This window comes from Eucalyptus grandis, chromosome 11 (assembly GCF_016545825.1).
Source record: "Eucalyptus grandis isolate ANBG69807.140 chromosome 11, ASM1654582v1, whole genome shotgun sequence".
NCBI lineage: Eukaryota > Viridiplantae > Streptophyta > Magnoliopsida > Myrtales > Myrtaceae > Eucalyptus > Eucalyptus grandis.
In genome coordinates, this window is record NC_052622.1 from 26771819 (window position 1) to 26843907 (window position 72089).

The 72089-nt window shown below is 37.6% G+C and overlaps 3 protein-coding genes and 2 pseudogenes across 8 annotated transcripts; 2 read left to right on the forward strand and 3 right to left on the reverse strand.

Moving 5' to 3' along the window:
* The first annotated feature begins 9024 nt into the window (after positions 1-9024).
* On the forward strand, positions 9025-48058 carry LOC104427750 (MDIS1-interacting receptor like kinase 2-like). Of its 3 annotated transcripts, none has more exons than XM_039305520.1 (3): positions 9025-9962; positions 47244-47636; positions 47760-48012. In XM_039305520.1, exons 1-3 carry the CDS (start codon positions 9050-9052, stop codon positions 47774-47776), a joined length of 1323 nt encoding a protein of 440 aa, XP_039161454.1. In that variant the 5' UTR covers positions 9025-9049; the 3' UTR covers positions 47777-48012. The 3 variants fall into 3 exon arrangements, 2 of the variants coding, with proteins under 2 accessions (XP_039161454.1, XP_039161453.1); XR_005547820.1 differs by lacking the exon at positions 9025-9962 and adding an exon at positions 44613-46774 and having other exon boundaries at positions 47760-48058; XM_039305519.1 differs by lacking the exon at positions 9025-9962 and adding an exon at positions 44069-46774 and having other exon boundaries at positions 47244-48058.
* On the forward strand, positions 9971-10977 carry LOC104429301. The gene is made up of 2 exons (XM_039305521.1): positions 9971-10796; positions 10920-10977. Exons 1-2 carry the CDS (start codon positions 10478-10480, stop codon positions 10943-10945), a joined length of 345 nt encoding a protein of 114 aa, XP_039161455.1. The 5' UTR covers positions 9971-10477; the 3' UTR covers positions 10946-10977.
* Positions 18235-18969, reverse strand: LOC120289996 (annotated as a pseudogene).
* A 19679-nt stretch (positions 48059-67737) lies between the features above and the next one.
* Positions 67738-68499, reverse strand: LOC120289995 (annotated as a pseudogene).
* On the reverse strand, positions 67738-70614 carry LOC104426057. 4 transcript variants are annotated; one of them, XM_039305522.1, is made up of 2 exons: positions 70365-70614; positions 67738-68502 (listed from the first exon to the last, which is right to left on the reverse strand). In XM_039305522.1, the coding sequence occupies exon 1, from the start codon at positions 70597-70599 to the stop codon at positions 70417-70419; it is 183 nt and encodes a 60-aa protein (XP_039161456.1). In that variant the 5' UTR covers positions 70600-70614; the 3' UTR covers positions 67738-68502; positions 70365-70416. The 4 variants fall into 4 exon arrangements, with proteins under 4 accessions (XP_039161456.1, XP_039161457.1, XP_018720166.1 ...); XM_039305523.1 differs by having other exon boundaries at positions 67738-68511; XM_018864621.2 differs by having other exon boundaries at positions 67764-68511; positions 70282-70614.
* Positions 70615-72089: the final 1475 nt, after the last annotated feature.

The window sequence follows — 72089 nt, forward strand, 5'->3', positions numbered from 1 at the left end:
CAAGTGTTGCAATAAAACACGTGTAATTATGAGTTATGACTTTTTTCCAATGGATTATAGAAGCAGAGGCGTTTCGAACTTATTTGAGGGCCAGGCCTAAATTTTCACTTAAGCTCCTCCATCATGAAAAGTAGATGTTTTGTAAATCTTCGAGTGGGCCGGAATTTATTCGGGCTTATCACGTGTAAAATGGTGAGTATCAATGAATCACGAGGAGCCAAGGCCAAGAAGATCACAAAAATAAATGAAGAACTTATAGGTCAAAAAAAGGAAACGATAACTTAAAAATTGAGGACATTATAGCACAGTGACTCCTTCCAATTGGATTCCTAAGCGTCATTACTTTAATAATTGAGTTCAATCATTTTAATAAATTGAATAGCATTGCACTAACAATAAAATAATTAGACCATTTGAAGGGTGGAATTCAAAAGGAGGCAAAAAAATTAAGGAATTCATGATCAAGGCCCTCCACATGATTGTGACATTGAGTGGAAAAAGAAAAGAGAGAAGCACACAAAAAGAAATTTTGGAGAAAAAAGGGGCAAAAGAAAGATAAAGCTGATGTTGATCTTCATGTATATGAGGATTTCATATATTCATAATTCATCAGTGTTTTGGATGAGAAGAAGCAAACTTATGAGTCGCCTACTTTCGGATGTGATGTCTTTAAAAATAATTTCCAGCTATAAATTTCTAAAACAAAATAAAAAGAAATTACTTGGGAACAGTGAGAGAGACCTCCATTGGGCCAAGGATGAGAGGCTTGCGAGGAGCATCTGCTTGAGCTTCAAAGAACCAGCGCCATTAACCATATTATGAAAATAATGAAAAAATCGCATATGAACTTACGTATCAATATTTGCATATTATGAAAAATTGGAGCTTTTGAAGTTAAGCAAAGATGGGAGTGTGTCCATCGCGTAAATTAAATGAATTAAAAAGCAAAAAGTAGATGTCTATTCAAGTGGTCTTCACAAAACTACATGATTTTTATATGGGCATTAGAATTGTTCGTATATTTAGAGACAATCATGGGAAAGCATCCAAAAAGTCATGTCTCTAGGGAATGTTCATCTTCCACCCAAACTGAGTCACTAATGTTGTTGAAGGATGAGCCAATTCAACGTCTCTCGCCTTCTAGACTTCGTCTGCAAGATGCGCAAAATGTGGTCTTGATCACCAAGCTAGCGTTCATGTGCTTGCAAGCCGATCCATGGCTTTGATCGATTTTGAGACAGGTCTCACATGAGCTTCGCTTTCAAGTCCGCCTCGAAACGCCATTCTCTGCTGTCATGATGATTACCTTTTGAGTATCTTTTGAGCTTTTTCAATCTCAACGATGTGATTTATGATTTTTATTGCAAAGCTCAATTCTCTATGGACGTTACAAGAACAATGCGATATTTATAGTTTTGGAGTCATGGCACGATAAATTATTATGGAAGGCTTTTGGGGACATTTCATCTCACAACTATTTTCCTCTTTTTTTAAAGCAATCAGGAAGTGAATTTACAATATGCATCATATAAACATCTCTCGCCTTCTTTGACCCAAAAGGTAAAGAAAATGTAGCTTCCATTGATGGAAGATATAATGTACCGGCGAAGTGTAAACTTTTATCGATATGTAGTGTCGTGCTTGAACTTTCAAGTAGTTCAATTAAATCACTTTTGACTAATGTGCAATATCATTTTAGAACTTTTAGTCTGTCCAATTAGACTCTTAATATATTTTTATATGCTTTTTGTCATCCTTTTATTAATTAATCTAAATGAAATATGGTAAATAAGTTAATTTTCAACTCAAATATAGGTCCTTGCGATTGAATTATAAATAAGTAGAGGGAATTTGCTTGAAAACTGAAGATGTACATGTAACTCAAATCAGATTTTGAGGCTTGTATCGTCATTCAGCTAAATCTTTACAGGAAATTACATGAGTCTACATTTTAAGTTCTTCTTTTCTTATAAATATTGTAAGAGTAAGAATTGGGCGAGAAGAAAATCACAAACTGATGGACGGTGTGCATCTGCCCATGCGTTTGAAGATAAAGGCTGGCCCCTTCACCACACATGACGAAGAAGACAGCAATTAACCTTCTTTTTTCGTCTTTTGGAATTTCTTTTCCGAGCTACTTTTTGCTTCCTTTTCTCTTTGCCACACAAACTGATAAAGAAGATAATAATCGACCACTAGATTTTTGCTTGCCACTCGAGGCAAGTAACGTGCCAATGAGATATTAACTAACCACAGCTATTGTATGAGAAACAATTAGGCAAGAAGAAAATCACAAACCGATGGACGGTGTGCATCTGTTTGTGCGTTTTGGAGATAATGGGTGATGAAGAAGACAGCTATTAACCATATTTTCTGTCTTCTGAATTTCTTTTCCGAGCTACTTTTTGCTTCCTTTTCCTTTGCCACACAAACTGATAAAGAAGATAATAATCGACCACTAGATTTTTGCTAGCCACTCAAGGCAAGTAACGTGCCAATGAGATATTAACTAACCACAGTTATTGTAGGAGAAACAATTAGGCAAGAAGAAAATCACAAACCGATGGACGGTGTGCATCTACCCATGCGTTTGGAGATAAAGGCTGGCCCCTTCACCACACATGAAGAAGAAGACAGCAATTAAGCTTCTTTTTCGTCTTTTGGAATTTCTTTTCCGAGCTACTTTTTGCTTCATTTTCCCTTTGCCCTTTGCCACACAAACTGATAAAGAAGATAATAATTGACCACTAGATTTTTGCTTGCCACTCGAGGCAAGTAATGTGCCAATGAGATATTAACTAACCACAGCTATTGTATGAGAAACAATTAAGCAAGAAGAAAATCACAAACCAACGGACGGTGTGCATCTGTTTGTGCATTTGGGAGATAATGGGTGATGAAGAAGACAACTATTAACCATCTTTTCTGTCTTTTGAATTTCTTTTCCAAGCTATTTTTGCTTCCTTTTCCTTTGCCACACAAACTGATAAAGAAGACAATAATTGACCACTAGATTTTTGCTAGCCACTCAAGGCAAGTAACGTGCCAATGAGATATTAACTAACCACGGTTTTTGTAGGAGAAACAATTAGGCAAGAAGAAAATCACAAACCGATGGACGGTGTGCATCTGTCTATGTGTTTGGAGATCATGGATGATGAAAAAGATATCTATTAACCATCTTTTCTGTCTTTTGGATTTCTTTCCAAGCTACCTTTTGCTTCCTTTTCTCTTCTCCACACAAATTGATAAAGAAGATAATAATCAACTGTTAGTTTTTTGTTTTTGCCACTCGAGGCAAGTAATGTGCATCAGGGAAGTAATTGAAACAATAATTTGAACACTTAAAGGAAAAATAAAAGAATTATCGTGTGTGAAATCATTAAATGGAAATTACAAGTAGTCAAAAAGCTTAGTAATTTTTAGAAATCAATCAATTACCAAATAAGCAGTGACAAACATGACTTGTGCAGTAAATGTTAAGATACACATGTAAGTTGTGTTAAAAAAGTCCCACATTTGAAAATTGGTGTGGTGCAGAGCAGTTAATATATTTTAATTGACTCATAACTCATTGGCTTAAGTTCTTGGAGATTTCCCTTGACAAAAGGTATTGAACTTATGCTGCGCATTCCTATAATAAAAAAGTTATATAGCTAACCACAGGCTTTAAGAAGTACTGGACCCATAGAATCTTTCACTATTAGATTGAATTGTAATAGGTTAGAGTTTCAACTAATCTCAATAAGGAAGGTTGTGATTTTTTATTTTTCAAGCTAATGGAGGAGGCCCGAGAGGCACTGTTGGAAACCGTAGACTCGCCTGCCTATATAAGTAAAAAAAGTTACATAGACCAAAGAGCATACAAAAGTACGTTAAAGGGCCACCATACAAGTATAAGGCCCACATATTATACGAAGTAGCAACGTACGATTGTGAAGGAGAGAGGCAACGATCGCGGGGGCAGAGTTGAAACGAGACGGTGGGGTTGCACGAAGGCCAGGGACGGCAGCCGCAACGTTGGGGTTTGTCGGGAGTTTTGTGCATGCAAATCTTGAAACTTGAGGATAGAGAAAGCAGAGGAGAGAGAAATAGAGAAAGTGGGATTTTTTTGTGGGGTAAGGAGGAAAAGCACCTTTTGCCTGCCGATACGTGATAGGGGTGATCGGTTCTCAATCTGGTCCGATCCCACTAAAAATTGGGAACTGGACCAAGAAAACCGGTTTCCCATTTTGGAACTAAACTAGCTATTCCTGGGACCAAGGACTAGTCACTTCACAATTTTTCTTGTTCGTCGTCATCGTCCACGACGCCCTTGGAGAGAGAGCGAGGGAACCATGATCATACCAAAAGAAAATTTCACCTAATGGCTACAAAATTAACATCATCAATATACGGTTTGGTTGACTAATATCAAAGCCTATTTCACAAGAAATGTCCCAAATGCATTTCATCAAACAGATTGTAGGCACTGCAACATTAAGTCTAGTTATGAGATTGTAAGTTGTTTCTTGTTCTAAAATCAGCATTAGAACAACAATGACATCGTGAATGATCAAGTAACAGCTCAGTTTTTTCAATAATTTTCACGAGTTTCATGAACAGAACTCGGCACAATAACTCTCCAAAACAGAGCACAAAAGAAGAGAATGAAATTACTAGGTCAATGGATGACGACGAAGCTATAATCTGTGACCACCTCAAGGTTAGAAGCTTCAGTTATCACTTCCTGTCGGAATCAAAGTGAACAAATGGACTCCAAGTGCAATTCTGTCACTGTGAAACTCCCGGCCACATAGCAGAGTAAACCAAAGCACTTCTTATGCCTCCAGTCCGGACGTTCTAGTTCTCATCTTAGAATAGAGAATCGGACTACCCATTACTGGTTCCTTTTTTATGGAACTGCGAACGGGACTGGCGGCCTTGGGAACTGCCCCCAACCAACTGGTTCGATCCGATTTGGACAGTTCTCATTGCACACCCCTAATCCATGGTAGTCCCCTTCAATGCACGTGATGAAAGAAAGATAATTTTTAACCATTTTTAAAATTATATTATTAGTATTATCATTTTATGTCTTTCTTTCACGTAGTATCCTAATCTCTACTTTCACATGTAAATTTTATGAGAAAAATATGAGATAGTCACTGGATAACCGTGAATTTTTCAAATCTTTGTATGTTATGATGTTTTATGCAAACATTATAAAAAAAAAAAAAACACGTATGCTTATACGCTCATGGGTGTTTTAGGGGGTGAACAAAAAGAGAGGAAGGCCCACGCTGGCAAAGGAAATTCAAGATTGTACAAGAACATCATAAAGAAAATGATACAAATGGTCAATAAATATTAGTTTAATGTGCAATGCTGTCCTTCAACTTTGAATTTGTTTGATGTAATTCCTAAACTTTGATCAAATATCTAATATGGTCTCTAAACTTTTAAACATTTTCATATAAATTAGAGATTATATTGAATATTTACCAATAGTTTAAGGACGAAGTCAAACAAATTAAAATTCTACGGACGACATTTAATTTGAGCCAAAGTTCAAGAACAACAAGGCACAAATTTAAAAGTTCAAGGATAACATAACACATTAAATCAAAGTTTATGGACCATTTATACTATTATCCCAACATCATATGGCATTTGCTATAAATAATTGTGCGAGATCAGGATCTTTAAAAGTGATATCAAGCTCGAACGAGTAAAAGAGTGCCATTAACCATATTATGAAGATTATACCAAAAAAAAAAAATTATATCTGAATTCATGAATCGATATTTGTATATTGTGAAGATTTCAAAGTAGTTAAGAAAAGGCGAAAGTGGTTCCATTGCAAAATTTAGATAAAGTAAATAGCGAAAAGTAAATGCTTACGTGACTAATTTAATAGATCTAAATTGAAGAGATTAGTTAAGGGATTTTGTTGGCGCTGAGTAATTTCTGGCTCCTCGAGTACTAGTGAAACCTTATTTATTCATTTGTTCCGTCGATGAAGATAATGAATAAGGCAAAATCAGGAAGTCCCACGCTTTAGCTTTCGCCGTCAATTTTCTAATTCGTTGACCAAAAAGAAAAATATTTATAATCCCCTAACTTAAACCCTAATCCCCAAAAATCTCTAAGCTAAACCGTAATCCCAGATTCCCCAATTAAATTAAATCGATCCAATAAATCAAGTCACGATGGGCCAGCTCCACCCTTTCACTTTGCCCGTCATCGTCCCCAGTGAGTACAGGCCCGCCGCCGGGTCTGGTTGGGAGGCGTGGATTCAGTTGAAAATGCCGGTTCGAGTCATAGCTGTCATCAGGGACTCGAACTCCGGCGAGTCGATGAGAACCGTTCGGAGTGCAGGGGTGTTCGACGTGGCAAACGCGATTGAAGGTTCCCAGAAATGGATTAGGTGGAGAATCTCTAGCGAAGTTCTGGTAGGATTGCGGGGAGAGACCGCGACGATGATGCAGAACAGAGAGAGAAGTAGAGAGCATCGGAATGTCAAGCGAATTAGGAGAGATGATTAGGGCACAGTCGCCTCTGCAGAGGCCAAGGTGGGAGCGAAGAGAGGAGGCCAAAGGTCCGCGGATGCGCACTCTATGGCAACGTGCCGGGAAGTGGCAGCGTCAATGAGAGCAACGGTGGTCGCTAGCGGAGGATGAGAGGCGAGGCGACAGATGATGTAGTCAGTGACAGAGACAAAAATGCCCTGGTTGGTGACGCAAATACCTGGTAGGTGACACGCCATGATCATCATTCAGCGAAGATCTAATGCCGCTAGTGACGCGATGATCAAGGATGAACAAACACCACTCTGCAGATATTTTGAGAGAAGAGCCGGGTTTTTTTTCCCCTTTTCCATGAAGACTTGAAAAAGTAAGTCAAGTGTTCTTTCATGAAAAAAATAAATTATTTGAAAAATAATTTTTTAAAATGATCTTAGTTAATAAAAGATATTATTATTATCAATAACAATTTATATTTAAATATTTTTATGGACGATAAAAATATTTTCGTTTTATTTTTTTAGAAATTTTTTTATTGAATTCATTTATTATTCATGAAATAAATGGAATCCGAATCTTTATATTTATACTATCATTTCGTTATCTCCCACGGCCCTCACTATCTGTATTGAATAAAAATATTTTTCTTCAACGAAAAAAGCTTTCTTCACGACAGGTCCATTCATTGAAAACGTGGTCAAGCTGTAAAATGCAAGGCCTCAATTGAGAATTCCAGGATGTTCTTCCATCTATAAATATGTCATAAACCTCGTTAACAACAACATATAGACCTGAACCATCTCACCTCCCGAAGACCAAACATCCCCAAAAATCATGGTTTCTTCCTTATTACTGTCCAGCCAGCCTTCTTTAGGAGTCGGCTTCTTCTTCTTGCTCCTCTTAGTTGACACCACTCCATTTCACGAAGCAAGCGTTCTTGCTTCCTCCACTTCCGTTTTCGCCATCAACATGACCAAGAGTAAGGATGAAGCAGAGGCTCTTCTGAATTGGAAATCTACTCTTGACAACCATAGCCAATCTCTCCTCTCTTCATGGCATGGCAACAACCCTTGCAGCTTTACCGGTGTTGTTTGCGACAACTCCGGACTTGTCAACAATCTAAATCTTTCCGATATTGGTTTGAGAGGAACTCTAGATGGCCTTGACTTCTCACGCTTAACCAATGTGGCTAGCTTTGGACTTGTCAACAACTTGATCTATGGCTCCATCCCCTCAAGTATCGGTAACCTTTCCAAACTCAACATTCTTGCTCTTTCAAGCTAATGAACTGTTTGGTGACATTCCTTCACTTATAGGTATGCTAGAGAGTCTTCAATATCTTTACCTAACTGCAAACAGCTTGAGTGGACGCATCCCTCAAGAGATTGGGCGGTTGGATTCTCTTTTGGAACTTGATCTTTTAGAAATCAACTTTCCGGACCCATTCCTGCATCTCTTGGAAAATTAGGCAATTTAATCGACTTAGACATTAGTCACAATAACATTTCCGATTCTATTCCGAGAGAGATTAGTGAGTTGAGAAATTTAAAATATCTTCATTTACATAGAAATAGATTATCAGGATCCATTCCTTGGGAAATAGGGAGGCTCACTTCTCTTCAAATAATACAATTATTCAGTAATAATTTGACCGGTTCAATCCCTCCTTCATTTGGAAATCTGCCCAATCTAACTGGTTTTAACCTTGGTGACAACAAATTCTTTGGCTCATTGCCTTCTGAATTTAATAAATTAACACATTTGATATATTTGAATCTATATGATAATGATCTAGAGGGGGAACTACCAAAAGATATATGCCTTGGGGGATCATTGGAATATTTAAGCGTCAATAATAATCATTTCACAGGTCTCATACCAAAAAGTTTGAGGAATTGTACTTCATTATTTAGAGTGAGGCTAGAAGGAAACCAACTTACTGGAAACATAATCGAAGCTTTCGGAATATATCCGTATCTAAATTATATGGACTTAAGTAACAATCATTTGAATGGCGAACTTTCGTGGAAATGGGAGCATTTTCGTAATTTGACAAGCTTCAAGATATCAAACAACAACATTTCTGGTGAGATACCTACATCATTTGGAAGGATGGCTCAATTACAGCAACTGGACCTTTCTTCAAATAATCTAAGTGGAGAGATTCCAATGGAAATGGGAAGCCTCTCGATGTTGTTAAAACTTGATCTAAGCAACAATGGGATCACGGGAAATGTCCCGACTGAGATTGGACTTTTATCCAACTTGGCACATCTAAACTTGGCATCAAACAATTTAAGTGGATCGATTCCAACTCAATTAGGCTCATGCACAAGCCTACTGAGCTTAAATTTGAGCAGGAACAAATTCCAAAGAAGCATTCCTCCTCAGATAGGCAACACACCAGTCCTCGAGGTTCTTGATTTGAGTTACAATAATTTGTCTGGAAATATACCAGGAAAGCTTGCAGAATTAAGAAACTTGCAATTTCTAAATATCTCCCATAACAGCATCTCTGGTTCCATCCCCTTTCTTTTGGTGATATGCGGGCCTTGACTTCTATTGATGTATCCTACAATGACCTAGAAGGTCCTCTCCCAAATGTCAAGGCTTTTGATGAGGCTCCATTTGAGGTAATACAGCATAACAAAGGGCTTTGTGGAAATGTTGTTGGCTTACCAAAATGCAATTCCACCGGGAGCAAGAAACACAATCGATACGTTGGAGGGAGAATCATAGTTATCCTCATTCTCTCGTTCTTAGGGTTTCTCCTTCTCTCTTGCACCTTGATCATTTTTATAATCGCCAATCATCGTCAAAGAAGGAATATCAAGAGAGACAATGATGAATGGGCAAATGATTTGGATTTCATGCGTATTTTGAGTTATGATGGCAAAGTTTTCTATGACCGAATCATCAAGGCCACGGAAGGATTTGACTCCAAGTACTATGTGGGTGAAGGAGCATATGGAATTGTTTATAAAGCCGAGATATCAGAAGGTCAAATGGTTGCAGTGAAGCAATTGTCTCCATCCCAGGAAGACAATGAGATTGTTGACTTGAGACCATTTGAAAGGGAAATTCAAGCCTTAACAAACTTACGCCATCGCAACATCGTGAAATTTTATGGATTTTGTTCTCATGTCCAACGCTATTTTTTGGTGTATGAGTACATGGAAAGAGGAAACTTGAGAAAAACTTTGAACAATGATGAAAGAGCAAAAGAATTTCAATGGGACAAGAGGGTAAATATGGTCCGAGGAGTTGCGGATGCATTGTCCTATATGCATCACGAATGTTCACCTCCGTTGATTCATCGAGACTTGACTAGTAACAACATTCTATTGGATCGTGATTATGAGCCTCATGTTTCCGATTTTGGCACTGCAAGGTTGTTAAGGCCAGATTCATCAAATTGGACTGTTATTGCTGGCACCATTGGGTATATCGCTCCAGGTACTTCATAATCTTTTTTCGATTTCAATGAGCATTTAGTGACAGGCATCCCTTCTATAATTGAACTTTCACTGGGTTCTTTGATTATTAATCTTCTTATGGAAATTAGCTTACCAATTTAGAGATTTCAAGTTCAGTGTTGATCATAAAGCTTTCTGATTTCCCCAAAAAAGATGAATTGGAAAATGAGGAAAAACATTAGAAATGATCTATTTAAGGATATGAAGGTCGTGTGTTACCTAAATGATGCTTGTACTTTAAGCGTCAATCAAATTCCTTGAACTTCGTCAAAGAATAAACTCCCCTTCTCAAATCAGTATTGTAAGCGTAGATTGAGTAGAAATTTGTACTTGTAATCGTCACATCATGAGAAGCAATGTTTTCAACTTGAATACAACATGAGATCGAGCTTATAAGAAGATAAGATTTCTCCACTTGCAGAGTTGGCTTATTCTACCATTCCTACGGAAAAGTGCGATGTGTATAGCTTTGGAGTTGTTGCATTAGAGACAATCATGGGAAAGCATCCAGGAGATCATATCTCTCAGGAATGTTCATCGTTTGACCAAACTGAGTCTTCGATGATGTTCAAGGACGTGCTAGATCAACGTCTCTCACCTTCTAGAATTAGTCTTCGAGATGCAGAAGACGTGGTCTTGATTGCCAAGCTAGCATTCGCGTGCCTGCGAGCCGATCCACGGCTACGACCAAGCATGGGACAAGTCTCACATGAGCTTCGCATTCAAGTACCCTTGGAAACGCTGCTCTCTACAGTTAGCTTAGAGCAACTTCGCAGTCTCAGTGTTGGAAAAGTTGGAGCATTCACAGGAGATGGTAAGTTTTAAATTTACCTTTCATTTGTTATTTTGTTTGGTTCATTATAATGATGACGATCGCCTTTAATATCTTCTTAGTTTTGACTCATCCTAACCGTGTGATTTATGATTTTTACTGCAGAGCCAGCTTCACTTTGTACGTTATAGGAATAGTGCCATGTTTATTGTTTGGAGTCGTGGTACCAGAAATTGTTAAAATTATGTTTTGAGTTTTTCGCTGGAAAAGAAGAAATATAAAAATAAAATATTTGAAGGGAAACTTTCTTCTTTGCCGTTGCGGAATCCGAATTGAAGAAGAAGAATGAAGCCGTGAAGTCCCTCTGCACGTGGAAGGAAATAGGTGGGCCCAGGCCTTATTCTCTGCTCGTCAGAAGCCACCTCTGCATGAAGATTTGTAAGTGGTGGGCCCAAAGTCAAACTTTTGACCTTTGGCACACGTATAAAAGGAAACTTTACTGCAGGTTTTTCCCTTGCGTAGAAGACGTCGCCGAAACACAAAGTCGGTGAACAAAACCCTACGAAGAAAGGGATTCCACCGAAGCCAAACGTAAGAAGCCGCACGTCCGCCGAAGAGAAGCTAAAGTTGTTTTCTTTTTTGGCGTGCGACTTGAATGTGTGTATTTTTGTGCTGTGAGTTTATTCCCAAGTGAGTTGTTTATTTTATAAACACTTAGGGTTTGGAATTAAATCTAGGTGTGGGAAACACTCGAGTGATTGAGCAATTGAGCAATTATAAACTCTGATTCTCCGATTTTAGTGGATTATTTGCTCGCCGCTCTCCCCGAACGAGGTACCGATACTTGGACCGAACCACGTAAATTTCTGGTGTTCGATTTTCTCGTTTATTTCTCCTGGTGATTTCGCGTTGACGTAATTTGCAAGATCTTGTCGTTTCCGCGTATTATATCCCAAAAATTGATATCAGAGCGTGGGGTTGGATTTCTTGATTGTGATTTGGGGCTTTGGCTTGTCTGATTATTATCTGGAAATTCTGTTATTGCAATTATGTCTGAAAGGAAATCTGAGATTGAGAAGTTTGATGGGAGAAATAACTTTGTGTTATGGAGCATCAAGATGCGGGCTTTATTGACAACACAAGGTTTGGCCAAGGCACTAGATGGTGAAGATGAGTGCCGATTATAATGAAAGCCTCAGAGAGGTTAGAGCTTATGCAAAAAGCAAAGAGCATAATCCTGTTAAATTTGTTGAATGAGGTCTTACTAGAGGTTATTGAAGAGAAGGATGCCGCAGCATTATGGGCAAAACTTCAAGCACTCTATGTGAAGAAAGGTTTGAACAATCGATTGTATATGCTGAAAAAGATGTTTCAATTTAGATATACTGAAGGTATGTCTATCAAAATCCACCTAGATGAATTTAATAAACTCATGTTGGATTTGAAGAACGTTGGTAAGATACTTGATGATGAAGAACAGGGTATGATGTTGTTAGCCTCTTTACCAGAGTCATGGGAGCATTTTACTGATTCACTATTGTAGAGGCGTACTACTATTACCTCAGAGGAGGTAAAGTCTGCCTTATTCTCTAAGGAGTGACAGAGAAAGTTGCGAGATGACGGTCTAGTGAAAGGGGCAGCGCAAGCACTGACGGTTTGGGGGTAAAGAACAACATCGAGAGTCTAGTAGTATCAGAGGTAAAAGCAAATCGAAATCACACAATAGAAAGTCCAAAGGACGCGTGAAGTGCTTTGAGTGTCACGAGGAAGGGCACATCAGGAGAAATTGTCCAAAGCAGAGAAATAAAGTTGATAAGCAAAATGTTACAAGCAGTGTGGCAAACGTTGCTAAGGGGAGCAATAGGGATGCAAAAGCTGTCTTATGTGTGACTGCTACTTCGTCAGGAGACGAATAGGTACTAGATTCGGGGTGTTCTTATCACATGACGCCTCATAAGAACTGGTTTACTACTTACCAAGCTGCAGATGGTGGTAGGGTTCTTTTGGGGAATAATGCAATCTATAAGGCTGTGGGGATAGGGACAATCCGGATCCGGATGCACGATGGGGTGGTTCGCACATTGACAGATGTGAGGCATGTACCGGAGCTCAAGAAGAACCTTATTTTTCTGGGGACACTTGATGACATCGGGTGTAGGTACACCACTGAAGGTGGAGTACTGAAGATCTCTCAAGGTGCCATGACAATGATGAAGGGGAAGAAAATGAATACTCTCTATCATTTACTGGGAGAGACCGTGACTGGAAGTGCTGCTATTTCATCAGGTGAGTCAGACTCTAATTTAACTCAATTATGGCATATGCGTTTGGGGCACATGAGTGAGGCAGGTATGACAATGCTGAGTGAAAGGGGTTGTTGAAGGGTCAGAAAACAGGGAAGTTGGACTTATGTAAACACTGCATCTATGGGAAGCAGCACCGAGTTAAGTTTATAACAGTTATTCATTCGACCAAACGACCAGTTGAATATATTCATTCAGACGTCTGGGGCCCATCTTCAGTTCCTTCTTAGTTCTGATTCATCCTAACCGTGTGATTTATGATTTTTACTGCAGAGCCAGCTTCACTTTGTACGTTATAGGAATAGTGCCATGTTTATTGTTTGGAGTCGTGGCACCAGAAATTGTTAAAATTATGTCTCGAGTTTTTCGTTGGAAAAGAAGAAATATAAAAATAAAATATTTGAAGGGAAACTTTCTTCTTTGCCATTGTGGAATTCGAATTGAAGAAGAAGAATGAAGCCTTGAAGTCCCTCTGCACGCTGCACGTGGAAGGAAATAGGTGGGCCCAGGCCTTATTCTCTGCTCGTCAGAAGCCACCTCCTGCATGAAGATTTGAAAGTGGTGGGCCCAAGGTCAAACTTTTGACCTTGGCACACGTATAAAAGGAAACTTTAATGCATGTTTTTCCCTGCGTAGAAGACGTTGCCGAAGCACAAAGTCGGTGAACAAAACCCTACGAAGAAAGGGATTCCGCTGAAGCCAAACGTAAGAAGCCGCACGTCCGCCGAAGAGAAGCTGAAGTTGTTTTCTTTTGGCGTGCGACTTGAACGTGTGGTTTTTTTTGTGCTGTGAATTTATTCTCAAATGAGTTGTTTATTTTATAAACACTTAGGGTTTTGGTTAAATCTAGGTGTGGGCAACACTTGAGCGATTGAACGATTGTAAACTCTGATTCTCCGATTTTAGTGGATTATTTGCTGCTGGCTCTCCCGTGAACGTAGGTACCGATACTCGCACTGCACTACGTAAATTTCTGTGTCCCGATTTTCTCGTTTATTTCTCCGGTGATTTCGCGTTGACGTAATTTGCAAGATCCTGTCATTTCCGCATATTATATCCCAACAGAAATAATGATAAGAAGGCTTCTGGGCGAGATCTCGTTTCACAATTATTTCTAAGTTTTTTCAGAGCAATCAGGAAGTAAATTTGCAAAGTGCATTGGATCGACATCTATTGCTTTCTTTTAATCGAGATGTAAAGAACATGTAGTCTCCACTTCTGGAAGAGATAATGATACTAGTTATCCATGAAATTTTATCAAAGTGCCATGTCATACTTGAAGTTTCAATTAGTTCAATTAAATCACTTTTGGCTTATGTTCAATACCATCCTGGAAATTTGAATTGGTTCAATTCCATACGACGAAATGAACATAAGTTGATCATTCAAACTTATTGAGCCAATTAAACTAGTAAAATTGGAAAGATTTCATATTTTCTTACACAAAGTCCATTCTCACTTTTCTAAACGTCAAATATGTATCTTTGAACCATTCTAAATTGGCGATTACTTGAGGCCATTTCATTATCTTGGGTAAAACCTGTTAACAGCTGGAGCTGGTTTCAGCATCATTCGGCACTCATTATCGCCACCATGGCCTCTGCATGTTCGCTTCATGAAAGTGACTACATATTTCGTAACTCCTCGTTGATGGAGATGTGCCACTGACGCAATTTCGAAACGAGTTTAGTTAGGTCCTATGATAAAATTTAATGTCTATCTCGTTCAATTTCGTAGTCGGGCAGTTATCATACCCACATAAGACCTCAAATAAATGTCGACTTGCCACTAGGTGTTAGAATTTCGGATATCACACTTGCATAGTATATAAAGGCATAAAAGACAGAAAACAGCCTCATCTATATTTATACCAAAAACTTGAAGGGCCCGAGCATCTCCCTCTCAAATACGGATACTTGTTTACGAAATAAAACTCTTTGCACTTTCACATATTTGACCAACACCAACATGGAAATTAAATTACGCAGTCAATTGATTTGCGTAATCGGACTTCTCCACACTTAAATTCTGTGTCAACAGCTCTTGTCAATTGGTGTCTGTCGTTTGTGAACTTTTATCAATGTGTCATGTCATGCTTAAATTTTCAATTTGTTCATTTGTATCACTTTTGACCAATCTGCAATGTCTTCGAGAACTTTCAGTTGATCCAATTAGATCTCTAATATATTTTAACATATTTTTTGTTGGCCTTGCATTAATTAATCTGAATGAACTATGGGATGGACACCAATTTAATAAACCTGATGTTTGATGGAAATAAGAGGACTTCATGCATGTCATGTTGACTTGATTTTGTAAAACTATAATACCGTACCTTTAATACGTGCACTATTCAGCCAGAAAACTTGTTCTTTTCTCAACACACACTAATCATCCGGACAACTTTCTTGAATAAGAATTTTAGGTTTTTGGTCCCAAGAAGAATAAGGATAATGACATTGAAACCTCTGCCATCAAAATGTTGTAGAGACTTTCTTTCAAAGCAAAGTGAAAAATGCTCACTCGTTCTTCATTTGACATGATTTCGATCCAAAGTTTGAAGACGGCTTGCGTTGACCAGGTCTATGACAAATATAAAAACACGGACACTCCACATTTACTATTTGAACCTCACTTTTGAATTTTTGTTCTTCTTTTTTTCCATTTTTATACATTTTTTGTGGGAAAATCTCGTCGTGTCGAATTCTAATCATTGGATGGTCTTATCAATAAATACTCTCTAAGATGCTGATTAATTATAACTAGAAATAACACTCTGGAAATGTTTTAAAAATCAAAGATCCCAATTTAAATGTGGAAAACGCATGATGATCGATCATTCAAATTTATGTGGAATCCATGTCTTTTTCCATGTGTCGTGGATATATATTAATGTGTTAGCAAGTAAAATTCAAAGAACCAATGATGCAACACATAAATTGACACAAATCATGTATTACTGATTTGATTTATTAACAAGTTTAGAGGAAATACATCAAAAGCATTATGAGAGGTTTAAAACTTTTTTGATAACTCTTCCTATATTAGAGTAGTAGAGTTCAATTGGTCGAAATTGTCCAATCAATTTTAAACTTTTCAATTTTTCCAAATTAGTCTGAGACCTTCACGCAAAATTGCAAAGTAGTCCTTGTAGCCAATTTTCATCGGAAAATCACAGAAGTGGTGGTGTGCCGTGTCAACAATTTCCAGCGTGCCTATCTTTTTTTTAATAGCGAAATTCATTGAATTATGGTCATGCATGAATTGCCAAGCTGCGTCATCTGTTTAAATACAACTTAATCTATAAGGACCTTGCTGGTCATGGTGTGGTCCAGGACACCATCTGCATATTTAATGAGCACAAAAGCACCTCTCCAATGAGAACGTCATTTGGGAAACAGCTCTTCCGTCTTCAAAACCATAACGACTTAGCCTGCCTCTTAGCTTACGACTAAATAGGTAGGAAGATAACATAAATTATCACTCTAAACCCGTGTCAAAGTAAAACATGTTAGGCTTTCTTTGAAAACCAAAAAAACCAAAAAATAATTCGTGAGGATTCCAAGACTAACAAGGCAAGCCGAATAGTCGGCTTTCGTATCGAGAAACCTATGAAATCATCGGGAAAATCTTGGCACAAGAATCTGTAATCCCATGATGAGTGCTGTAAAACGTATTCACCTATGAGCAAAGTGAAAAATGCAAATATATCTGTATCGACGACAACTTCGAGGTCTTGGCGAACAGAATTCAGGTTTCGTTCCTCATGTCTAAATACATGGTCGCGAAAATTTATAAAGTTTTCGTCTGATAACATTAATGTTTTCAAAATGGCTGATCTGAGTGAATTGTGGGATCAAGTTGGCGCTGTCCTTATTGTTGCCTAACTTGAAAGAGAAAGGAAACGGACCGAGGACCCGAGGGGGCCAGATGTCGCACTCAATGCTCGATTGCTCATCCCTCCCGAGTTTCCAAAACTGGTCAGACATATCTCCTGTCTATCCTACCAACATCCTCTTCATGCTCACGCGACCCGAATAATCAATGGGATTTAGAAAAATCACGCGTCCTCCTCGAAAAAGGAGATGTGAACTGAAATGAAAGGCCGGTGCTTACAAAATCAAAATCAAAGTTGCTGCAAGGGTTAGGTTCATTTGGATTTGTAGGCGGGTGGCTGGTAGATATCAAAGGTGGATATCAATGGTTCAAAAAAAGGCACATATCTCCTGAAAAGGGTCACAAGAGTTTTGAGGGTCATCATGAGAGTCTGAGAAGTGAGAAAATGTATTCTAATTGTATAATGCGTGGCATGATTTCGATTCATTTTCCATTTAAAATTCGAAAACTCGAATATTCATTTGCTTCCTTGCATATCACTGTCTTATTGTGTATAAGGTGTGCTAAACCTTCTCTCTCTTAGTACTCAAATAGAATCAGATGAGTATTTTGGCTTGGCCCTTCTTTTGGAGTGAGGATGTTTCAAAGGTTTAAATTGTTTAGAATCGACCGAGCCGAATCAGGCAAAGTTAGCGTCTAAAGTCCATCCAAATTATGCTGAGGTCTGCTTTATGGATGAGCCTTCGAAGGACAAATCATTGAGGTCCATGACTAAAGCATAGGAGACCAACTATACTAATCATAGCGAAAATGATATATCATTTGTGTACATTCGAACACGCTTTCTAAAATGACACTAAAATTGTCGAACGCGCTTTCTAAATTCTCTTTAATTTTTGCTGGATCTGCCAAATTAAAAAAAAGAAAATTACGTCTAGATGACATGTCATGACTAGCCATCTCTAGTTAGCTGGGGGCGGGGTGAAGAGCTTACCATGATGGGCTTGGATTGATCTAATTGGCAACCGAACAGCTGTAAGTATCACGTAAACATTGCATACTGAGTAGAAGCCAGAAAACAGAAGGTTTTCTTGTTGATACCTTTCCAGTTCAAGGAATGATGCTCCCTTTGTTCTTTTTAGGTAACATGTGAAGCAACACGCAAGCGACAATTCTGGATTCGCTATCTATCAATCTTCTATAAGTTAACTGCCATATACCATCACTTGCTTATTGATTGAATAAATACAAAATGAATTTTGGGTCAAAATGTTGCATGGTTTTCACATGAATAAAATCTCAACCTCTGCTGTTCGCATTATACCAGCACAAGCGAATGAATGATGTGCAGTGCCTTTTACATGATTTGTTTCGGCCATAGAGTGCTGTTCTGGACCTGTCAATTCAATGGGCTTGCGCTCAGAACTTAAAAGTCTTCCTAGTGCACTGAGACTTGGCTGCATGCCAAGTAAGGTGTATCCACCTTACACAAACCCAAAAGAAAATGCCAAACCAAAGCATCATCCATGAACACAGTAGAACTCCCATCTTATACTTTAAGTGCTTCTGATCTGAGAAAGATGGATATCCCGCAATAATTTCCCTTAGTGGATCTTCCAACAAAAACCTACAGTCCACCAGAATACAGAATCTCGTACTATTCTTAATGAACTTTAGGTGATCAAGCTTCACTATTGTGTTTTTCAATCGTCTCTTTCATTCCATCCAGTTGAGGAATGACATATTTCAGCTTTTTGAGACAAATCTCATCAGCTACTCGGGAACTGTAATTGGACTTCTCAAATAGGCAGTATTCACAATGCACTTTTGATTTCATCTCTCAGTGTTACTTGGATGTCCTTGATTAGTTGCATGAAATCACGGCAATGGTTGTTGATAAATTCCTTTCTGGGACCAGCAGGACTAGCTAGTTCGTTCATCACTCCACTGGCTTGCTCCAAAACCTTTATAATTCTCTTCTCAACATTTTGAAGCCAATGCAATGATGTGTTTTCTGTTGGAGAACCAATGGATGCTACATCAACAGTCACTTTTGTCCTTCTGCACTGAACCACCTGTAGGTTAGAAGGAAAAAAAATAAGAATCTTCCACACCAAATAAAGCATAGATCTTTCCTGGATGATAAAAAAAAAAAAAAAAAAAAAAAAAAAAAAAAAAAAAAATGAACCATCATGTCAAAACTAAGTGCATCAAAAGTTCGTAAATGTGTAGTTGAGCCAGAAAATATGTGAAAATTAAAGACCAAGAGTAATGCAATAAAACCTGAAAACAATAAATGTTAAGCATAATATTAAAGATCTAGATTGCTGTATTTGTCATTTCTGCAAAGTTCCAAATTCTGAGAAAGAACTGGAGATTACTCATCCAAGAGAATGTAGTTAATAAATGAAAGTTTCTATTAAAAGAACCAAACAGTTCCTTCTCATAAGTTCAGAATCATGATCGACAACAATATAACCTTCAAGAGCAATCTGGGAAATTTTTCTAGTTACTGCTTATCACCATACTGGTATTAATGATATCATAAAACAAGGAAGTTCATTTCGAGTTATGGTGTGAATGTCAAAGGCTGATCTTCCCTTCACTTGCTTGAGAACAAGGTAAGTTCAGCCTTTGTTCAGTCCCTTACTCAAGCTGAACTTAGCCTGATTCAAGTGAGCAAGGCTAAGCCTAAGGGCAACATGAGTGTTAATCTAACAGCATCGCTACATAACACCATTGGTGTGAGATCTAGAATGAGAGCACTGCAACCAAGTGCGTGAAACTGAATAAAATTGTGACTAGTACCATTAATTATGTTTCCTCCCCATGATGATCTTTAGAGGTGCACCTGAATAGGGGTTCAACAACAAACTTAATGTAAAACAAGATCCAATACTACTGACTTCTTTGTGTGATTTATGTTCTAGTGTAAAGGAGGTGGAGACATTTCATATGTTCAATAAGTTTGGATGTCAAATTACGATGCTCAATTGGCCTTCCTCCATGTGAATCAATTTCTTTACAAGAATGTAGAAGGATCAATAGGTTTTAATAGCCAAAATAAATAACTCTGAAAGAGATTCTCACGAGAAGGTTGACAAGGTGAAATCCATGTTCAATGGGTGATTCTGTCAATCATTCCTTTAAATCCTACACTTTTTTTTTATGTCAGTGCTTACATCAGCAATGGAATTTACAAATAAAAGGGTCTTGATTTGTGAGAAGAACACCAGAAAATGCTTATACTGTCTGTTTCACCATCAAGTCAAAGGAAGCAGAGAAACTGGCTCATCTTCAATCGTAAGATCAGAAATAAGTGCCAGCTGAAATTGGCCATATATATATGACAAGCGATTTGACCATATGCTGACAACAACCACCATTCTTTGAAAAGCTAAGATGCAGAATGCTAAAAACATTCCAAAGTACATAAAGTACATCATGCTTCAGAGACCCAAACCCTCAATATCTCTGCACATTACAACAGACCTTATTCCTTTTCCCTCAATAATTATCTGCTTCTCTATACAGATGACGGTCATGGTAAAAGAAGTCATTAGAGACACGATACGCTCAAAAACATAAAGACACCTAAAGATCCTCTCTGTCGTCAAAAAAGTAAAATGGAACCGGAGATAACAAGGTCGTTGCAGTGTCATCACCCGCCTCGATAATTTTATAGAACAGTTGGTAAGCAACACAAAATTGGCTCATGCAGGACGAGATGAACACGCATACATAGAACACCTCGAAAGGCACAGTGAGTCAACTTGGAGCTGATCTATTCAAGCCTCACTCCGAAAACAAAGTCAATTCAACATACCCAAGCACAATGCCGTTGAAGAAGCAGAAACGGGGGCAGATTCAGAGCTCGCCGGGGATTGACCGAAAGACGGCGACGCACACCGGCAGAGTGCGAAATCGTTACTTGTTTGGGGGGTTTAGGAGGGTCAATCTTCGAGGAACGTCCGGAGGCGAGACCTGACGAATTCGCCGCGAGCTTTGGCGCGGGCTTTCTGAGGAGCGATGTTGGCGAAGGAAAGGTGAATGCCGACCGCAATCAGGGTGGCGCCGGCGGCGAAGACGCCGATCGTCGCCGCTAGTTGCCTCCGTGTCGGCGGGTACGCTCACATTGCCGTTCTTCCTCGTTCTCTTCCTCTGGCCTCGCCACTAGAAACGGGCCGGTCGGGCCGGCATTCCATCAAAATCTAAGCCCGCCCGAGAAGATCGGGCCTCGAGGTGTTGGGCTCGATTTCGGTGGCCCGGACCGAACCGAAGGCTTTCGGCCTCTAATGAATTGATTCGGCCCGGTGGGCCAAGCCCCGATTCATTATTGAAAAGAGGGAATCTGGAGTTTGGTTTGGGAATATTATGATTATTCCAAGACTTGGTTTACCATAATTGGATGGGTTGCAAGTAGTTTGGTTTGGGAATATTATACCTTATATACTCTTTGGCTGTGTTTGATCGTCCGAATTTCTAACTAGGATAGGACTGGATTAAATATGATATGAAATTTAGGAATTTTACTATATCCTATCAATCATTTGGTAATTGCAGTAACAAAATCGGATATATTTATATCATATCATATATATTGTTTGGTATAAACGACATATTAATATAAATGAACAAAAATTTTTACAAATTGGAGATGGTAAAAATTTCCTATGATACACTTGCCTACTTTATTTTTATTTTTATTTTATATTTTATTTTCCTTTCTTTTTTTAGATTAATTTCTTTTTTATGTCTTTCTTCCCCTTCCATCATTCTCTAATAAAATTTTATTAAATAGTAAACTATACTAGCATACCTAAATACTAATGTGACATCCCGATTTTCCAATTCTATTTTCAATAAATTCAAACGGGCATTTTGTTGGCACGCATATAGTTCTTTTTTTTGAGTCGGCCACTCATGTGAAAACTAGTCTATCGGGTGAAGTTTGTTAAGAATTTCTAATGCATCGGACTCGAGAATTTGACCGAAGCGACCTTTCGACCGAGCTAATCTGCAAGGGTCATTACGGCACAATTAAAAATCGAGTAGAGATCGGAGATAGGTCGACTCGATAGAGGCATGTGATCAGGTGTGGGTGATTCCACCAGATCGCACAATTCTTGTCGTTCGGCACTGGATCGACTTTTCTATCGATTGGGTACCCTGTGTTCGTATTTGAAACCTTTAGATTACCCCGACAACCGAAAGTCGCCAATGTTTCAAAGATGTACATTGTGGCTTGAAATGATCGACCACATGTCAAATGCATGAAAATTTCTAAAGGCTACCCGGTAGGTTGGGCTGCGCTAGTATCGTGCCAAAGTGAAATTAACCGTGGAATCGAGATCGAATTTAGAAATTGGAAGTCTGGGTGTGTCACAAATCATTTTAGGAACATTGACTAATCTTCGGAATATTTTTCATGCAAGCCGAGGTTTTCAGCAAAATAATCAGAGAATGGCTAATTTGGCTCGAGAAATTAGTAGGCTCGTCTTTGGTCGCGCTTTTGGGACTTAAGTTGATTATATAGACAAGTGAAGATGTTAATTGAAATGTGGCGACATTGGATTAATTTTATGGGCTTTAATTTAATTCAATTGGAAGAGAATTGATGGGAATTGAAGAAATTGGATGTACAAGACTTGGACCCCGGCGGAAAATGAAATTGCAACCATTGGAAAATGTTGTGGGAGGTTTGGAGATAGTGGGGTATGACATGAGATGATGTCAAGGTGGTTGAGGCCAAGGGTTGAGATCTTGACACGTGGACGGTGGAGATTTGCCCGAGAAAAGGTGACCCATCACCATCATCTTCCTCCTTGAATCAAGGGACTTGTCTTGGGACTGGAGGAGGAGAGAGGGAGGAGGCCGATCGGAACCAGCAGCTCGCCCAGCCGCACGCACGCCCCCTTCCGCTCGTCTGTCGTGGCCGTCGCCGTTCGCCGAAGCCGTCGCGATCGTCGCCCGTCCATGCGAGGAGGCCCGCACGCCGCTGCACCGGTCAGCTCGCCGACTTGCCACCCTTTGTCCGCCTGTTCCAGCTCGTCGTTTGCCGTCCCGCAGCCGCTCGACACCACTGCACGTCGCCGGAGCTATCGCCAGCCACCGCCCGAGCTGCCGCCCATCTTCTCCGCCGTTCCTCCGCCCGAACTAGCACCGGATCAGCCCCTTCTCAGCCGCAACCAGCAGCTGGAAAAATGGCTATGGCAGCCCAGTGTTGGCCCGTTTTGGCCAGCTTCCCGAGCCCGAATGCTCAGCCCGCCTTGAGGAAAATCGATCCTCGCGTCGTCCTTGTCGTTTTGGTTCGCTCGGTTCGCTAATCTTGTGAGTTTAGCTCACTAAACCTTGATTAGAGGGTTAATGATGCTTTAAGTGTAGATTATATTAAGGTGTTTGATTAACTTAAATTGTGTTTAATTTAAGGTTAAATGAGTGATTATATTAATATAAGCTTTGATGTGACATAAAGGAATTTACTTTTGATTTATTTAAATATTTCGAAATTATTAAATAATTTAATAATATATTATCATTCGAAATTATTAAAATATTATTATTTAATTATTTTCGGAATAAATTTAATTATTTATTAAATTCGAAAATTCTATCAAGACCCTAAATTCTCAGAATTTCATGCTGATCATTGTCAGTGTATTCAGATTATGAATTTGATGATTAGATGTTACAAATTGAGTGATGACTTGTGCAATTGATTATTGAATTGTCATGTGATGGTGGAAAGACTTTGGTCGCAGTAGTGGCGGGACCGACCAGACTTTATTCTTCTAGAAATGCCGTCGATAGAATGACGTGGCTTGGTCGCGATAGTGGCGGGACCGACTGGACCTTTTTCTTCTAGAAATGCCGTCGATAGAATGACGTGGCTTGTCGCATGAGTGGCGGAACCGACTGGACCTTTATTATTCTAGAAATGCCGTAATGTTAGCAGATAGCCGGCTTGCGAGTAGGCTATGCCCTTGTGTGGTAGTGAATAATAATCGAAATGCGTGCTAAGTGCGATCGTGATTTATATGAAAGTGATGGCGTTCCAATTGTTTGAATTATTATTACTACCTGAGATTATGTGATACAAATTGTGCTAACTTGTAGGAAGGAATTGAGGCGAGGTAAGTTCTCTGTGATGTGGCTAGGCCACCCGTGGGCGTATTTTTTTCTAATAGGGGTTTAAGGGGTTAAACTTGCCGAGACATTGTCTCATCCCGGTTGTGGGATTAAAATTTCAGTCCCCTGCGGATGGAGCGACCAGATAGCTTTGGTTGGCCTTGAGAAGTTGCAGAGGTGAAGTCATAAGGATTGGAGAACATGTCCGACTTGTAGGTCGTAGGACAGTTCCTTTTTAAGAGCCGATCTTTTGTAGACTCTTGGCCGTAGACCTCTGTTTGTAATTCTGTTGAATTGTGAAAGTGTTATGTTGTGGTTTTGTTTCCTGCTTGTCTATCCCGTATTTCATTGTCAGGGGTTTTATAATACGTTCTGCTTGCAAATAATAAATGAATGGGGTCGGCGACACTACAGGAATGTTGCATTTGATCGACCGTAGTGGGATGTGCTCGCTCGGGGTTCGGGCGTGACAACTAAAATATGTAATGAATTTAAATATATATTTATATTTATATATTAAATTGATTTTATAATATATAATTAAATTTGAATATATAAATAAAAATAAGATTAAATTGAAATAACTAAATTTTTATTTTTTTGTTATTTAGAATTTCTTTTACTAGAATTCAAATATTATTTACATTAAAATATAATTTAATTTTTTAATTCAAGAATATTGTCATTCGAGGAAAATAACTTTTCTATTATGAAAGAAATTTTATCCATCTTTATTCCATCTCCCTCATAGGATAATTTTATCCAATCTATATTCCCCTTTTATTGAACTTTATTCTATTTTGAATAGACACAAAATGTAGGATATGATAAATTTATTCCAACTTTATTAAAAACGCAGTCTTTGACAACAAAAAAATCATAGCCTAATTCCTCTATTAACAAAGAAAAATCATACATGAAATATTATTACGAGCTGTAAATTAATTATGGTACTTTCATTTCAATTATACTATATGAAATTAATAATCTAAAACAAGTAATATTTTCTTCATAATGTTGTTTATTTAATATAATAATATTTTCTATAATATATATATTATATATATATATATAACTTATAAAACATAACTAATCAAACGCTTTGCTATTTAAGTTAGATTGAATAAAATTATTTTACCGTTTTTATTCATTAATAATTAATAGTAACTGTTATATAATAACGATATGCTAAATATAAATGAATTATTTCATATTGTAGAAGGGGTTATATATAAACTATCGATAAATTGGGTTCATAACTATGAGTTAAGCTTTAAAAAGAGTAAATCTAAGCTCAAAATATATCATAACTTTAATTAATGATCACATGTAACCAAATTTATAAGAGATAATGGCACATATGATCTCTAAATTTGGGCTTGACGTACAATGGTTTCTAAATTTTTCATTTGTTTAATGTGGTCATTAGATTTTTAGTACATGTTTAATGTAGTTCCTGAGTTATATGAAAATGTTGATGTTATCTTCCATTAATTAAATATCAGGAATCATATTGAATATTTTTATATGTTATAGAGACTAAATTGAACATGTTTAAAAAATTCAATGATTACATTAAACAAATTAAAAGTTTAAAGGCAATATTGCACATTAGGCTAAAGTTTGAGAAGCATTAAAGAAATTAAAAGTTCAAATATCACATTACACATTTGACCAAAGTTCAAGGACCATTGATGACATTTTCCCAATTTATAATATTAGTTATAACTATAAGTTGAAATTTCATGATGGATGATTTCCTAATTACAATTAACTAAAATCACAACATTGACTATATTTATATTTTCTATAATTGATAATTTTATCATGGATTATAATTTAATTATTGGCCAAATCCCAAAAGAATCTTGTACTTATACTCGAGGACAAATTTGACTACACTTTGGAAATGTCCCCAAAGAAGCGTGAACTCTAATGAGGGGAGGGGGAATGTGTGGCAGTGTGACATCCTAGCTAAGCCTAGAAGAATTCCTTCCAAATCACTCACTAAGTCTTATGAGGGGTAAATTCCAAAAAGCATTCAATCCTGGTGCTCAAACAGCACCTCAAAACCTCGTGAGAAGGTATGCTGATTGGCAACTTTCATATTTTTTATTGGATTAATACCACAAAAAACCTTAAATTTGTACATATGTGATTAATATACTATAAACTAATTTTTTGACAATAGAAACCCCAAATTGGTACACCCATGACAAATTCACTCAAAACTAATTTTTTGACTATAGAAAGCTCCAAACCAATACATTTGTGATAAATTTATCATTTGTTAGCTTCCATAAAATTTTGACATCAAATTTGCTGACATGGATGACACATGGTAACGTGATATGATGACATTGCAAGTCCATGTGACAATCCATGAGGTAAATACTACAAAAATCTCAAACTAGTAAACTCATGACAGATTAATAATTCCTATGCCATCAAATGGATATCTAAAACACTAGTCCTTAAGCTTGTTAGAATTCAAAGATTAGGTCCATGATTTTATCTTAGACAGAGAAGATTCTTGCTTTTGTGCGTATGTGCACTTATAATTGTGGATGATTCTTGTGCAAAATATGGTTTGCGGCATGTGAAATTCATGCATTATATTTGTTTTTAGTCAATGTTAGCACTGAAAGTGCAAAGGCAGGTCATAGTCTTCACCTCAGGCATGTAGCTATGCTCGAAATTTTGTAGTCTTATTGATCTTTGACTTTTGGTCCAGCCTAAGGACCTTAAACAAAGGCCGTGGTTATCGGAGCCCCCGTTCCACGTAAATAAAACGGATGGGTAAACCTCTAGGGTCCCAACGGGTATTTCCCTACCCACCCCTAGGCCTGACATGGCTCTGCCTTGCCCAGGGTTGCCTGGGACGGGTATCCTAGGATGACAGCAGTTTTAAAAGAAATGGTCCAGCCTAAGGACCTTAAACAAAGGCCATGGTTATCGGAGCCCCCGTTCCACGTAAATAAAATGGAAGGGTAAACCTCTGGGTCCCAATAGGTATTTCCCTACCCACCCCTAGGCCTGACATGGCTCTGCCCACCCAGGGTTGCCTGGGATGGGTATCCTAGGATGACGGCAGTTTTAAAAGAAATGGTCCAGCATAAGGACCTTAAACAAAGGCCGTGGTTATCGGAGCCCCCGTTTCATGTAAATAAAACGGAAGGGTAAACCTCTGGGGGTCCCAACAGGTATTTCCCTACCCACCCCCAGAGCCGGCTTATTTGTTGCCGCTGCTGCCGTCCTGTGTTTGGTCTTTTCGACTCAAACGTGAAAAGAAAGGTTATAATCGAAGTTATCTTCCAAAATTATGTTCACAAAAATATGTGCTGGACGTGAGAGGGTTGCTAATCTAGACCGCACTTGAAATTTGTGCATGGTGAAGACTATCCCGAGAGGACCAATATTAGATTGCACTTGAAATTATTTGGGCCGAAGACTGTCCACTGGCTTCTCTATCTTTCATATATGACTCTGGTGATTCCATCCTCCGACGCTCTCCTGCATGCTTTTGCATCTCACTTCGTTGCTTTAATAACGTGTCAGTTTATTACTTTTGGTCTTTCTTTTGTTGTAAATGTTTAACACGTGACTAAGCCTAGAGGTCCAAAAACTCCAAACAGGAAGAGGGTCGAGTAGCTTGGCACAAGTTAAGCTTGGTTAGGGATCAATTCATACACAACCGTTATGTTGCCGAGTTGCCTACTATGAGATTGTTTAGAGTCCTATATGCTGAAACAGAAATTTTTTTACATTGGCACAAGTTAATCTTGATTAGCGATTTTGAATTGAAGCGTGTTTTTCCAGTAAGCAACCACTCTCTTATTTCTTGAAATGGGAACAATGTAAAAAAGTAGAGCTGGACGACGACAACCATGTCCTTTGTTGTTCTTGCATATGGGTATATTGCATCATATTTCATTACTTAAATACGGAGTAAGGTTAATTTAATTACGCTATTGAGTCTCTTTCTTCCCTTTGGTGGAGTCTGCTTGGGGTGCCCATCACCCGAATCTTGTCTAAGCTAATCCATCACATTATCATGTTCAAGAGAGCAACCGGTATTTCTATTGAATGGATCCTTTATCTGTTCTTATACATTCCATCTACTTTTTAAATCCATAAGTTACCCATTAGCTAAAAAGGAAAGAAACCTGTTTGAATTTCCACTCAAAAAGAAAAATTGCCTACTAGTCTTATAGAATTGAGGAAGTGTCGTCTTTAACCAAAGATTAAAACATATGAGGTGAGAATTGCTACGCAGAGAATTTGCTTGAAAAGTGAAGATTGATGTGGGACTCTATAATAGAGTCTGAGGCTTATAATGTCATTCAGCCTAATTCTATAGGGAATTTTCATGAGTTTAACTCTGATGAAAGCTGCAATTGGCAATCAAATTTACGGACCACAAAGGGTTTCATCAGTTTATAGATGCCTTTCAAGTTCTTCTCTTCTTCCAAATATTGCAAGAGTAGAATTGGACAAGAAGAAAATCACAAGCCAGGGATAGTGTGCATCTGTCCATATGTCTAGCTATAAGGTTTGGCTCGTTCCGACCAAAAAAAAAAAGGTTTGGCTCGTTGACCACGCTTGAAGAAGAAAGCCATTAACCATTTCTGTCTTTTGGTGTTTCAATTTTTAGCAATTGTTTTTTCTTTTTGCCACAAATACTGAAAGAAGAAAGTCATTGACCGTGGTCAAACCTCAATTATCCGGATCAATTCATGTAAAAAGAGATGAATTGGAATCTATTGCTCATTGCATTAACACTTGAGATTTTAACAAAAAATCTTCATGAAAAAATGAACACTACAAGTGTCATAATTTTTCACGTAGCTCTCATTTGAGTGTCATAATATTTTTTTTCAAAAATTTGAGTGCTAACTTTTGTGTGATGCTCACTTGAATGTCATAATTTTTTTTTTTTTTAACTTGAATACCATAACTTTTAAAAAATGTTCACCGCAAGTTGAGGAAATTTTTTCAATTAGTCATAAACTTTTTGTACATATGTCAATTCAGTTCTAAACTTTCAAATTAGTCCTAAACATTTGCGCAAAAATCCAATATAGTTCTTACGGCCAGTTTTCGTTGGAATGGCCAATGATGATTAGATCACCATGGCACACTAGCAATTTTCGGCGAAAATTGATCAGGATGACTACCTTGGAATTTGACTAAAAAATTTACAATTAAATTGGCAAACTCGATAAGTTTATGATTGAATTAATATTTTTACAATAGATTTAGAACTAATTGGGCATTTTCCCCCAAGTGACATGCCACCTTAGATTTCCCCAATAATGACTTTAATTGGGAGCCATGCTCCTCGTTTTAAAAATGATGTCTATGTGATTGGATGCAAGTAACACGCATTGTGTGAATAATTAAACAATAGTGCAAACACTTGAAAAGAAAATACAAAATGTCCTGTGCGAGTGTTTTGTGGGTGAAACCGTTGAATAGAAATTACAATTAGGCAAAAAAAGTTTATCATTTTAAAAATCAATCAACTACCAAATGAAAAGTGACAAACATGACTTGTGTAATAAAAAAAATGAGGCTTACAGTGTCATTCAGCTGAATTTTCTCGGGAAATTTCGAGAGGCAACTTTAATGAAAGGTCCACTTGTTAATCAAACTTGTGGAGATCGAGGTGGTGAGATAGGATCCAGTCCCGTTCAGAATAAAATGAGTTTGGCTTAGTCTATACAGGTGGCAATTTATGAGCGTTTTATGTAAATCGGGAAAATTATTAAAAAAAATCTTACATTAATAATACGGCAATCAATTTAGTCATAGATGTTTCAGTTGTGCCAATTTAATTTTAAACAGTTTGATAATTTATTAACGTAATCATTCTAGCCAATTTTGGACTAAAATTGTTAGCGTGAATGATGATGGTGGTGATATAGACAATCTTTGTAATTTTCTTTGGAAAGTTTTGAATTTTTGAATTTTTTTCCTTTCCTTTTTCTTTTCTTTCTTCAATTTACACAAAATACATGTGATTAAATAAAACACATGTTGCGATAAAACACATGTGATTATGAGTTATGACATTTTTCCAACAGATTATAAAAGTAGAGGCGAGTCGAACTCAAATCAGAGGTTAGGCCTAAATTTTTACCTGAGTTCATACATTATGAAAAGTATACCTTTTTCAAATCTTCTAGTGTGGCCAGACTTTACTCGGGCTCATCATGTGTAAAATGGTGAGAATCCATGACTCATGAGGAACTAGGCCCATGAAGACTGCAAAAGTAAGTCAAGAACTTATAGGTCAAAATGAAGGAAGTGATAACTTAAAAATTTAGGACATTGTAGCACGACTAGATTCTTGATTGTCATTACTTTAATGATTGAGATCAATAAGATTATAAAATTGAATAGCTTTGCACTAACAATAACATAATTAGACCATTTGACGGGTGGAATTCAAAAGGATGTGAAAAAGTTAAAAGGACTTCATGATCAAGGCCCTCCACATAATTAAGACATTCATTGGAAAAAGAAAAGAGAGAAGCGCACAAAAAGAAAATTTCGAGAAAACTAGGGCGAAGAAAAGATTAAGATGATGTTGATTTTGTTGCTTATCGTGTGTTCATACATTCCTCAGTGTTTTTGGAAAAGAAGACTGGTTGAACCAAAAAAGAGGAAGGACCAAACTCATGGGTCGCCCTACTTTTGAAATGTGATGTCTCTAACAATAATTTCAAGCTAGAAATTTCGCAAAAAGAAAATAGAAATTTCTTGGAATGAGAGAGAGATCCTCGTTGAGCCAGAGGATGAGAGGCTTGCGAGGAGCATCCGATTGAGCTTCAAAGAATCAGTGCCATTGACCATATTATGAAAATTATGAAAAAAATTGCATGTGAATTTACATATTAATATTTGTATATTTTGAAATTTGGAGCTTTACGAGTAACAAAGATGAAAGTGCGTCCATCGCAAAAATTAAATGAAGTGAAGAGCAAAAAATAGCTATCTATTCAAGTGGTTTTAATTAAACTACGTGATTCTCGTATGGGCATAAGAATTGTTCATATATAGAGACAATCATGGGAAAGTATCCAAGAAATCATGTTTCTCAAAAATATTTATCTTCCACTCAAATTGAGTCGCTGATGTTGTTGAAGGATGCGCTGGATCAACGTCTCTCACCCTCTACACTTCGTCTTTGAGATGCCCAAGATGTGATCTCGATCGCCAAGCTAGCGTTCATGTGCTTGCAAGCCAACCCATGGCATCGACCGACTACGAGACAAGTCTCACACGAGCTTTGCGTTGAAGTCCCCATGGAAATGCTACTCTTTGCAATCATGACGATTGCCTTTTGAATATCTTCTTAGTTCTCTCTAATCCCAACAATGTGATTTATGATTTTCATTGCAGAGCCAGATTTTCTATGAATGTTATCAGAACAATGCAATGTTTATCGTGGCACCATAAATTATTATGGGAAGGCTTCATAGGAGAACTCATCTCACAATTATTTCTGTCTTTTTGTACAACGATCAGAAGTGAATTTGCAATACACATTGTATCAACTTTTCTCGCCTTCTTTGAACCGAAATGTAAAGAACGTGTTGCTTTTGTTGTGGAAGAGATAATAATATTGGCACTCTAAGAACTTTTATCAATATGTAGTATCGTGCTTGAACTTTCAATTGTTCAATTAAATCACTTTCGACTAATGTGCAATATCATTTTAGAACCTTCAGTTGGTCCAATTAGACTCTTAATATATTTCCATATGTTTTTTGTCATCCTTCTATCAATGAATTTAAATGAAATATGGTAAGGACACCAATTTAATAAAGCTCATGTTTGATTGAGAAAATTACGAGGATTCGCGTGTGTCATGTTGAATTGAAATCGCAGAACCATAATACGCATTCGTTTAATTTGTGCACCATTCACTCGGCCAACTTTTTCTTTTCTCAACACGAGGATGATGGCTTTCATCTTTGATCATTTTCACAGAACTTGCACGCTAAAATTTGTCTTTTGCAAATTAAAGACCCAACTTTCGTCAATCCTAATCTTAATGAGGTTACTCACATGCCACTGAAGTAAATTTGATTTTTCAATGAGTTTGCAACACAATTTTGAATTTAATCCAACAATGTGTTTGTTCTCATGCCCACCAATTGTTCGAATTTATCTTGTTAGAGTGGATTAAGCCCTCCTTACAATACAACTGGTGTGATTGGTTCAGTATTTCCAATGGACTTTTAGCCTTCAAAGCCCCTTGGGGAAATTTTGAACCATTTGACAATAATTTTGAAGTAGCTTTCAAGTGAAAACCAGCATTGGGAAGGCTGAAAGCCCAATGCTAGTGGGGACTAGCATTTGGCCATATGCCGAAACTCATTTTTTTTTCCAAAACTATTTTCACAAATTCTTCAAATTTCCAATTTTACCCTCATTATTATTTTTTAAATGCTAAAAAATTCTTAAAAAAATCAAATATATATATATATATATATATTTCAAAAGACCAACTCTTCGCCGGTCCAACAAAGGGCTATGGCCACCGGTGGCTAGATCTAGCACTGACGGCCGTCAATCGAGGTTGTTTGTGGTTGTGCAACCTCCGATAGCCCTTGCCACTGAAGGTCCACGACCTTAGGCAACCTAGGCGGCCCACAACCTAGGTGACCAATGCTTGGGTCTCATGGCCTCAAGTGGCCCTCGCTTGGGTCCCGCAAGGGTCGCGCAACTGCATCTATCACCATCGCAAGATTGATAAAAATGGACTATATAAAGACACAAATAATGTTAAAACTTTTAAAGCAAACATTGAAGTATCATATTTTTTAAAATTAAATCACTTAAGTTACACTTTTTTTTAACTAAGAATTCATATGTGGCATTGATTCTTGGTAAATCACATTGGTGATTTAATATTAAATTAATGCCATAATGGATTTTCAAGTAAGGAAAATCATCGATGTAATTTTAAGAATTTTTTTTTTAGAAGTTATGCCACCAATTTTGGAGCAAACACGGTAATCTCTAAATTTCGCAATTTTATGATTCAGTTAGAATTTAAACAAGCATACCGGCCGAAAGAAAAGGATTTGAACCATGTAAGGATGGATCTTGCACACATCCATCAAGAGGTCAAGATCTTTTGAGGTTTCCATGTGTGTTGACTTTGGGATCAATACGTGGTCAATGGTTCATTGGAAGTCATGGTCTTTATTACGCTTTTACTCGGTGATATTTGGCTCTAAAATTTCTAACCCATCGTAAGGAAAGGTCATGGACCAATTTTTCAACTTCTTTTGACTAACAAGCCTTCAACTTTTTTTTCTTGAAAATGACAAGCCTTCAACTTATAAAGAGAAATATTCTTGTAATTCCAATCACACGGCGTGTAAAGCGGGTTGCGCATTTGAAACGATAGTGACCCTAGTGGCATAAATTCTCAAAACACAAATTGCACTCCCCCTTCCATCATGCACTCACAAACCAAGAACACCTAACGCTTATGTAAGCAAAAATCGTGGATCTTAATTATTATTTTTATATCGAACACTCGCCGCCTTGGTCTTTTTTTTTTTTTTAAATTATATATATTTGATTTTTTAGCATTTATATATATTTGATTTTTTTAGCATTATTGTCAAAATTTATATTTAAAAATTTGCATATATTATTTTTTTCAATTTTAAACAAATAAAAATTCAAAAAACTAATATTAATCACGCAAAAGGCTTTTCAAATGAGTTCTTTTTTTATTTTATTAAATGGCATTTCTCCCAAAGTTGTTTTTCAAAGCATAATTTACCAAATAGCCTTTGCATTTACCTAAAGCCCTTTAGGCTAAAAACTATTTGCATTTTAGCCATAATGGATTTTTGAGTAAGGAAAATCATCGATGTAATTTTAGGAATTTGTTTCTTAGAAGTTATGCCACCAATTTTGAGCAAACACGGTAATCTCTAAATTTTGCAATTTTATGATTCAGTTAGAATTTAAACAAGCATACCAGCCAAATGAAAAGGATTTGAACCATGTAAGGATGGATCTTGCGCACATCCATCAAGAGGTCAAGATCTTTTGGGGTTTCCATGTGTGTTGACTTTGGGATCAATACACGGTCAATGATTCATTGGAAGCCATGGTCTTTATTACGCTTTTACTCGGTGATATTTGGCTCTAAAAATTTCTAACCCATCGTAATGGAAAGGTCATGGACAAATTTTTCAGCTTCTTTTGACTAACAAGCCTTCAACTTTTTTTCTTGAAAAGGACAAGCCTTCAACTTTAAAGAGAAATATTCTTGTAATTCCAATCACACGGCATGTAAAGCGGGTTGCGCATCTAAAACGATAGTGACCCTAGTGGCATAAATTCTCAAAACACAAATTGCACTCCCCCTTCCATCATGCACTCATAAACCAAGAACACCTAACGCTTATGTAAGCAAAAATCGTGGATCTTAATTATTATTTTTTTATATCGAACACTCGCCACCTTGGTCTTTTTTTTTAATTATATATATTTGATTTTTATTTGATTTTTTTTAGCATTATTGTGAAAATTTATATTTAAAAAGTTGCATATATTATTTTTTCAATTTTAAACACATAAAAATTAAAAAAACTAATATTAATCACCCAAAAAGCTTTTCAAATGAGTTTTTTACTAAATGGCATTTCTCCCAAAGTTGTTTTTCAAAGCATAGTTTACCAAACAGCCTTTGCATTTACCCAAAGCCCTTTAGGCAAAACTACTTTGCATTTTAGCCATAATGGATTTTCGAGTAAGGAAAATCATTGATGTAATTTTAGGAATTTGTTTTTTAGAAGTTATGCCACCAATTTTTGAGCAAACACGGTCATCTCTAAATTTTGCAATTTTATGATTTAGTTAGAATTTAAACAAGCATACCGGTCGAAAGAAAATGATTTGAACCATGTAAGGATGGATCTTGCGCACATCCATCAAGAGGTCAAGATCTTTTGGGGTTTCCATGTGTGTTGACTTTGGGATCAATATGCGATCAATGGTTCATTGGAAGTCATGGTCTTTATTACGCTTTTACTCGGTGATATTTGGCTCTAAAAATTTCTAACCCATCGTAAGGGAAAGGTCATGGACCAATTTTTCAGTTTCTTTTGACTAACAAGCCTTTTTTAGGATTATTGTCAAAATTTATATTTAAAAAATTCTAAAAACACAAATTGCACTTTCCATCATGCACTATATTATTATTTCAATTTTAAACAACATAAAAATTAAAAAAACTAAAAATATTAATCACCCAAAAAGGCTTTTCAAATGAGTTTTTTACTAAATGGCATTTCTCCCAAAGTTGTTTTTAAAAGCATAGTTTACCAAACAACTTTGCATTTACCCAAAGCCCTTTAGGCAAAACTACTTTGCATTTTAGCCATAATGGATTTTCGAGTAAGGAAAATCATCGATGTAATTTTAGGAATTTTTTTTTAGAAGTTATGCCACCAATTTTGGAGCAAACATGGTCATCTCTAAATTTTGCAATTTTATGATTTAGTTAGAATTTAAACAAGCATACCGGTCGAAAGAAAAGGATTCGAACCATGTAAGGATGGATCTTGCGCACATCCATCAAGAGGTCAAGATCTTTTGGGTTTCCATGTGTGTTGACTTTGGGATCAATACGTGGTCAATGGTTCATTGGAAGTCATGGTCTTTATTACGCTTTTACTCAGTGATATTTGGCTCTAAAAATTTCTAACCCATCGTAAGGGAAAGGTCATGGACCAATTTTTCAGCTTCTTTTGACTAACAAGCCTTCAACTTTTTTTCTTGAAAATGACAAGCCTTCAACTTATAAAGAGAAATATTCTTGTAATTCCAATCACAAGGTGTGTAAAGCGGGTTGCGCATCTAAAACGATAGTGACCCTAGTGGCATAAATTCTCAAAACACAAATTGCACTCCCCTTCCATCATGCACTCATAAACCAAGAACACCTAATGCTTTGTAAGCAAAAATCGTGGATCTTAATTATTATTTTTATATCGAACACTTGCCCGCCTTGGTCTTTTTTTTTTAATTATATATATTTGATTTTTTAGCATTATTGTCAAAATTTATATTTAAAAAGTTGCATATATTATTTTTCAATTTTAAACAAATAAAAATTTTAAAAAATAATATTAATCACCCAAAAGGCTTGTCAAATGAGTTTTTTACTAAATGGCATTTCTATCAAAGTTGTTTTTCAAAGCATAGTGTACCAAACAGCCTTTGCATTTACCCAAAGTCCTTTAGGCTAAACTACTTTGCATTTTCATAATGGACTTTCAAAATACTAAACCATATGCACCCAACGTCATGCTTTGGCATGCAATGTTTGCTTTATCAAAAATGCCATGGTCATGTTTTGGAGGAAATTGCACCAAAAATCTTCATCTTATGTACAAATTACAATCAAGTGTCAAAACTTTGAATTGCTACAATAAGGTCCTAGGATAACGGAAAAGAGCAATAGAGTCATAAATCTCTTAGTTGGTGTAACCAAATCATTAACCTTAATTACAAGTGCAATAGAGCCCTAAGCCTACATCAAGAAGTGCAATTTAAGGTTGCGTCTTAGGCTCCGAGTGCTATCTGAGCAAAAAGTTCGGCATTCTCCATGGGAATAGACTTTACTTTTTGCAAAGGTTGATGACTTGATTGCACCAATCAAAGTAATCATGACTTAATTGCATGTTTTGCAAAGGTTTAAGATTTTGGTGCAATTTTTCTGTGTTGTTGGTGTAGAGGGATTTCTTCTAGGTGGTGATTTATTTTTAAAGTATTGCACTTGAAATACCTTAAGATGTTTATACAGATTGGCTAGGAAAAGAAGAGCGGGGATGATTTTACCAAATAAATTAATTTTCAACTCAAATATAGATCCTTGCGATCGAATTATAATTAAGCACAGGGAATTTGCATGAAAAGTGAATACGTACATGGGATTCAAAAGAGATTTTGAGGCTTGCATTGTCATTCAGCTGAATCTTTACAGGATATTATACAAGTCTACCTTTCAAGTTCTTCTTTTCTTTTAAATATTGTAAGAGTAAGAATTGGGCAAGAAGAAAATCACAAGCCGATGGATGGTCTGCGTCAGTCCATGCGTTTGGAGAAAAAGGGTGGCCCCTTCACCACACATGACAAAGACAATCATTAACCATCTTTTTGTCTTTTGGAATTTCTTTTCCAAGCTACTTTTTGCTTCATTTTCCCTTTGCTACACAAATTGATAAAGAAGATAATAATCGACTGTTAGATTTTTACTTGCCACTGAGGGCAAGTAACGTGCCAACGAGATATTAACTAACCACGGCTATCGTATGAGTAAGAATTGGGCAAGAAGAAAATCACAAACCGATGGACGCTGTGCATTTGGAGAGAATGGTTGGCCCCCTTCACTGCACATGATGGGGAAAACAGACATTAACCATCTCTTCTGTCTTTTGGATTTCTTTTCCGAGTTACTTTTTGATTCCTTTTCCCTTTTGGACACAAATTGATAAAGAAGATAAAAATCGACCGTTAGTATTTTACTTGCCACTTGGGGCAAGTAACGTCCATCATGGGAAGTAATTGAAACAATAATTTGGACACTTAGAGAAAAAATAAAAGAATTATCATGTGTGAAACCATTACCTGGAGATTACAAGTAGTCAAATAGCTTAGTAATTTGGAAATCAATCAATTACCAAATAAACAGTGACAAACATGATTTGTGCGCCATTCACTCTGCCAATTTTTCTTTTCTCGACACATGAGGATGATGACTTTGAACTTTGGTCATTTCCACGGAACTTGCACGCTAAAATTTGTCTTTTGCATATTAAAGAGCCAACTTTGGTCAATCCTAATCTTAATGAGGTTGCTCAGATGCCACCGAAGTAAATTTGATTTTTCAATGAGTTTGTAACGCAATTTTGAATTTAATCAACCATATGTTTGTTCTCACGCCCATCAATTGTTCGAATTTGATACCTTGCGGATTAACCCTTCCTTTCGACATAATGCCATGCTTTGGCATGCAATGTTTGCTTTATGAAAAATGCCGTGGTCATGTTTTGGAGGAAATTGCACCAAAATTCTTCATCTTAGGTACGGACTGTAATCAAGTCTCACCTCTCAATTGCTGCAATAAGATCCTATGAAAATAAAAATAAAATTAACAAAATTGAGTGTTGTTGGTGTAATCAAGTCAAAGACCTTTACTACAAAGTGTAATAAAGTCCTAAACCTATATCAAGAAATGCAATTTAATGTTGCCACGCACAGGCTTTGAGTTCTATGTGGGCAATTGTTGATTTTACTTTTGGAAAGGTTGATGACTTGATTGCGCCAAACAAATAATTATGACTTAATTGCATTATGTGGAAAGATTTAAGATTTTTGGGTGCACTTTTGTTGTTAAGCTGGTGTTGAGGGATCTCTTCTAGGTGGTGGTTTATTTTTAAAGTATTGCACTTGAAATACCTTAAGATTTCTATACAGATTAGCGAGGAAAAGAGAAGGGTGGATGATTTTATTAAATAAGTTGATTTTTAACTCACGTATAGGTCATTACGGTTGAATTGTTAATAAGCAAAGGAAATCTACTAGAAAAGTGAAGACGTACGTGGGACTCCAAAACAGATTTTTGAGGCTTATAGCATCATTCAGCTGAATTTTTCTGGGAAATTACATGAGCTTTACTCCAATAAAACCTCCACTTGTCAATCAAACTTGCTGACCATTAAGAGTTTCATCAGTATATTTATTTTCTTTTTCAGCGCACATGATAAAAGAAAGCCAGTAATCACCTTTTCTACTAGTAATCACCATTTCTATCTTTTGGAGTTTGTTTTCCAAGCAACATTTTGCTTCTTTTTCCCTTTGCCACACAGATTGATAAAGAAGAAAATAATTGTCCATTAATTCTTTACTTGCCTTGTAACGTACGTCGTGGAAAGTAATTGAAACAATAGTGCTAACACTTGAAGAAAAAATAAAAAATATTATTTGTGGAACCGTTGAATATAAATTACAAGTAGTCAAAAAGTTTATTGTTTTAGAGATCAACCAACTATGAAAATAGCGGTGAAAAAAATGACTTGTGTAATCAAAAAGTTATATAATTAATAATGGGCTATGTAAATTGTCATTTAGTAAATTCATCATTGTTGCCATCGATATAAATATAGTTATATGTTTAAAATTGTGTAATAAATCATCTATGCAAGATGATTCAATGGTTTCTGAGATTTCACTATTAGATTGAAATGTAATAGATCTATGTTTCAACTGAAAGGTGGCGATTTTTCATTTATCAAGTTACTGGTGAAGAACCGAGAGGCACGGCTTTTAGGGTTTTTTCTTTTTTTCCTTTTAATAATTGTAAGAGTAAGAATTGGGCAAGAAGAAAGTAATTAACCATCTTTTTGGTCTTCCAGAGTTTTTTTTTTTTTTTTTTTTTAAGCAACTTTTTTACTTTTTTCTTCTTTTTGCCCATCATGTGTAACACAAAGAGGGTCCATGACACATGAGGAACTAAGCCCATAAAGACTGAAAAAGTAAGTCAAGAACTTGTCCAAAAAAGGAAACCATCGTTAAAAAAATGGAGGATGTTGAAGCACGATGACTCCTTTCAATTGGATCCAAGATTGTAAAATTGAATAGCTTTGCACTAACAATAATATAATCAGACCATTTGTAAGGGTGGAATTGAAAAGAAGGTGAAAAAGTGAACGTCTTCATGGTTGGGGCCTCCACACAACTAAGACAAATTGATTGGAAGAGAGAGAAGCACACAAAAGGAGAGTTCCGTGAAATCTGGGGAAGACTTGGTAAGCAATGAGCGAGGAAGACCCGCACTACTTGAGAAGAGAGAGCCCCATTAAGCTAGAGGACGAGAGGCTTACGAGGAGTATCTGTTAGAGCTTCAAAGGAACCGTACATTAACCATATCGTGAAAATTATGAAGAGATTGCACGTGAATTTACAGATCAATATTTATATATGCTGTAAAAATTTCAAACAACTCGGGCTAAGAAAAGGGGAAAGTGCATCCATCGTGAAATTTAGATGAAGCAAATGTCTGTTCAAGTGATTTTAATTAAACTACATGAACCTTGTATAGACCTTACAATAATAACTAGATTTAGATTCAAGCCGTTGGGTTAAATGATTTACGCTGATATCGAGTAAGTTTTGGATTATTATGTCCGTTAAGTTAATCAATAGCGTTCTCAATCTTTTATGGAAATAATAGAGATGAAGCTGATCTCAAATTACCACTTTTTCTTGATCATGGCTTTTCTGCATCCCAAGGCAAAATCAAGTTTGAAATGGTATGAACTCAATTCCCTAATTTCCCAAAATTAAACCCTAATCTCCAAAAACCCCAAATTTCACATTTGCACTAAACTGATCCTATCAAGTTAGGTTGGGAAAACACCCTCCTCTTTCTAACCTCCTATATGGTCAAGATAGTGCACAATCCTCAGCCTAGATTGCTACAACCTATCCGACCTGACAAAGAAACCACTGAACTCGAAAAACCCGCCTCCTCTTGGCAGCGCAAATGCCCTTGCACTTAAAACTTTTCAAATGTTCATGTGCTCTTGTTTTGCTCATGCTATTTTATCTCCTTCAGTTCGTTGCTTAGGTTCATTTTCTATATCACACTATCTCTTGCCATCAATGAAGTTGATATTCTCGTGCTAACATTTCTTATTTACTTTGATTAATTACAAAAAGGGCGAGAGTTGCTTGATATGAAAAATGTGTCAAAATATGAAGATTTTATGCTTGACAGTTGTCGCAACTAAAGTTGTTGGATACTGCGAACATGTTGATAATTTGGTAAAGATCTTATCATGATGTTTTGCTTAGAAATTACTGATGTTTGAAATTGAGTTGCTCACCAAGACAAGGGGAGCATATGAGTACATTATCAAGTCAAGGGGAGCAACCAACTGTTATCTTTTGATTCCTAAAAGTTAAATGATAATGCACTCTAGGAAGAAGATCTTTTGCACAATCATATTCTATCCTACTAAAGATCATCTAGATATATATATCCAAAACTTTACAACGAAACATCTTAAGGAGATCCTACTTTTAGTTTATGCAAATCATCTCAAACAAGTCTTACTATTCTTTCACACTCATGGGACAATTTTGTCATCGTCAAAAATGGGGAGATTGTTGGAGAAAACATCTCCAAGAAATTTTGATGATGCTCAAACTATTCTTAGTATTTTATGTACTATGTTATGTGCTGATGTTTGGACCAAAGGACCAAGAAATATCCATGGTGTGATCCATCGAAAAGATGTAGTCCTGCTTTAGTAGACAGCACCAAACGACCAAAAGATCAGGTACTAATGATGTTTATATCCGAACAGTAAAGATCAAGTTGATGGTGATGTAATAATCAAGTACATCATTAGATGTTCGCTGGGTCAGCTAAAGAGCCATTGAAAGATCTGGACTCACATAGCAACAGAATAAGAATAAAGCCTGCAGCAGAATATCTAAAGTGTCTAATAGGTCAATTAGAGACTGCAATGAGAAGATAGTAGCAATTGCTATTTCTGGTTAGTCTGTAGGAGTCCCAGAAAAGAAATTGTACAAGCAATATATTCTTGGATAGTAGCTCAACGAAAACTCTCCAATGGTAATCTATTTCTCTAAATCAACCTCAACGGATAGTTTGAGGAAGAGTATAAAAGAGAAGGCATTGAGGAACCAAGAGAGTGTGTCACATAAAAGATTAAGTAGCTTACGTACTGTTGTTCTTAGCTGAAAAACTTTCTGTCTTACCATTCTAATTATCATGCTATTTAAACAATTGTACAAGTGTGAGAGTAGCAACTGAATCCAGATAGTGTGATCTATCACGTAAAGGATTAGTGCTAGTCAATTGTAACCTTTCAAGTAGATTGTCAATGGAATCTAGTTCGTCTTAAGGCTGTTAGTCTAAAGAGTAGACGTAGGCTTTCTTGTAGAGCTGAACCACTATAATTCTCTGTATTCCACTATTTCACATCTTTTTTTTTTTTTTTGGTTAGTCTTACTCTATTCCTACTCTACACTTACTCTTAGACTTTTGCCATGCCTCTTGCGGGGTGTGAGAGTCGAAACCCACTCCTGAAACTTACGCGTCCCCACCCGTCCCCCCCTGAGAAGGTGGGGATTTGAACCCCTCACCTCCCCCTTCCATATTGGAAGGGTGGCCACTTGGGCAAATCCCAGTGGTTATTTACATATATTAGCTTATAGTTAGTTAGTGTTCTCATAAACATTAGGTCAAGGTGATCTTTACTCAGTGACAATTAATTTCTGCAAAAGATTATCAAAGTTTGAAAACAACTTATTCATCCCCTCTAGGTTATATTGTTAGCCTCAACATCATGAACAGATTTTGGCACAATAACTCTCCGAAATAGAGCACAAATGAAGATAATAAAATTACTAGGTCAATGACGATGAAGCTATAGTCTGGGACCACCTCGAGGTTAGAAGCTTCAGTTATCACTTCTTGTCGGAATCAAAGTGAACGAATGGACTGCAAGTCCGATTCCATCACTGTGAAACTCTCGGTCACACAATAGAGTAAAGCAAAGCACTTCTTATGCCTCTAGTCTAGGTGGTCAGGTTCCATCTTAGAATCGGGAATCGAACTGCTCATCACCAATTCCATTTTTGTGGAACTGAGAACGGGATCAACGGCCTTGGAAACCGTCTAGTTCGGTTTGGTCCAACTAGTTCCCATGGCACAAACCTAATAAATGGCAATCCCCTTCAATGTACTTGATGAAAGAGAGATCATTTTTAACCAATTTTCAAAATATATTATTAGTATTATCATTTCACGTCTTTCTTCCACGTAGTGTCCTAATCTCTCCTTTCGTATGAAACATTTTATGAGAAATATATGAGATAGTCATTGGGTAATCGCGAATTTTTCAAATCTTTATACGTTATAGTGTTTTATACAAACATTATAACAAGACACATATGCTCATACACTCATGAGTGTTTTAGGGGGTGAACAAAAAAAGAGGAAGGCCCACGCTGGCAAAAGGGAATTCAAGATTGTACAAGAACATCATATAGAAAATGATATAAATGGTCAATGAATATTAGCTTAATGTGCACTGTTGTCTTTGAATTTTTGTTTGATGTAATTCTTGAACTATGATCAAATATTTAATGTAGTCTCTAAACTTTTATATATTTTCATATAAATTAGAGACCACATGGAATGTTTACTAATAGTTTAATGATCAAATTGAACAAATTAACAGTCTACCGGTGACATTTAATATTGAGCCAAAGTTCAAGAACATTAATACAAGGTCAGCGGATGCACTCTCGATGGCGACGTGCCGGGAAGTGGCGGCATCAACGAGAGCAACGGTGTTTGTAGTGGAGGATGAGAGGCGAGGTGACAGAAAATTTAGTCAGTGACAGAGACAAAAATGCCCTGGTCAGTGACGCAAATACCAGGCAGGCGACATGCCGTGATCGCCGTTCAGCGAAGATCTATGCTACTAGTGACGCGATGATCAAGGACGAACAAACACCACTCTGGAGATATTTTGAGAGAAGAGCTGGATTTTTTCCCCTTTTTCGTGAAGACTTGAGAAAGTAAATTAAATGTTCTTTCACAAAAAATGAATAATATTCTCTTAAAAATGGTCTTAGTTAATAAAAAAAATATTATCATTATTGATTACAATTTATGTTTAAATATTTTTGTGGACGATGAAAATATTTTTATTCAATTTTTTAGAAATTTGTTTATTCAAATTATTTAATTTTTGTGAACAAACAGAATCCGAATCTTTACCATTATGTACTGTTATTTCATTATTCTCCCACGGCCCCGCTAAACTGATTGGAATAAGGACAAGATTTTATCTTATCATGAACGAGAAAAAGCTTTCTTCACGGAAGGTCCCATTCATCGGAAAACACGGTATAGCTGTAATATGCAAGGCGTCGATTGAGAATTCCAGGATGTTCTTCCATCTATAAATTTGTCATCAATCTTGTTAACAACAACATGTAGACCTGAACCATCTCACCTCCCAAAGACCAAACATCCCCAAAAATCATGGTTTCTTCCTTATTGCTGTCCAGCCAGCCTATTTTAATGGTCGGCTTCCTCTTCTTGCTCCTCTTAGTTGACACCACTCCATTTCACGGAGCAAGCGATCTTGCTTCCTCCACTTCCTTTTTCACCATCAACATGACCGAGAGTAAGGATGAAGTAGAGGCTCTCCTGAATTGGAAATCTACTCTTGACAACCATAGCTAGTCTCTCCTCTCTTCATGGAACAGCAACAATCCTTGCAGCTTTAGTGGTGTCACTTGCGACAACTCCGGAGCTCTCAATAGTCTGAATCTTTCCAATCTTGATTTGAGAGGAACTCTAGACAGCCTTGACTTCTCGCGCTTAACCAATTTGGTTAGCTTTGTACTTCCCTACAACTCGATCTATGGCTCCATCCCCTCAAGTATTGGTAACCTTTCCAAACTCAACTTTCTTGATCTTTACTCTAATGAACTGTCCGGGAACATTCCTCCAAGTATAGGTATGCTAAAGAGTCTTCAATATCTTTACCTAAGTACAAACAACCTGAGTGGACACATCCCTCAGGAGATTGGGCAGTTGGATTCTCTTTTGGAACTTGGCCTTTCCGAAATCAACTTTCCGGGTCCATTCCTACATCTATCGGAAAATTAGGCAATTTAACTATATTAGTTATTAGGCACAATAACATTTCCGGTTCCATTCCGAGAGAGATTAGTAACTTGAGGAATTTAGAATATTTTTATTTATATAGAAATAGATTATCAGGATCCATCCCTTGGGAAATAGGAAGGCTCACTTCTCTTATAAAATTACAAATATTTAGTAATAGTTTGACCGGTCCAATCCCTGCATCAATTGGAAACTTGTCCAATCTAATCGATTTAAACCTCGGTGACAACAAATTCTTCAGCTCCTTGCCTTCTGAATTTAATAAGTTAACACATTTGACACATTTGAATCTATATGAGAATGAGCTAGAGGGGGAACTTCCAAAAGATGTATGCCTTGGGGGATCATTGCAATATTTAGCCATCGTTAATAATCATTTCACAGGTCCTATACCAAAAAGTTTGAGGAATTGTACTTCATTATTTAGAGTGAGGCTAGAAAGAAACCAACTTACTGGAAACATAACCGAAGCTTTCGGAATATATCCGCATCTAAATTATATGGACTTAAGCCACAATCATTTGAACGGCAAACTTTCATGGAAATGGGAGCATTGTCATAATTTGACAAGCTTCAAGATATCAAACAACAATATTTCTGGTGAGATACCTGCTACATTTGGAAGGATGGTTCAATTACAGCGACTAGACCTTTCTTTGAATAATCTAAATGGAGAGATTCCGGGGGAAATGGGAAACCTATCGATGTTGTCAGAACTCGATCTAAGTAACAATGGGATCACGGGAAATGTCCCGACTGAGATTGGACTTTTATCCCACTTGGAACATCTAAACTTGGCATCAAACAATTTAAGTGGATCGATTCCAGCTCAACTAGGCTCATGCATGCGCTTGCAGAATTTAAATTTGAGCATAAACAAATTCCAGAGAAGCATTCCTCCTCAGATTGGCAACACACAAGTACTTGAGGTTCTTGATTTGAGTTATAATAATTTGTCTGGAAATATACCAGGAGAGCTTGCAAAATTGAGAAACTTGCAAATTCTAAATATCTCCCACAATAGCATGTTTGGTTCCATTCCCCTTACTTTTGGTGGTATGCTAGCCTTGACTTCTATTGATGTGTCCTACAATTACCTAGAAGGTCCTCTCCCAAATATCAAGGCTTTCAATGAGGCTCCATTTGAGGCAATACAGCATAACAAAGGGCTTTGTGGAAATGTTTCGGGCTTACCGAAATGCAATTCTATCAGGAGTAAGAAATGCAATCGATGCGTTGGAGCTAGAACCATAGTTATCCTCATTCTCTCGTTCTTGGGGTTTGTCCTTCTCTCTTGCACCTTGATCATTTTTATAATCATCAATCATCGTCGAAGAAGGATTATCAAGAGAGACGACAATGAATGGGCAAATGATTTGGATTTCATGCGTATTTTGAGCTATGATGGCAAAGTTTTCTATGACCAAATTGTCAAGGCCACGGAAGGATTTGACTTCAAGTATTATGTGGGTGAAGGAGCATATGGAATTGTATATAAAGTTGAGATATCAGAAGGTCAAACAGTTGCTGTCAAAAAAATTTCTCCATCCCTGGAAGACGATGAAATTATTGATTTGATATCATTTGAAAGGGAAATTCAAGCCTTAACAAACTTACGCCATCGCAACATCGTGAAATTTCATGGATTCTGCTCTCATGTCAAACAATGTTTTTTGGTGTATGAGTACATGGAAAGAGGAAGCCTGAGAACAACTTTGAACAATGATGAAAGAGCGAAAGAATTTCAATGGGACAAGAGGGTAAATATGGTCCGAGGAGTTGCGGATGCATTGTCCTATATGCATCATGAATGTTCACCTCCATTGATTCATCGAGACTTGACTAGTAACAACATTCTATTGGATTGTGATTATGAGGCTCATGTTTCTGATTTTGGCACCACAAGGTTGTTGAGGCCAGATTCATCAAATTGGACTATTATTGCGGCACCATTGGGTATATCGCTCCGGGTACATCATAATCTTTTTTTTTTATTTTAATGAGCATTTAGTTACGGGCATCCCTTCTATAATTGAACTTTCACTAGGTTCTTTGTGTATTTAATCTTCTTATGGAAATTAGTTTACTAATTTAGAGATTTCAAGTTTAGTGTCGATCATAAAGCTTTCCGATTTTCCCAAAATAGATGAATTGGAAGATGAGGAAAAACATTATAATTGATCCATTTTAAGGATATGAAAGTCGTGTTACCTTCGAAAAAAAAAAGGGTTCGCGTTACTTAAATGATGCTTGCACTTTAAGCATCGACCAAAATCATTTGAACCTCGTCAAGAATAAACTCCCCTGCTCAAATCAGTTTTGTAAGCGTAGATTGAGTAGAAATTTGTACTTGTAGTCGTCACCTCATGACAAGCAATGCTGTCAACTTGAATACAGCATGTGATCAAGTTAAGAAAGATAAAATTTCTCCACTTGCAGAGTTGGCTTATTCTACAATTCCTACGGAAAAGTGCGATGTGTATAGCTTTGGAGTTGTTGCACTAGAGACAATCATGGGAAAGCATCCAGGAAATCATGTCTCTGGGGAATGTTCATCGTCTGCCCAGATTGAGTCTTCAATGATGTTGAAGGATGTGCTAGATCAACGTCTCTTGCCTTCTAGACTTAGTCTTCGAGATGAGCAAGACGTGATCTTGATTGCCAAGCTAGCATTTGCGTGCCTACAAGGGGATCCACGACTGCGACCAAGCATGGGACAAGTCTCACGTGAGCTTCACGTTCAAGTACCCTCGGAGACGCCGCTCTCTACAGTTAGCTTAGAGCAACTTCGCAATCTCAGTGTCGGGAAATTTGGAGCATTCACAGGGGATGGTAAGGTTTAAATTTACTTTTCATGTGTTATTTTGTTTGGTTCATTATAATGATGACAATCGCCTTTAATATCTTCTTAGTTCTCACGTATCCCAACCGTGTGATTTATGATTTTCACTACAGAGCCGGCTTCTCTTTGAACATTACGGGAATAGTGCCGTGTTTATTGTTTGGAGTCGTGGCACCAGAAATAACGACGGGAAGGCTTCTGGGGAGATCTCATTTTATTTCTGAATGTTTGCAGCGCAATCAAGAAGTAAATCTGCAAAGTGCATTGGATGAACATCTATTGCCTTCTTTTAATTGAGATATAAAGAACATGTAGTTTCTGCTTTTAGAAGAGATAATGATACTAGTTATCTGTGAAATTTTATCAGAGTGCCGTGTCATACTTGAACTCTCATTTAGTTCAATTAAGTCAATTTTGACTTATATGCAATACCATCCCAGAAATTTGAATTGGTTCAATTCCATACGACAATTGGATCTACCTAATTTTCAGATTCAATCAACATAAGTTGATCATTCAAATTTACGGAGTCATTAAACTAGGAAACCGGACATATTCCATATTTCTCACACGAAGTCCATTCTCACTTCTTTGAACCATTCTAATTTGACGATTACTTGAGGCCATTTCATCCTAAAACCGTGTGTATCTTTACCACTTTCATTGTTTCAGCATCAATTCTCTTGGGCTCCGCGCTCATTATCGCCACCATTGCCTCTGCATGTTCACTTCACGAAGGTGACTACAGATTTTCGTAACTCCTCGTCGTTGGAGATGTGCCGCTTACGCAATTTCCAAACGAGCTTATTTAGGTCCTACATTTGATAAAATTTAATTTCTATCTAATTCAATTACGTATTTGGGCAGTTATCATCATACCCACGTATGACCTCAAATAAAAGTCGACGTGCCACTACGGGTTAGAATTTCGGATATTCACTTGCATAGTATATAAAGGCATAAAAGACAGAAAACAACCCATCTATATTTATGCCGAAAACTTGTAAGGGCCCTAGCGTCTCCCCGTCAAATACAGATACGTGTTTACGAAATAAACCTCTTTGCATTTTCACATATTTGACCAGCACCAACATGAAAATTAAATCATGTAGTTAATTGAAGTGCATAATCGGACTTCTCCACACTTAAATTCCATGTCAACAGCTACTGTCAATTGGTATTAGTAGTTTGTGAACTTTTATCGATGTGTCATGCCAAACTTGAATTTCCAATTTGTTTTTTATATCACTTTTGACTAATGAGCAATGTCTTCCAAGAACTTTCAATTAATTCAATTAGATCCCAAATATATTTTAATGTATATATTGTTGTCCTTGCATTAATTAATCTGAATGAACTATGGCATGGACACCAATTTAATAAAGCTGATGTTTGATGAAAATGCGTGGATTTCGTGCATGTCATGTTGACTTGACATTGCAAAACTATAATCCCGAACCTTTAAGACGTGCACTACTCAGCCAGAAAACTTGTTCTTTTCTCAACACACACCATCATCCGGACGACTTTCTTCAATAAGAATTTTAGATTTTTGGTCCCAAGAAGAATAAGGATAATGACTTTGAAACCTCTGCCATCAAAATGTTGTAGAAGCTTTCTTTCGAAGCATGGTGAAAAATGCTTCCTCGTTCCTCATTAGACATTATTTCGATCTGAAGTTTGAAGATCGATTGCGTTGACTGGGTCTACCATGACAAAGCGCGCGATGAAGAGACACGAACCCGGAGACTCGCGAAGAAAGTTCGTGGTCATTTACTATTTGAACCTCACTTTTGAATTTTTCTTTTCCCATTTTTTCGTTTTTATAAAGTTTTGTGGGAAAATCTCATCGGATCGAATTCTAATCATTGGAGGGTCTTATCAATAAATACTCTCTAAGATACTTATTCATTATAACTAGAAATAACACTCATCGAAATGTTTCAAAAAGCAAAGATAGGAATTTAAATGTGGACAACGCATAACGATCGATTATTCGAATTTACATGGGATCTGTGTTTTTTTCATATGTCGTGAATATGTCTTAATGTGTTAGCAAGTAAAATTCAAAGAGACCAATGATACGAAACATTAATTACGACAACACATGTACAAAGCAAATTAGTTAGGTTTGTTCGAAGCCACCTTTTATACTATAATTCTGTTAGCGGAAAGTAAAAACAGGGGAAAATTGGTTTTCGAAAAGTCAAAATCAAACAAAAGAAAATTAACTAGAAATATATGGTTAAAAGGTCATAAATAATTGAGAGTGGGAGTAGGTAAAACCCTCCTCTCCTCTACTTTTAAAAATCGGAGAATGCAAGAATTATTGTTGTAGTCTTCATGTGGGGGAGAGAGCGTTTGGACTTCTTTCCTCTCCCTCTACTTTTATAGATCGGAGAATGCAAGAATAAAAACTTCTTCAAAGGAGGGTAAAGAAAGAAAGAAGAACCAAGTTAATGCCAACGTAGGATGACAGGATTTGGCTCAAAGATTACCCATATTTAATTACAGGGTTTCTCTGAATTTTTTTATTTTTTATTTAGTCAGTTATACTCTACACCTATTCTACTCTCAATCTTACACTTTTGACATGCCTTCATTGTAGGGCGTGAGGATTGAAACTCACATCTAAAACTAAATCATCCACACCATAATTCATCTTAAGAAGATAGGGATTCAAACCCCCATCTCCTCCTTCCTATGTGGGAAGGATGGCTACTAGAATAAACTCCAATGGTTGGGTTTCTTTGAATTTGAAAGGTGTCACTCAATAGATTTCCATACAAAAACTCAATCAATTAAGTCTGTTTTTAAAGGGAGAATTGGGAAGTTTTTTAATGGGAGATCAAAGTTGTTTTACTTGGAGGAGGGAAATTTGTCCTCCTGATTTTGTCAATTTAGAGTTCAAGTTTGAATTCCATAGATAATATGGAACTTGTTGTTTACAATGATGGACAAATCAAATTAAGGACAAGTCAAAACTTGCCCTTGGAAAGGAAACAATAGCTGGAAACGGTTACTAGTACCCCATAGGCTAAAGAGGGGTTTGCTTTTGTATTGTGTTCATACGGTCATATTAAATGATGTCAGCCATTTGCTTTTTATCCATATAATGCATACAACTTTGGCTGCTGGTTGGGCCAATTCGATGGCTCTCTATGAATTAGTAGTGAAGAACCATGAGACCGAATTACTGGGGATGCCTATGCCCATAAAAAATCACGGAACCACCCATTAATAGTAATGGAACTATGCATAGTTTCAAAACTAAGCTAATTGTACCTTCATATGTTAACTGATGCTTCTTAATTGACAAGTACATGCAAAAAACAACAGACTATACAAAGCTTGCGTCTTAGCGATTCAGGTCGTGGCCCTCTCGTTTATGCGAGTCTCTCTCTACCCTCTGGTAGCGTTGTCTTCTCCACAAACCCTAGATCTCGTCTAAATCTCAATACTCCTTCCCGTTTTTCGTCTCTTTTACACAATCATTCACAAAAAACAAAAACCCCTAAAAAATGTTTCGTCCGATCTAGCTTATGCTGAGTGCGGTGGCTTTCTCTTCATTCAATAGAACAGTAGTTTTGGTCGGTCGGCTGGAGCTCTTGTTTTCGAGACTCGAATCAAGGTTGGATCTCTCTTCCTCTCTCTACATGTTGGCGGAGCTAATGGCGGTTTGAAGTATTGATTGGGATGTACGCAGTAGCTGTTGGTGGTGTGAGTACGATTCTGAATCTGACCTTCTAGCATAGCTGTTAGTGGTGTGAGTACGATTCTGGTCTGGACTTCTGGCATGAAATCGCTGTAGATGTTATATGTGAAACGGGTCTGATCAGCGTATGGGTCCAGCTTTGATGAGGAAACCTACTAATAAATAGTATTGAGTCTCTGTCAGCAAGATGCTTGGAAAAATGTCCAAGAGGGATTTGAGCAGAATACGGAAGTATTGACAACCTACGGCGCCTTACCTTGCCTCTCTTAGTATGTTAATGTTGATGTCTGCCGCTGCTTTTCTTTCTAGCTTTTTTGCTCTTTAACCTCGTCAGACAGCATGGATAGTAAAGAAGAAAATGAATTGCGGGTGGCAACATTATGTAAACGACTAGGACATCTATGGTTCGAGGAAGATGTGGTTGAAGTAAGTCCGGAGATATCCTTACAAAAAAGAGATGAATGCAACAGCAATTTTGGGTAAACTATAATAAACCCAATGTCAATTATCTTTTTTCACAACTATGAAGAAAGCATGAAAATAGAAGCAGTTCAAATGTGCACAAAAACCATGTCTCTTTACCTTTGTATTTCAATGGACACGGAAAAGGAAAGAATACAAATCAGCACCTGGTCTTATTCTAGCAATTTGTTAAGAATATTTAGATCAAATTCTGAGAACACCGTTATGATTTCTCTAGAGCAGCTTTCTGGGTAAGAATTGGAGATATTCCCCCTGGTTGGAGGGTTGAAACAGTTTACCATGATCTGGGGAAAAAGCTAGGCCAGGTCCAACAAATACAACTCGAAACTATGGGAAACATGCAGCAAAAAGGAGGAAGAGTTAGAGTGGAAATAGACTTATCTACTCCTCTGAAATTAGGAACCATTTTGGATATCGGCAATACATGGTTGTGGGTAGAATTTAAATACGAGAGATTACCCCATTATTGCTACTCCTGCGGAAGAATAGGCCACTATGCCCAAGATTGTCCAGAAATCCCTTATTCGGAATCACCATGGGCAGTCGACAAAATTGGCTCCTATGGACCATGGCTGAAAGCAGAAGTCAGTGACCATAGCCCTTATTAGGAGGCTTTTTATGGAAACATCGAAGGCCTTATAGTTGAAGAAACCATACCTGTAGCACCTTCTCTAAGTAGAGAGCAGGATATAACCATACGAGAGAAAGGTCCAGAAATGCGTCTAGAAGCTTGTAGTAAAAAAAGAGTAGAAAGTCCCATGGAGCCGGAGATAATGGAAGTCCCTATTACAAATCAGCAGGTACTTAAAGATCATGGAAAACAGATCATTTGCTCAGATGCTCCCATACAGAATTCTCTGAAAATAGAAAAAAAGTAGCAAAAAGACCATGAAGGTGCAGAAAGCTAAGAAGCATAAATGTTTACCTGAACCTACCCCTCTTCTCATAGATGATTCAGGCATGACAGAGACTCCAGTGAAGTTGCTCAAGGATGGAACAGATTGGGTTTTGGTGGCTAGCCCTAATAAGCCACCAAAGACGACATGAAAATTATTAGTTGTAATTGTCAGGGGCTGGGCAACCCCCTGACAATCCAGGAACTAAGAGCATTAATTGCTCTTGAACGGCCCATATAGTTTTTCTGATGGACACTAAAAACAAAGCAACGATGGTGGAGAGTATATGCAGAAAACTTCAATTTCAGCACTTATTCCTAGAAAACTCAACAGGTATAGCAGGGGGATTGGCGTTAATGTGGAATGAGGAAGTAACATTGCAAGTGCAAAGCAGTTCAAAACAATTTATTGATGTCAAATGCACTGATCCAGCCAGGAAAATAGTCATGCATATTACTTTTATTCACGCTTCCACAAATTTTGGCGAGCGGATACAATTATGGCAGCATTTGAAGACATTGAAACCTCACAATTCCAATCCATGGATATGCATGAGGGATTTCAAATGCATGGGGGATTTCAATGAGATTTTATATGTATGGGAGAAGGTTGGTAAAAGAGAAGCAGATAATAAAAGAATAACAGCTTTTAGAGATATGCTCAATGAGTTATCTCTGATGGACATGGACAGCCAATAGGCGAGTTATCTTTCATGAAGTAGAAATCCATGCACTTCCAGCAATAGGCTTGGACCACAGCCCTCTTGTCCTGAGGCTATACCCTGAACGCAGGAAAAGAAGAAGAGAAGTTAAAATGGAGGCTTTCTGGTTAGAAAATGAAGAATATCATGATGTTATTCACCATGTATGGACCCATACAGCTTTTCCCCAGGCCACTTTTTTAGAAAAACTTCAGGAGACCTCAAAAAAACTCACACAATGGAGTCAACAGAAGTTTGCTCATGCACCCAGCAGGATAAAAGAGTTAACTCAGGCCCTAATAGTAATAACCAATCAGCCACAACAACATACAAGCAGAAAGGAAGTGAAAAGCATCATCCACCAGATAGACACACTAAGGAAGCAGGAGGAACAATATTGGGGATTGAGGTCGCGAATTAAATGGTTACAGTGGGGAGACAAAAATACACGATTTTTTCATGCCACAACAGTTCAAAGGAGGCATAGAAATCATATTACAATGCTGCAATTGGAAGATAACAGGTGGTGTCGGGATCCAGGAGCAATCAGAAATCATATCCAAGATTATTACAGCAATTTATATAAAACAAGGGGAACGAAATTATTAGCTAGTCTTAAGCCAATGCCACTCTCCTATTGATGATCGTATAAATGCAACCCTGGTGGCCAATCCCATGATGGAGGAAATAAGAACAGTAGTTTTTCAATTGGGAGCCTTGAAAGCACCTGGTCCTAATGGGTTCAATGGCCTGTTCTATCAAAATGATTGGGATATTATTCAGACTGACCTATTTCATCTTGTGCAGAACTTCTGCAACACAGGTATTCTGGATCCTCATTTAAATCAAACATATATTGCCTTGATTCCCAAAGTGAAAAATCCTGAGACAATTAGTCAATTCAGACCCATCAGTCTCTGTAATTTCAGTTATAAAATTATCTCAAAACTACTAGCAAATAGACTGAAAAAAGTGGCTGCCAGAGATAATCGCACCTGAACAGAGTGCCTTCGTTCAGGGTCGACAGATACAGGATAACATCCTAATTGTGCAGGAAGTGTTACACCAGCTGCGCATCACCAAAAGACAGAAAAAACATCAGGCGTTATCAAATTAGATATGCAGCAAACATATGAAGAATGAATGGGATTTTGTTCATTGCATGCTGAAAATGGGTTTTCCGAGAAATGGGTGGCTCTAATAATGCAATGCATAACAACAGTGACTTTCAGTGTTAAGCTCAATGGAGAACCTACCCCTTTTTTCAGTCCATCCAGAGGTCTCAGGCAAGGAGATCCCCTATCACCTTATTTATTCATCTTAATCACAAATGTGTTAACATGGTTGATGCAAAAAGCAATTGCGGAAGGTAGCATACAAGGTATACAGCTCAACAGGTCTTGTCTTAAGCTCTCTCACCTTCTTTTTGCGGATGATTTTATTTTCTTCATGGATGGCACTTTAAGGGAATGTCAGAATCTGACACTTACAATTAACCAGTATTGTTATGCAACGGGGCAAGCTGTTAACTTAAACAAGTCAGGAGTTTATTTTAGTAAGAATTGTCCCTTACCACTTAAGAGGAACATGGCCCAAGAACTGAGAGTGCATGTTTTTGAAAAGACAGGTAAATACTTAGGTATCCCTACAGAATGGGGACAATCCAAAAAAGAATTATTTGTATGGATATTAACCAGAGTAAACTCAAAGCTGGAGGGTTGGAAGGAAAAGTTACTTACCAAAGCAGGAAAGGAAGTCTTGATTAAGAGTGTGGTGCAGGCCATACCAACTTATGCCATGTCGATCTTTAAGCTTTGCCGGTGTCCATTTGCTGACAGCATATGAAAGTGAATAGCTTCATTATTGACGGTAAAAGGAGATACAAAGAAAGGAATCCATTGGAAGAACTGGGAAGTGCTGAAAAATAGAAAGGATGAAGGAGGGATGGGGTTCAAAGACTTAATTACCTTCAATTGCGCAATGCTTGGTAAACAAGTATGGCGGTTACATACTTCCCCGAACGCATTATGGAGTAAAGTTTTAAAGGGCATATATTTTCCTCATGGAGATATATGGAATGCACAGAAGAGCCAGCGATCATCTTGGGGCTGGCAAAGCATGTTGTTGGGGCGAGATACCATTAAAGTAGATATCAAATGGTTAGTAGGGAATGACAAATTAATCCAAATCAGGGAGGATAAATGGCTATCACAGGAGTTAATAGGAGGACCAGTAAACCAAGCAGAACCTACCATGGTGGAAGGTCTGATTAATGAAGAATCCCGAACATGGAAGCAGACCCTCATTCATCAGCTTTTTGAGGACAAAATAGCAAACGAGATTCTAGCTATTCCCCTGAGTAAAGACCCCAAACCCGACATCAGAATATGGACAGGAAATTGTAAAGGGGAATTTACAGTGAAGAGCGGATATAACAGGCCCATGCATCGACCACCAAACTAAATCAACATAAAGCTTCTTGTTCTTACCAGCCCCCACGAACTTTATGGACACAAATCTAGAGCCTCTCTCGTCCCACCGAAAATCCGAACCTTCCTCTGGGAGCATCTGTCAATATGCCGTTCCCACAAGGGAGAATCTCTACAAAAAAAAAAGATTAGCCTAGATCCTTTATGTCAGATGTGCTTCACGCAAGTTGAAACCACCGAACATCTTTTTCTATTTTGTAGGTGGACTAAACAAATCTGGAAAGACAATCGGCTACAAGGAACGAATATAATGAAACAATTCAAATGACTTGATCAATGGCTTCTGGCGGTATTCGACTCACGAAGGAAATTACCTGATCGAGAGTTCATCGCAGGGGTTCTATGGCAAATCTGGAAGGCTCGAAACTCATGGATCTTCGAGCAAAGGCTCCCAAACCGGCGGATATCCTTGATCTCACACAAACCCAGAATATTGCCTTCAGAGAGGAATGAAGAAAAAGCCAGACCAAATTACAACTCAACACTTACCAGAGGACTGGACACCACCGGGAAATCGTGAGTTGAAATTGAACGTAGACGCGTCATGGGTACCAGGAGAATTCCTTTGTTCTGTTGCCGGAATCGCCAGGGATGAAGCGGGATGTGTTGTCGAAGGCTTTGCAACGGAAGCTAGGGTTTCTTCGTCGGTACACGCAGAAGCAGAAGCCCTTCTACACGGGTTATGCTATCTCACGAACTGGATGTCGACTCACGTGCAAGACGCACGAAGTCAAGCCATTCACTTTATTTGTGAAAGCGACAGTTTAGCGGTGGTGGATTTTGTCATGGGCCGGGCTGAGATACCGTGGAATTTACAAGACATTATTCAACGATGCCGACAAGAGCTTTCCCTGTGCAAAAACGTATTAGTAACCTATTGCCCCCGGGAGGCAAATAAAGCTGCCGATTGGCTGGTACGTACACACCGAGCAAAGAAACTTCCTCTAAATTGGGTGCATATACCGCCTCTATCTCTCTGGGATATTTTAGTTTCAGATTGTAAATCATCGTTGTGTTCTAAGACTACTTAATCTAATACATATATATTACTTTCGACCAAAAAAAAAAAACTATACAAAGCCTGCGTCTTTGATGTAATAACTAATGCAAACTGCAAAAAGCCTACACAGGATGGAAATTCATGTTAAATGAAAGTTAATAAGTTTGCAGTGGTCTGTCTGCTAATCTTTGTAGCCTATAATGCTAATTCAACTAATGTAAGCTTCTAAACTTAAATCAAGTCAAGAAAGTTCAGCCCTCCAAAGGTGGACCAACTCGTGTGACATGCAGTCTTAGAGTTTCCGTACTTTTCCTAATTCTCTGATGCCTTTACTGATAGACTTCAATTTGTTGAGCTTCTGCAGAATTTTTCATATTGCAAATAATCACTCGGCTCCATTAAGATTCTACTTACTAGCTTTCCACAACAAAACAGAGCTCGTATCTTCATGGCGACATTTTTCAGGGCAATGTCATACTTGATGTGTTAAATAACCACAGTTCCACACTCACAAAAGTAGATGCTGCAAGTTTTGACAAAAGGTAATGCTCATATAGAGACAGGCAAAATAGCTCACTGCGAGGACTCAACAGACCTGGAAAACTACTTGCAACCGCAATTGTAACATCACTCCCTCAGCTTCACAGGAAGGAGATGTCTCCATGAATGAATTTCCATGCAATTCAGCAAGATTCTCTCTTGGATTCCAGACCGCAGGTGGAGACCATCAACATTCTAGATCTGTAATTTCCAAGATAAGATGGAATTAAAAATTAAAGCTCAGTATGCCCACAAACTAACTACAGGTATTGGCACATCAGAATTTCGATGGTTATGGGATGAATCCCGCATTACTAAAGAAACTCCAAAAAACTTGGGACTTGAAATGAGCATCTTAAGGTACCAGTTATTTCTAAGAACATGAAAAGTAGCCAAGGAAAAGCAACAACTCAAATTAAACAAGCTCTTAGGGCCACAGCTTATCGAAAAGTATCTGCCAGTGAAAATATGGAAAACCTACCCTTACCTGACTAATGACCAATTTCAAAATGCCAGCCCTCTCAAGTTCAATCAAAGCCACGTGCGTCATGATTGGCAGAGTTCGATGAAATGGAAGTGAAGCTTGAGGCAATGGCTTGCCTTCACACTGCACTGAACAAATGGAAATTTCTTCAGCCGAAATATTTTGATTTCCAAAATTTGTTTGTTTCAATTCTAGCTCAATTTGTTTGAGATTGTTAGGCATATCCCAAGTAGGAAGGTTATCGTATTGAGAATCTACATATTCAAGAATTTGAGCCACGAGAAGTAAATTAGATATTTTATTCTTTGATTTTCTATTTTGAGCCGTGAACATAAGGTTTATATGTTTATTATCTTTTCATATCTTTTATCTAGTAAATTTTCCTATTTTGAAAAATAAATAAAAATTCACACTGCATGTTAAGATAGATTAGTTTCCTAATTAAAATTGCCTATTTAGGAAATATGTAGTACGGTTAACACCCGAATTTTTGTCGACGTTTTAAATATCCATTTATTTTGCAAAAATATAAAAAAATATTTAAAAAAAAGGTAAATGCAAAAAAATATTAATATAAAATAAAATAAATAAAAATTGAAAATGAATGAAATGGTACAAAAAAAAAAAAAATTACATGAAGTCGCGTGGGCTGGGCACGCCAACCCACTTAGCAATTTTCGGCCCTTTCGAATGCTAGACCCAATTTCCCATTTATTTTCCTTCTTTTGGTCCACTTCTCTCCCTTTTCGTTCCTATCCTCCCCTCTTTTGCTTATGCTCTTCTTTTGGTCCACTTCTCTCCCTTTTCGTTCCCATCCTCCCCTCTTTTGCTTATGCTCAGCCCAGTCTCCTTTATATTTCCTTAAACTCCACTGTTTTAGCCCAAGAAGAGAGCAACCAAGGCCCAGCCTTCGGCTCTGCTCTTTCCCTCTCGCCCTCGAACTAGACGCACTTGCGTCTAGAAGGGTGGCTGCTGACGCCACAGTGACGTGAGCAACGGACGAATGATGCGCTGTCGTCGGGAGAGAGGTGGGCAGAGGACCGAATCAGAGAGGGGCGTAACGGAAAGGAGGACGAGCATGCTCGCTGGTTTTGGAGGAGGAGAGTTCTTTCTGGTTTTATGGTTTTGGAAAGGAAAGAAGCTTGAAAGAAAGCAAAGGCTCGAGATGGAGGTCTGAGCGATTTTGAGGAGAGGGTAGAAGTTCGTCGGACAAGAAATGCTAGCTGAAAGTCCCCTCCGAGCCGTCGAATCTTCGTCAGTGACCTTGCGACCACTAAAACCATCACGAGCTAGGTGAGTTCTCAGTCAGCTTCAATTTGTTCTATAAATTTTTGTTTGCACGATAAGCCTATAAGGATTTGGATGAAATTAAGATTCTGTTGCAATGATTTGTGTTGATGGACGAACCATTTTTAAACCGTGTATAATGCTGAAATTGTTTTTGTAATTTGTAGTCCTAGGTTGCATACCAAATTTTTGATGAAATGCTTAACAGAAAACCGAACGATACTCACATTTAAATTTGAGATTGTTTCAGATTTGTTTCGTATTGGTTGAATCTCGTCTCATTTTTTTTTTTTTTGTGTTTTTCTCTATGTTTTCATGTGACTTGATGAGATCTTCCCTTCGCCAGAGCCAATCCTCCCTCACTGGCGAGTCCTGCAGTTTAAAGCCGTCCTAATCAGCACTCCTTCCCATTTTAATGCATTCTTGATTGTCTATTTGCTGGAAATGTGGGATCGAAAATGTTAGCTTCGGTATGGTTATTTCCTTTGGTTGTTGTGGTCGGCAGAGTTAGGTGTTGTTGGTCTAAGTCATGGCAGAGTGCTGCGGTGTCTGTAAAGAATGGTTTAGTGTTTGATTATATGGGTTTAAAGGGATAAAAAAAAAAAAAAGAGAGAGAGAAAGAATAAGATGAAGTTGCAGACGAGGAAAGCTTCGAGGAGGAGGAGTCGCAAGGTTGAAGAAGAAGTGCAGTAGAAAAGACAAAATACGGAAAAAGACAAAAAAGCGAGAAGAAAAAATAAAAAATATAATCAGAAAATCAGAAAAAATAATAAAATAGTATAAAAGTATAAATAAATCGGTTTTAATTTGACGTGGGCAGGTTCGGGTTTGGATCGGGTCAATAGGCCAGATCGGGGTAAACCCAGTCCAAACCCATTCCCCAATATAATATAAATTTTAAAAAATTAAAAAAGATTCGAAAATATTGAAAATATTAAAAATTCAAAAAGTGATAAAAAAAGTTTTTTTTTTTAAAACTTGATGATATAAAAAAATAGGAAATTCAAAGATCAATAAAAATAAATCAGAATTTTAGAAAATCATTAAAAATTTAAAAATCCGAAAAAGGCATTAAAAATAAAAAAATTGGAAAATCAGAAAATTCATAAAATCTAGAAAAACAGAAAATCATAAAAAAATTTAGAAAAATTAGAAAAAAAAATCGAACATAAAAAAAAAAAAATGGATTTTTTTTTTTTTTAAATTGGAAAACCCTTTAAAGTACTAAAACCTAAAATTAGATAAGCCTTTAGGACTTTACAATAGGTATTCTTGTTTTGCTTTATTTTGTCTTCTTTTTTAGGGACAATTTAGGATACTTGCATATTTTCTATTATGATTATAATTGACTGCACTTTTCAATATTTTGATGTTATTTCCTTGTCTTAGAATGGTTAGGACAAACCTTAGATTTGTCTTGATAGACTTTCATCACATTAGTTAGCACATTATTAGGTTAAGTACCAAAAGGGTGTTAACCCTAGGGCTAACTTAATCAAATCCCAAGTCCAAAATCTCTAGTTGCATTAATAGTAAGATATCATCTCGTATCTTATGGATTTTTAACCAATTCCAAAAAGGTTAGTGGCGACTTCTTAATCAAAATTTACATAGGCTTAATTTATTAAAAATTTGAATGCTCAATGTCGCGCAGAGTATAGGCTTAGGGGAGCTCAAGTCAATGGAAGGTTTGGCCTCAAGTTGAAATAACCCTAAACCTAGCAAGCTCTCCCGTGATAAGTACTTTAGAAAGTTTCCAATATAGAATATAATTTAATCTAAATTATTTTCCAATTTAAATTAAGTAATCTGATAATTTGGATAGCTTCTTATTTTGACTTTAGAAGAAAATCACAAAAAAAATAAAAAAATCGCATGAATATATCATATAGGTTTAGTTGTATTATTGCCATGTCATTGCCACGTCGTCATCATTTGTCGTGCATGCTTTTGACCAAAATTTTCGAAGAGGGCAAATCTGGAAAGTGCGAGTCTACGGATCGTGTTAGCGCCGGCCTAATAAGGAACCTCCGTCACTTGAAGATTACTCCTTTAGAGAGTGTGATGTTTGTCTTTGTTCTGTCCTAAGACATACGCTTCGAGATTTAAAAGCCACGGCTCTCTAATTTCCTTGAAAGCTTCACATCTATCTATATGTTTCTGAAATATGATGACTAATTTCAATACATATCCATAGATGACTCCATTGACTTTCCATTTTTCTTTCCTGTATTTCCAAAAATGAGTATTTTCCATGTATGTGGAATTTTAGTGCGATAACGAAGACACAGGAAGTTAGAGGGACGTTATGGCATGAACAGTTGATGTGCTTATGTTTATTACAAAATAACGTAAAGATAATAAGTAAGGGCAATGTATTATAATAAATTGTCAGACTTACCGGCAAAGCATATTTTCCTTAACGTCATGTATTCTCGCAACCAGATATCAACCAATCAAATTTCATTAATTTCTCCCTTTTTCCCATTTTTTGGACATCCCGAAAGAAAAGTTACAATACTCCTCATTTGCCCATGTGAACAATTTAATGTGGAGAGAACCGAAGTACCCTCACCTCTAATAGTAACAACCTTACTGCGTTAATGAATATTGACATATCTACACATTGTAAACAACCTAAAGGATCCGAACCAAAAAAAAAAAAAAAAACTAAAGGAAATTGCTAAAATCACTTAATAATGCATAACGACTCTTCTTGCTTAGAAGCTCAGTAATAAATCCTGAAATGGATGATTTTCCTTAGAAGAAGCCTGCATCATTTGGGTCGAGATCAGGTAACCTTGCATTGCCGAGTGCGGTTCCAGCGGCGGGGCTGGCTGGACCATTAGCGCATTGTAGCACGCCCTGAAGCTCAGAGTACTGACACGTTGCCCGCGATGGGGCCGTACGACAATGTCTCTGAGAGCATCATCCCCTCCATTGTGGTGGAATGGAATTTTGGCCCAGGCGAGGAGGTCCCCAGAACGGCTGTGGTCCCGAAACAAACCCTGCATCAATCGGTGATGACAACACATATGATCATTTGCAGGTATGTGATGATCATACGTACGGCTCGATGATCTCCTCATGGCGTCCTTCTTCATCACGGCCAACCTCGTCATGGCCGCTTTGAGCTTGTGCCCTAGAGAACCCAACGACCTCCTCAAGTCCTCTCTGGAGAGCCCTCAATCAACGCCTCCGGTTCAGATACTTGGCCTTGCGATCTCTTCCGGTTCGCGAAGAACTCAGGTTGCTCGACTGTCCTCTTGGCATGGCAACCCCTTGCTCATGTACTGCTCAATGATGAGCTTGACCTTCTCAGGTATTATCGGACCAGACCTTAGGCACGGTAGTGATGGCAGACCTCATGGAGCTATTAATGATTATTAGAATATTTAAATAATAAACAATGCTTTCATTTAACAACTTAAGATTTTAAAATAGTTGACAGTGGTTTCATAAAATTTCACATGGTGTTAGAGCTAGAGGTCATAAGTTCAAATTTTATTAGGTCTTATTTACCTCCCCAATTAAATTTACATGCTTAATACTAGGCAAAAGACCTTCTTCATTAGGCCATTCATCCTCTAAGTGCTTTCTAGTTGGGGATAAACTTTAAAGTTAATTTGCGACGACCCTTGTCTCGAATTCTTTGATTTTTTTTTTTTTTTATGTAATTCCCTGCAACAAAATAGAAAAAAAAATGACTTGTACATATTAGAGCAAGAGTTACTCCTAAGAGAGAGACAAGAGAAATTAGAAGAGAAAGAGGGAATCGAACATTCTTTATTATAAGTGACTAAACAAGATTACTATGTAATTTTGCTGGAAAGACATCGTTGGCTTCAAAAATTTATGGCATCGTGTACTTAATGAAGAAGTTGAAGATTTGAGGGCTACTTAATTAATTTGATACCCGCCCCTCTCCCTCCTCCTTAAACAACAGAATCACTTCTTTCTTTGTTCGTTTTCTTTTTCCCCTTTTGGGTGTTGTTGCCCTAAGGGAACATCCTCAACGGATGCACAGATTTGGACCACCAAGACTCTGATCACCCTATGCCTCGACTCGCCTCGATTCCTACCACCACCACAAATCATGAGCCATGTCGTGGCTGTGAATCGTGGCCCGAGCCCCAACTCAGCCATGAAACGGTCCCGAACTAACTCGAAATCACACAGATTCACGGGCACTCAATTGGACCTTTAAATTCTAAAAACTGGGGAACTAGTTCCAATAGAGCAGTTTTCAGGATCAAGGTAAAACCCGGACTAACCTGAAACTACTCACCCCTACTATTTGTCTATCATATATTGTCCATAACTTGTGTGATGCTATTGCTATGTGAACCCCAAGTTTCAGTTTGGTTCCATTTCGGTAAATAAACTGCATATTCTCATCGTTTTTCTCGTTCTAATTACGGACTAGAACCCACAACTTGTTTGATGGGGTGAAACGAGATGTGTAGACTTTGATCGGAAGAGATTCCAAGTCAACGAATTCTTGCCGAATGTTTGCATAGAAAATCATTCCTTGAATATTTTTATAAGGGTCAGTGGATTTTACATTGTGCTCGCTCTAGTTGGAGCTCCTTTAGGGACTGGAAGCTTTGTTTTAGCTCGGTCGTCTCGTTTATTAGAATTGTGTAGACCGTTTTCATCGTACTCTTATATATATATATGAATGTATGTATATGAAAGTTTGAGGTGGAAGAGTGGTAGAGAGTTTGCTCGATTAATAACATAAGGGCATGTTTGTGCATTAGGCAGTACCGATTTCAGGAGCCCAATCTAAAGCACATTTTCGTGTGAGTACTATATAGGATTAATTTAATTTTTTTATTGTAATTGATTAAAATTTAATTACTATACCATTTACAGGTTTGAATCTAACCAATGATATGATATTTTCTTATAAGTATATTGGAGGGGAAAAATATGAAAAAAATCATAAACTTATTGAAATTGTATCAATTCAGTTTTTAACTTCTTCTTTTTTTGGCAATTTAGCGTTAAACCTTTTGCATGTGTGTCCATTTAGTCCATCCAACCAATTTTGACCGATTGATGTAAACGTGTATTTTTAATAATATTTTAATAATTTTTTTGAATTTTGTATAACCTTTTTTTCTTTTTTTCTTTTTTTTTCTTTAATTTATTTCCCCTCTACTTAGGATCGGTGAGGGCTAGGACGCCTCATCGGCATTGGGCGACAGCGAGGGCCGCAATGCCCTTGCCCTCGCCTAGTGTTGGTGAGGGTATCTAGGCCCTAAGTGGAGGAGGAAAATTTTAAGAAAATTAAAAAAAAATTACAAAAAAAATCAAAAAGTATTATAAAAAAAAGTCCACGTCAATGCTGGCATACCAAATTAGCCAGATAAATTAAATTGACACATATCAAAATGCATATGATTCAATTAACACAATTATGAGAGGTTTAGAACTTTTTTGATAATTCTTCCTATATTAGAGCAGTAGAGTTCAATTGTCCAATCAATTTTAAACTTTTCAATTTTTCCAAATTAGTCCGAGACCTTCACACAAAATTCCAAAGTAGTCCTTGTAGCCAATTTTCATCGGAAAATCACAGAAGTGGTGGTGTGCCGCGTCAACAATTTCCAGCGCGCATATCGTTTTTTTTTTTTTAATAGTGAAATTCATTGAATTATGGTCATGCATGAATTGCCAAACTGCGTCATCTGTTTAAATACAATTTAATCTATAGGACCTTGCTGGTCTTGGTGCAGTCCAGGACACCATCTGCATATTTAATGAGCACAAAAGCACCTCTCCAATGAGAACGTCATTTGGGAAACAGCTCTTCCGTCTTCAAAACGATAACGACTTAGCCTGCCTCTTAGCTTACGACTAAATAGGTAGGAAGATAACATAAATTATCACTCTAAATTCGTGTCTAAGTAAAACATGTTAGGCTTTCTTTGAAAACCAAAACAACCAAAAAATAATTCGTGAGGATTCCAAGACTAACAAGGCAAGCCGAATAGTCGGCTTTCGTATCGAGAAACCTATGAAATCATCGGGAAAAGTTTGGCACAAGAATCTGTAATCCCATGATGAGTGCTGTAAAACGTATTCACCTATGAGCAAAGTGAAAAATGCAAATATATCTGTATCGACGACAACTTCGAGGTCTTCGCGAACAGAATTCAGGTTTCGTTCCTCATGTCCTAATACATGGTCGCGAAAATTTATGAAGTTTTCGTCTGATAACATTAATGTTTTCAAAATGGCTGGTCTGAGTGAATTGTGGGATCAAGTTGGCGCTGTCCTTATTGTTGCCTAACTTGAAAGAGAAAGGAAACGGACCGAGGACCCGCGGGGGCCTGATGTCGCACTCAATGCTCGATTGCTCATCCCTCCCGAGTTTCCAAAACTGATCAGACATATCTCCTGTCTGTCCTACCAACATCCTCTGCATGCTCACGCGACCCGAATAATCAATGGGATTTAGAAAAATCACGCGTCCTCCTCGAAAAAGGAGATGTGAACTGAAATGAAAGGCCGGTGCTTACAAAATCAAAATCAAAGTTGCTGCAAGAGTTAGGTTCATTTGGATTTGTAGGCGGGTGGCTCGGTGGATATCAATGGGAAAAGGCACTTTTTTAGTCGACTGATAGACATATCTCCTCGAAAAAGGAGCTCACAAGAGTTTTGAGGGTCATCATGAGAGTCTGAGAAGTGAGAAAATGTATTCTAATTGTATAATGCGTGGCATGATTTCGATTCATTTTCCGTTTAAAATTCGAAAACTTGAATATTCGTTTGCTTCCTTGCATATCACTGTCTTATTATGGATAAGGTGTGCTAAGGTCTGCTTTATGGATGAGCCTTCGAAGGACAAATTATTGAGGTCCATGACTAAAGCATAGGAGACCAACTATACTAATCATAGCGAAAATGATATGTCATTTGTGTTTGATGTGTACATTCAAACGCGCTTTCTAAAATGACACTAAAATTGTCGAATGCGCTTTCTAAATTCTCTTTAAGTTTCGCTGGATTTGCCAAATTAATTTTTTTTTACGTCTAGACGACATGACATGACTAGCCATCTCTAGTCAGCTAGGGGTGGGGTGAAGAGCTTACCATGGGATTACAGAATAGCTGTAAGTATCACGTAAACATTGCATACTGAGTAGAAGCCAAAAAACAGAAGGTTTTCTGGGAAAAGTACTAAGAAACTTCTAAACCTATTGTATTGGTACCAATTCAGTCCTAAACTTTTAAATTTGATCAATTCAGTCATAACCTTTTAATATTGGTATCAATCCAAACCATTCAATCAATTTTGGCCGGCCGCGTGTGACATAGACACCAGCCGATGGCCGGATGCTTTACGTGGCAATTTTTATATTTTTTAATTATTTTTTTGAATTTTTTTTATTATTTTTATTATTTTTTTATTATTTTTTATTATTTTCCTTTCCTTTCATTTTCTGCCTTCTTCCTAGCGGTGGCCAGCGAGCCTCCGGTGAGGCTCGGCGACCAATGGGCGAGGGCTATGAAGCCCTCACTTGCCGCCGACGAGGGTTGCCGGCAAGGCGGCTTCGCCCAAATCTGGGCGAGACCGGCCTCACCCACGGTTGGCAAGGCCATGGTGACCATCGCTAGGGCGGAGGTGAGGCGACTTAGCTCGAGATTTGGGCGAGGCCAACCTCACCTTGGCCTTGCCATTGAGTCCCCGACGCCTCCTTTGCTGTCGACCCCAGAGCTTCTCGACCTCGTCACCGCCGTCCTCACCTCCACGAAATCTCACCCGAGGCCCCGGTCCCCCGCCTCCCGCACCTCACGCCGCCACTCCTCCGCCCGATCTTCGCCTCCCGAAACCCTAGCCCGCCGCCCCAACAACCGAGGGCTCTGCGGCCCTCGCCTTTGCCTTGGCGATGGCGCCATGGCCTCGCCGGCCATGGGTGAGGCTAACCTCACCCAAGTCCAGGTTGGCGACCCTAAGAGAGGTCGAGCAAGGGCCGTGACCCTCATTGGCAACAGGCAAGGGCTTCGTGGCCCTTGCCCAGTGGCCGGCGAGCCTCCGGTGAGACTCACTGGCCACCGTGAGGAAGAAAGCATAAAAGAAAAGGAAAAAGAAAACAAAAAAGAAAAAAAATTAATAAAAGGTTCGAAAAAATCATTAAAAAAATCATAAAAATTGCAACATCAGCGTCCAGCCACCAGCCGATGTCCACATCAGCACTGGCCGGCCAAAATTGGCCGGATTGACTGAATTGGTACCAATATTAAAAGATTTAGGACTGAACTGAATTAATACCAATACAATAGATTTAAGACTTTTTTGGTACTTTTCCCAAAGTTTTCTTGTTGATACCTTTCCAGTTCAAGGAATGATGCTCCCTTTGTTCTTTTTAGGTAACATGTGAAGCAACACGCAAGCGACAATTCTGGATTCGCTATCTATCAATCTTCTATAAGTTAACTGCCATATACCATCACTTGCTTATTGATTGAATAAATACAAAATGAATTTTGGGTCAAAATGTTGCATGGTTCTTCACATGAATAAAATCTCAACCTCTGCTGTTCGCATTATACCAGCACAAGCGAATGATGACTGCAGTGCTTTTTACATGATTTGTTTCGGCCATAGAGTGCTGTTCTGGACCTGTCAATACAATGGGCATGCCAAGTAAGGTGCATCCACCTTACACAAACCCAAAAGAAAATGCCAAACCAAAGCATCATCCATGAAAACAGTAGAACTCCCATCTTATACTGTAAGTGCTTCTGATCTGAGAAAGATGGATATCCCGCAATAATTTCCCTTAGTGGATCTTCCAACAAAAACCTACGGTCCACCAGAATACAGAATCTCGTACTATTCTTAATCGGCTGAACTTTGGGTGATCAAGCTTCACTATCGTGTTTTCCAATTGTCTCTTTCATTCCATCCAGCTGAGAAATGACATATTTCAGCTTTTTGAGACAAATCTCATCAGCTACTCAGGAACTGTAATCGGACTTCTCAAATGGGCAGTATTCACAATGCACTTTTGATTTCATCTCTCAATGTTACTTGGATGTCCTTGATTAGTTGCATGAATTCACGGCAATGGTTGTTGATAAATTCCTTTTTGAGACCAGCAGGACTAGCTAGTTCGTTCATCACTCCACTGGCTAGCTCCAAAACCCTTATAATTCTCTTCTCAACATTTAGAAGCCAATGCAACGATGTGTTTTCTGTTGGCGAATCCATGGACGCTACATCAATGGTCACTTTTGTCCTTCTGCACTGAACCACCTGGAGGTTAGTAGGAAAAAAAATAAGAATCTTCCACACCAAATAAAGCATAGATCTTTCCTGGATGATAAAAAAAAAAAAAAAAAAATGAACCATCATGTCAGGCAACTAAGTGCATCAAAAGTTCGTAAATGTGTAGTTGAGCCAGAAAATATGTGAAAATTAAAGAACAAGGGTACTGCAATAAAACTTGAAAACAATAAATGTTAAGCATAATATTAAAGATCTAGATTGCTGTATTTGTCATTTGTGCGAAGTTCCAAATTCTGAGAAAGAACTGGAGATTACTCATCCAAGAGAATGCATTTAATAAATGAAAGTTTCTATTAAAAGAACCAAACACTTCCTTCTCATAAGTTCAGAATCATGATCGACAACGATATAACCTTCAAGAGCAATCTGGGAAATCTTTCTAGTTACTGATTATCACCATACTGGTATTAATGATATCATAAAACAAGGAAGTTCATTTCGAGTTATGGTGTGAATGTCAAAGGCTGATCTTCCCTTGACTTGCTTGAGAACAAGGTAAGTTCAGCCTTTGTTCAGTCCCTTACTCAAGCTGAACTTAGCCTGATTCAAGTGAACAAGGCTAAGCCTAAGGGCAACATGAGTGTCAATCTAACAGCATCACTACATAACACCATTGGTGTGAGAGCTAGAATGAGAGCACTGCAACCAAGTGCATGAAACTGAATAAAATTGTGACTAGTACCATTAATTATGGTTCCTCCCATCATCTTTAGAGGTGCACCTGAATAGGGTTCAACGACAAACTTAATGTAAAACAAGATCCAATACTACTGACTTCATTGTGTGATTTATGTTCTAGTGTAAAGGAGGTGGAGACATTTCATATGATCAATAAGTTTGGATGTCAAATTACAATGCTCAATTGGCCTTCCTCCATGTGAATCAATTTCTTTACAAGAATGTACAAGGATCAATAGGTTTTAATAGCCAAAATAAATAACTCTGAAAGAGATTCTCACGAGAAGGTTGACAAGGTGAAATCCACGTTCAATGGGAGATTCTATCAATCATTCCTTTAAATCCTACAATTTTTTTTTTCTATCAGTGCTTACATCAGCAATGGAATCCGCAAATAAAAGGGTCTTGATTTGTGAGAAGAACACCAGAAAATGCTTATACTGTCTGTTTCACTATCATGTCAAAGGAAGCAGAGAAACTGCCTCATCTTCAATCGTAAGATCAGAAATAAGTGCCAGCTGAAATTGGTCATATATATATCACAAGTGATTTGACCATATGCTGACAACAACCACCATTCTTTGAAAAGCTAAGATGCAGAATGCTAAAAACATTCCAAAGTACATAAACGAAGAAATAAGTAGGAGAAACTAGACGGGTACAACAAGTACATCATGCTTTAGAGACCCAAACCCTCAATATCTCTGCACATTACAACAAACCTTCTTCCTTTTCCCTCAATAATTATCTGCTTCTCTATACAGATGATGGTCATGGTAAAAGAATTCATTAAAGACAGGATACGCTCAAAAACACAAAGACACCTAATGATCCTCTCTGTCGTCAGAAAAAAGTAAAATGGAACCGGAGATAACAAGGTCGTGTTGCGGTGTCATCACCCGCCTCGGTAATTTTATCGAACAGTTGGTATGCAACACAAATTGGCTCATGCAGGATGAGATGAACACGCATACATAGAACACCTCGAAAGGCACAGTGAGTCAACTTCGAGCTGATCTACTCAAGTCTCACTCCGAAAACAGAGTCAATTCAACATACCCAAGCACTATGCCGTTGAAGAAGCAGAAACAGGGGCAGATTCAGAGCTCGCCGGGGATTGACCGAAAGACGGCGATGCTCACCGGCAGAGTGCGAAATCGTCACTTGTGGGGGGTCGGCGGGGGCTTAGGAGGGTCAATCGTCGAGGAACTTCCGGAGGCGAGACCTAACGAATTCGCTGCGAGCTTTGGCACGGGCTTGCTGAGAAGCGACATTGGCGAAGGAGAGGTGAACGCCGACCGCAATCAGGGTGGCGCCGGCGGCGAAGACGCCGATCGTCGCCGCTAGTTGCCTCCGCGTCGGCGGGTACGCCCACATTGCCGTTCTCCCTCGTTCTCTTCCGGGGGGGGCGCTCGCCACTATAAACGGGCCGGTCGGGCCGGCTTCCGTCAAAATCTAAGCTCGCCAGAGAACATCGGGCCTCGAGATGTTGGGCTCGATTTCGAAGGCCCGGACTGGACAGAAGGCTTTCGGGCACCTATTGAGATGATTCGGCCCGGTGGCCGACCCGATTATGTATTGAATAGAGCTAATATGTAGTTTGGTTTGGGAATATGATGATTATTCCAAGACTTGGTTTACTATAATTGGATGGGTTACAAGTCGGGTATCATAAATATTACCCTGCAGTTTGGTTTAGGAATATTACACCCTTATATACTCTTTGATGACAAATAATCATACCCTAATTCCTTCATTTAACAGGGACAAATCATACATGAAATATTATTATGAGCTATAAATTGATTATGGTCCTTTCATTTCAAATGGTAATTACTATATGATTATCATTCTATTATACCTAAATATATGTAATTAAAAAATTATTTTTTAAACTATACAAAGTGTAAATTAATAATCTAAAACAAGTAATATTTTCTTCATAATGTTGTTTATTTAATATATATATATATATATTAAACTTATAAAACATAACCAATCAAACACCGTGCTATTTAAGTTAGATATTTACCATTTTATTCATTAATAATTAATAGTAACTGTTAGAGAATAACAATATACTGATCATTAATTAATTATTTCATTTTGCAAAAGGGCGTATATATAAACTATTGATAAACTGGGTGAGTTGAGCTTTAAAATGAGTAAATCTAAGCTTAAAATATATCATAACTTTAATTAATGATCACATGTAACCAAATTTATAAAGGATAATGACTCAAATGATACATAAATTTTGACTTAATATGCAACGTGGTTTCTAAAATTATAATTTGTTCAATGTAATCCCTAGATTTTTAATACATGTTCAATGTAGTCCATAACTTATATAAAAATGTTAAATGTTATCCTTCATTAATTAAATATCAGAAATAATATTGAACATTTTTATATGGTATAGGGACTAAATTGAACATGTATAAAAAATTCAAGAATTACATTAAACAAATTAAAATTTCAAGGAACACATTGCATATCGGGCTAAAGTTTGAAGACCACATTGAACAAATTAAAAGTTCAAAGACCACATTACACATTAAGCCAAAGTTTAAGGACCATTGGTGTCATTTTCCCAATTTATAATATTAGTCATAAATATAAGTTGAAATTCCATGATCGATGATTTCCTAATTACAAGTAATTAAAATCATAAGATTAACTATATTCATATTTTCTATAATTGATCATTTTATCATGGATTATAATTCAATTATTGGCCAAATCCCGAAAGAATCATGGACTTATACTCGCAGGACAAATTTGACCCTACTTTGGAAATGTCCCCAAAGAAGCATGAACTCTAACGAGGGGAGGGGGAATAAAAAAAGCCGTTGTTACCTTTCTCG

Bases quoted from the DNA above. Each gene is read 5' to 3' on its own strand.
- LOC104426057 (XM_039305522.1), bottom strand. From the start codon at position 70,599: ATGTGGGCGTACCCGCCGACGCGGAGGCAACTAGCGGCGACGATCGGC.
- LOC104429301 (XM_039305521.1), top strand. From the start codon at position 10,478: ATGGGAAAGCATCCAGGAGATCATATCTCTCAGGAATGTTCATCGTTT. The intron at 10,797-10,919 runs GTAAGTTTTAAA...TTTTTACTGCAG, and splicing joins TGGAGCATTCACAGGAGATG to AGCCAGCTTCACTTTGTACG.
- LOC104427750 (XM_039305519.1), top strand. From the start codon at position 45,305: ATGGACTTAAGCCACAATCATTTGAACGGCAAACTTTCATGGAAATGG. The intron at 46,775-47,243 runs GTACATCATAAT...CTCCACTTGCAG, and splicing joins CATTGGGTATATCGCTCCGG to AGTTGGCTTATTCTACAATT.